This window comes from Mirounga leonina, unplaced genomic scaffold, assembly GCF_011800145.1.
Source record: "Mirounga leonina isolate KUSES-001 unplaced genomic scaffold, KU_Mleo_1.0 Mir_166, whole genome shotgun sequence".
Classification (NCBI taxonomy): domain Eukaryota; kingdom Metazoa; phylum Chordata; class Mammalia; order Carnivora; family Phocidae; genus Mirounga; species Mirounga leonina.
In genome coordinates this window covers 31,170,596-31,240,984 of record NW_023270418.1, presented here as the reverse complement: position 1 = coordinate 31,240,984, position 70,389 = coordinate 31,170,596, and the positions used below count along the sequence as shown (strand labels likewise).

Below are 70,389 nucleotides of genomic sequence, written 5' to 3'. Positions count from 1 at the left end.
TTAAAGATTTTATTTATTTATTTGACAGAGAGAGACACAGCGAGAGTAGGAACACAAGCAGGGGGAGTGGGAGAGGGAGAAGCAGGCCTCCTGCGGAGCAGGGAGCCCGACACGGGGCTCGATCCCAGGACCAGGGGATCATGACCTGAGCGGAAGGCATACGCTTAACGACTGAGCCACCCAGGAACCCCAAGAGGTGTTTGTTTTAAGATTTTATTCATTTGAGAAAGAAAGAGAGTGAGAGCACAAGCAGGGGGGAGGAGCAGAGAGAGAAGGCGAAGCAGACTCCCCGCTGACCAGGGAGCCCGTTGAGAGGCTCCATCCCAGGACTGTGGGACCATGACCGGAGCTGAAGGCAGACATGTAACCGACTGAAGCACCCAGGCATCCCTGAAAGATGTGAATCCATAGACTGAAGAAGCCAAATAAGACTGAATTGAGCTAAATAAAGACTTCATGGAAGTAAATGCTAGAGTATTTGGGATGAAGTGTTACAATGTCTGCAACTTATTTTCAAAAGGTCAGGATAATAATTTTTATGGGCAAAGAGATAAAGCAAATGAGGCAAATGGTAAAAAAGGGCAAATCTGAATGAAGGTATATGGATTTACATTGTACTTGTCTTTCAGTATTTCTGTAGGATTGAAATGTTTCAAAATAAAACCTTTGGGGAAAAAGTCAACTCTATACAGGGAGATCCACCGAGGACTCAGATTCTTTAAAAATAGAGGTATGGGACGATGTGGCCCTGGTAAAAAACCCTGAACCACCAAGATGCAGGCTGAAGGCAAAGGGAAGGGGCCCCTGGCTGGCCCAGTAAGTAGAGCGTGAAACTCTTTATCTCGGGGTCATGGGTTCAATCCCCAAGCTGGGGGTAGAGATCACATTAAAAAAATAAAATCCTTAAAAAAAAAAGGAAAAGAAAATCTTTGAAGGCAAGGGGAATATGAACTGGATAGTGAAGGAGGGGAAGTTATTCATACCAGCCACATTTTGTAGAAAAAGTCTGTCGCTTTTACATATATTTCTCTTCTTGCTGTGTCAAGTATATTCTTACATATTTTAATTCTCCCATTCTTCTCTCCTTCTTTCCACTCTTGCATATAGGGTGTACTGGTGGTAATTAACTTTACAGCATAGTTCATAGTTTGCAAAACATTGAGATGGGTTGGTAAAAAAAAAAAAAAAACTGCAGGAGGGAGGAATGAACATCTGAGAATCCTGGCCTTGCAAGTGGGTGTGATCATGAACAAGATTTTGAGTTGTCTCCCTTTGGAAGAAGAGTGAATACATTTTTGACAGAAAGAGGAGTAGATGCATTATACTAGGGAGGCTTATATTACCTCACGTTTATAGGAAGTAATGCATGGATGTTGGGCATCTCAAACAGTGGACGGTGGGGACACTGGGTGCCCAACAACTTCTTCTATTTTGGGGAATTCCTTCTTGTGGGTGGTGTTTGGAGGGCACGGCGCCTGAGCAGCATTATACAAGCTGAAGAGGAAAGATCCTTCTCTTCACCCATGGCTACTTTGGTGCAAGCAAGTATTCCTAGTTTAGTTAATCTGACGCTTCAGGTGCCCTGCCTAGTTCCCTTTTTCCAGCCTGACACAGTAGCCCCAAGTGGTTTTCCAGGGCCCTTGGGCGGGTGCCTGATGCAGGATGGGTGGGGAGCAGTTCCAACGGACCCAAGACAGGCATGGCTTCTGTGACCTCAGCTCAGGTCCAGGGTGAGGTGCAGCCTTCCAGCTGGGCAAAGCTCTAAGGAAGGTTTGCTTTTTTGTCTTGTCTTCCCTTTCCAAGGCATAAGGTACAAGCCTTTCAAGCACAGAGAGGGAGCCTGCAGGCAAGGAGCTGGGCTCTTCTGCTCCTTGCCCTTGGCCTTCACACTTTACCAGGGTCTGGGGTGGAACACGTGTTGGGGGAGAGGGTTGCAGTCGAGTATAGGCTTCAGGGTCTCACAGATCTGGGTAAAATCCCACTACTGATAGTGAAACCCCTAATCTCTAATAATGGCAAAATCTTCTGACTAAAAAGACAAAGTTTAGCGGGGATGTAACATGATGCAGCTTCTATGGAAAATAAGATGGTGGTTCCTCAAGAAATCAAATATAGAATGACATAGTATGATCCAGCAATTCCACTTGTGCGTATATACCCAGAAGAATGGAAAGCAAGGATTCAGGTATTTGTGCACTCATGTTCATAGCAGCATCGTTTACAGTAGCCCAGAGGTAGAAGCAACCGGGTGTCCATTGATGGATGTACGGATACACAAAATGTGGGATAGACAGACAATGACATATTATTCAGCCTTTAAAAGAAGGAAATTTCAACACATGGATGAACCTTGAAGATGTCAGGCTAAACGAAATAAGCCGATCACCAAAGGACAAATACTGTGTGACTCCAGTTACATCGGGTCCCAAGAGTAGTCACGTTCGTAGAGACAGGAAGTAGATGGTGGTTGCCAGGGGCTGGGGGAAGGGAGAGTGGGGAGTTAGTGTTTCATGGGTATGGAGTTTCACTTTGGGAAGATGAAGAAAGTTCTGAAATGGATGGTGGTGATGGTTGCAGAATAACATGAATGTATTTAATGCCACTAAATCATACACTTAAACATGGTTAAAATGGTCAGTCTCATATTGTATATATTTTAACACACACACGTAGCTCTGTGGCCAAGCAAAATGCCTCGGGGTCAAATTCAGCCCCCACTCTGAAATCTGACACAGGGAACGGAGGCAGGAGAGGCTGGGGGCGGGCTGGGAGTCTGGGATCCTCAGGGTCAGGAGGATGGAGAAGAACCAGCGGAGAATGGAAGAAGGGAACAACCGAGGCTTGAACCTGTCCCCAGCCACCCGCGTGGTCTGTACCAGTCGGACACAAGCCCCACCTTGGCACTCTCCCCTCCTCTGTCCCCACTGTCCCTGCCCCGTCCAGGCCTCCTCATCCTGCAATGGCTTCTTCCTCTCTGACCTTCAGTCCATCGTCCCTTGGCCCTGGTGGTGACCCTCCTAAAACCTGGATCTGACCACGTGTCTCTCCTGCTTAAAATCCTTCTGCAGCTCCCCATTGCCTCTGCTCAGCCTTGTAAGCAAAGCTGTTCCCAGCTGACTCCAACCTGTTTTCACAGTCCTGCCTCTCCCGATCTCCGAGTCCTTTGTGTCCATAGCCACTTTTGAGTACCTTCCATGTGGCAGTTCATAAACCTTGTCCCTATTTTTTCCCACAACCCTGCAAGGTAGGTAGTCGACCCATTTTAGAGATGGAGAAACTGAATCTCACACAGACTATGTCAGACCCAGAGATCTATGCTCTTTTCACCACTTGGCGGCTCCTCTGTCATTCACTCCGGTGCCTCAGTGTCTTTGCTTATGCACAAGCATATCTTAGCCTTCAGGTTTGGCTCAGAATCACATCTGACCATCTTAATGGGCCCTGACACCAGCTGCACCTCTGCCCCAGGCATTCTCGATCTTGTTTTCTTCATAGTTGTTCAACATGGTAGGAAATCCTCTTACTTGCTTACAAATTCAATATCCTTTTCCCACTAGAATCTAAGCTACAGGAGAGCAGGGATTGCGTCTGTCTGATATCCCCAGCACCTGGAATGCGCTTGAGTGCCCTGTAGATGCTCATTAAATAGTGCTGACAAGCACAGTCGGACACCTCCCGGCCCCAGGCCCGGCCCTCCCTCCTGTGTGCTCCCTTAGTCCTCTGAAGCTGGAGAAGCTGCTGGTCCCTTGCACTAGGGGTTATTCTTTCATTCTTGGGTCTCCCCCAATAGACCCCTGCAGTCTGGGCATGGCGCCTGGCTTACACCAGTGCTCAGCCACCTCCTGTAAACACCAATATCTCCAGTTGGCATTTGGTTGGTTCCTACTCCCAGATAGAAGATTTCAAAGGGCACGAAACTTTCTGGGAGTGGGGTCCCCCCGCCCCCAGGTCAGCCCAGTTTGCAGAGACCGGTCTGTCTTCCGGAGGGAACCTAGGTCAAGGGTGCGGGGAGCACAACCACCAGCAGCAGCAAGTTTTATTGCGACCAGAACCTCCTGGTCATGTGAGGGGGATGGGGCCGAGGGACATTCGGTCATCAATGCCATGTTCTCAGTCCAGGACACAGAGCCAAAGGTCTACCTGGCTGTGCTGTGCCTCCCCCCCGCCCCACCCCCAATCAGGGCATCCCACGGGGATGAGGCAGAAGGCAGGTGGAAAGAGGAGTCCATCTTGGCAAAGCCTTCATCCAAGGGATGTGAGGGAAGGAGGAGCAGTTGGTGGTGGGGGTCCAGGTGGCCCAAGATGCTCAGGGCACTTTGGGCTGACTTCTGCAGGTGTCCTTAGTGCGTTTTAGGGGAAAGCAATGAGGCACACTCTGCCCCTAGGGAGGGGCTGGGAAGGAGGGAAACAAAGGCTCAAAGAAAGAAATCACTGGCCAGCGACCACACAGTGGGACCTCGGGAATCCTGACTTCTAGGCCAGGGCTGCATCGCCCCTCTGCCTCCCAGCAATCGTTTGATCCTGAGCACCTGGCCTGGCCAGCCTTGCTCCTACGTGGGGATCTGCATGTGGCCCAGGTCCTGGTCCATGATCTGGAGGACGTCGTCCAGGATGGAAGGCCCCAGGTCCACGTGCAGGGAGAGCAGAGAGCTGGCATGGGACAGGAAGGGCTCCTCAGCCCCTGACTCGGGGGTCAGCCCGTTGTGGGCAGAGCCAGCCTCTGGAATTCTCCAAATGTCCACACTCCCTGCCTCCTTCGGGGAAGGCTGTGGGGTCTCCAGGTGCAGGCGAGGGGGTTTGGGTGGGGCCTGGGCTGTGGGCAGGGTGAGGGCCTGGGGCCCACCGATGACAGGGAGGGAGATGGCATTCTTGAGCAGAGGGGACGGCCCTTCGGGGAGCTCCCGCCCGCACAGAGTGGCGGTGCGGGTGAACTGGAAGGGCAGGTTGAAGGCGCCATCCTCCTCAGGTCCCTCGACCGCCGTCCCTGGCAGGAGGTGAAACTTGCCCTGCAGGAAGGAGATGTCGCCGAACATGTCGCTGCCCCCACCGCTGCCGATATGGATGGTGTGTCGGAAGTCCCCCAGCGGCGGGCTGATCATGTCCGACGACAGCAGGTCCCGCAGCTTCTCCTTCTTGCCCTTGCGGCTGCCGCGCTTCAGGTAGATGGGCACCTTGGTGGACATTGTGACCTCAGCGCCCAGGCCTGGCTGCCGGCGCTCGGGATGGTGCACCCGCGGGGACCGCGGCCTCCTGCTACCTCCTCTCGCCGCCCTGGCCAGAGACACCAAAACCTCGCCGAAGGGCGAAGACTGCCGTGTGGGGTGTGACCGACGTTGGCCCAAGGGACGAGAAAAAGAAAGAGTAATGATCAATGAAGTCAGAGGGCTGAGACAACGAAAATCGTTTTCTCCCGAAAGAGTTGAAAATACTCTGGAAAATTAGCAGCCGCAAGGTGGAGGTCTTGCAGGGAGCAACGCTCTCCGGTCTTGTCCTCGCGAGTGTCTCCCGGGGGCTGAGGAGCTGCAATACCAAAGGTATAAGTGAGGGACAGAAGGACACAAGGCAGAGGCATCCGCGCCATTCTGGGGGGCCCTGCGTCGGCCCCGGGAGCCCAGGTGGGGCCACTCTCCCATGGAAACCATGTTGGAAGAAGGGCCTGTTCGCTTACAGACTCACTGCCCCTTGGGACCTGGATAACTAGCGCCGAGCCCCCCTCCTGACCAGTGGGGAAGCTGAGGCCCGCGAACCTGGGTGACGGGCCCGGAGTCATATCCCAAGTCCTGGCTCTGGTCTCCTGCCCTGGGTCTCCGGCTTTGCTCTTCGCTGTTGTCTGGGTGCTCAGCCCCTACTGCACATCAACTGTGCCCCAAGATGTAACAAGTGTCAAGATTGTTGGGGGGGGCGGTCTCACAGACTTGTCTCAATCCCCTAGTTGACCAAGGAGAGAGATCCCATAACCTCTGTCTCGCCCACCTGTCTGTGCCAGGCCTGGACACGCGGCAGGTGTTCAGCCAACAGGGCCGAATGTAGACACCTTCTGATCGGCCCAATCTCGTCCCACCTGGAAGTGGGGTCACGTCGGAGTTCCCCCTTTTTCCTCCGGGTTAGCGGTTCCTAGCTCCCAGACCGAGTCTGACATAGTTACTGTCCCTCCACCCCTCCCAGCACCTGAGGGTTAGATGGAGTGGAGGGTACAAATATTCTGGGGGGCTCTGCTCTGTGCCTGGCATTTTGCTGAGTTCCTTGCAAACACATCTCATTTAATCATTGCAACCACCCTCCTCTCATCCTCATTTAAACATTGCAGTCAGAACACATTTTGGAGGGATTTGCACAAGGCACTGCCGAAGGAGAGAAGCAAAATGCAAAAGCGTAGTCTGGAAGATTCCATTTCTGGGGCACCTGGGTGGCTCAGTCGGTTAAGCGTCTGACTCTTGGTTTGGCTCAGGTCACTATCTCAGGGTCGTGAGATCGAGCTCTGCGTTGAGCTCCACGCTCAGCGGTGAGTCTGAGATTCTCTCCCTCTACCTCTGCCCCACTCGAGAGCTCTCTCTCTCTCAAATAAATAAAATCTTAAAAAAAAATTCCATTTCTGACAGCAGTGACCAACTCCCCTCCCCTCTGCCCCTTCCCCATATATGCATGCATGTATGTGTACCTACAGACACAGGTCCGCATAGATATAATCGTACATAAAAAGAGAGAAGAATCTGGAAGGCCAGCACTGGGTTGTCATATGGGCTATGTAGACTGGGGTGGGGGTCAGGGAAGGGGTGTGGGGTGGGGGTCAGGGAAGGGGTGTGGGGTCAGTGACATGGAAAGGTGTCCTCGAAAAAAATTACCTATAATATTTGGTACTGTTACTATAAAATGATATATGTAACTGTGAAAAGGATGGTTGCCAAAATGTTGGTGATGGTTCTCTCAAGATAGCAGATTTCAGATGACTTTGCCTTTCTTCTTCATACTTTTATAAGCTCAAAATCTTAATAATAAGCATGTGTTACTTAGGTGCACATATTACTTATGTAATCAGAAAAAATAAAGCTATTTTTAATGTGGAAAAAATAAGTGCACTCTGGCGGGGTGTCATACTGGTTTAACAGAAAAAGGAAGCGATGCAGGCCCTCCTTGGTGTTCCCACGGTGGGGGACTCGCCTCAAACGGGGCTACGAGAGAGCCCAGATGTAGAATCTGAGCACAAAAGGCAAAGAAAAGAAATGTGTCCAAGGTCATCCAGAGGGTAACCAGATGAGCACCCCTCCCCCACTGCCCCCTCCCTGAGCCGCCAGGGGCTGAGCAGGTAGGAAATTGGCCAGGAGGGGCGGAGCCAGCCACAGCTGGGAGCCCTGGTGGGTCCTAGGCCCCATTCTCCATCCTGGGCAGGGTGAGGAGAGAATGAGGGGCTGGCAGGAGGGAGCAGGAAGAAGGAAGGGGGATGCAGGAGAGGCAGAGTCCCAACTCCCAGCCCAGGCCCTCACTCAGGAAACCTCACCCAGGACCGGACACCCCAGGTCAGTCACACATAGCCACAGAGACCGGACATCTTGCCCCTCCCTGAGCACCTGCAGTTTAACAGGAAACAAAGGAATGACTCTCCAGTGGCGGGATTCCAGCTAAGCCTGGAAGGAGCTGTGCGCAGGGTGGGGGAGGCAGTGGGCACTGCGAGGTCCTGGGATCCCATCCCTCACTCACAGAACAGACCTTTACCTGTGACCACCATGCCAGACCTGGGGGCATGCCAACACACATCCTACCTGTCTCCTTGGTAGGCAAGCAGTCCTGGGGCAGCTTTTCCTTCCTTTCCACTCATGAAGAGTGGGTCAGACTGGTGGGATTTGTCATCCCCCGCCCCATCACACAGGGCGCCAAGACAGCCTGAGTGTTTCCACAACAAACTGGGCGTCCCTGACAGCTGTCTCACTCTGAGCCAGATGTACCCACCCAGTTCCAGATGTGGGGAGAACTGGGGCTGGGGGGAAGGGTTGGGCCAGCATCAGCCACCCAGGGGAGAGCTGGGAATTGCACTCATCAAGCCCCAAGCATTCAGATTTGGCAAGCATGAGACCCCAGGCTCCAGCTGCCCTTGCACGGTTCCCATTTTAAAGCTCCCAGGCAGAGCACGGTGGGCGTCACCACCGCCTTTTACAGAGGCAAAAGCTGAACCTCAGAGACCTTAATGTTGCTGAGGTCGCCCGCTGGGAAGAGGAAAAGTGGGCCCCAGTACCCAGCCAGGTTCCTGTGGCTCTGATGCAGTGGGCCACCCAACCTCTGAAAACTGGGGAGCGGGAAGAAACAGGCTCCCAGCTAGGCTGGGGCCACTCGGTCCCCAGGCCTCCTCCATTTAAGTCCAGTTGGCTGCCCCTCTCCCCCAACTTGCAAGGATCCAGAGATATGAGAATGAGCTCTCCATCAGGACAAGGCTATGGGGGGCCTGAGGGTGGCTTCCCCCAGAAGTGGGAGGAGCAGATGGGAGCTTGCCCTGGACAGGAGCCCTGGGCCTCCTTCAGAGAGAAATACTTCCGGGAGGCACAGCCCCTTCTGTCGCTAGGAGTACTAGGCCACTCCCCACCAACGGTGTTCAAAGAGCCACCCCCTGACCTTGAAATCAGGAGCCGTACCTTGAATCCATCTCCATCTGGGACTCACTGTGAACTTGGGCAAGACACCTCTCCTTTCTGGCCCTTACCTTCCCCATCCATAAAATGGGCTGACAAAGCCGTCACCAGAGGGCTACTGGAAGACCCTACTGCCACAGCGCAAATGAGAGATGTACGACAGACAGGGTTAGGGGGTCCCTGTCAGCCCTGTCATTCACTTAGTGGCCACTACAGCAAATAGCTGTAGGGGCTTCCTCAAGCATTTTGGTTATCGGGGACACTGCTCCGAACAAGACCAAAAACGAAAGCCTCCAGCCTCCAACCGACCGCCCTCTCCCGCCGGCCCTGGAGGCAGCCTGCGCAGAGTCCCGCTCGCCGGCGGCGGGGAGTCTCCCGGGGTCCCTGTGCGGGGCGGCGCACGCTCGATGACCGCTAGGTGGCGCGCGCGCGCGCTCTGTCGCCCCGCATCTCCGAGGAGTCCCGGCGCGCATCGCAGTCTGGAGCGCGCTTCGGACTCCGTCCAGGCAGGGGCCCCCCAAGGAGTGGCACGTTCGCGTATCAGATGCGGATCGTCTGAGGGGTCTTCTTCTTTTGGGGTGCTCTGGCCTCACAACCAGACAGTAGGGGGGAAAAGGGACGATCGGGGATCTTGCCAGGGTCTCCAAGCTTTGGGAGGATCCTCCCCCGTGCTTTCCGGCCTGGGCGATGTCCGAGTGTCCGCTGGGCGCAGGGCCAGAGCTCGGACGAGCAGGCCCCCACCCCTGGCTCCCGCGGGTCCGGTTCCTCAGCCCCAGCTCGGGTTCCGGCGCCGACCCCTCCCCGCCCTCTGTCGGAGCGCCCAGGCTGGATCCGTTTCAGGACACTCGAGGCCGCGGCTAAAGATAGGAGGACACCTCACCATCGACTAAAAATACGACCCCCAGCTCGGGCGGGGACGCTGGGCGGCGGGAGGGCGCTCCCGCGTCCCGGGTGTGGGCGGAGGCGAGGGCTCAGGGTGAAGGGCGGAACCACAAGTTCGGGTTCGGGATGCGGGGCGCCTCGCAGGCGGAGGGGGCGCGGGCGTGGCCGCCTGGATCGAGGCGCGGGCGGGAAACACCATGGAGCCCGAAGCTCCCGGGAAAGGAAATGCGCGGGGGTGACACAGGGGCCGGGGCGCAAGCCGGGCCGGGGCGCCACGGGGATGGGCCTCTCAGGGGGCCCCCGGGAGTCGCGGACTCGCTGCAGAGTCCCGGCCCGAACTCACCTTGAGGCGCGCAGGCGGCGGACCCGCGGGTTGCGAAAGCTCGGGAGCTGGACGCGCGGCTCTGGGACGCGATCCCGGCTCTGAACTCACAGTGAGGTCCGTGGCCCCTGAGGCCCCGCCCCTGGCCCGGGGAGCCAATGCCCGGGCAGCCCCCAACCAGGCCCCGCCCACACCCCGCCCCACCCGGGGCCTCGCCTGTGCTCCCCCTTCCGTGGCGCGGCGCCCAGGTCCAGCAGCCGCGGGGGCGCGGGGTCCAGTGTAGGCTCGGGCGGCTGCGGGCCGGGCGGTTTCGGGTGCCCGGGCTGGACTCTGCGGACTCCGGCTGTGCCTGTCGGAACCAGAACTCTCGGTGTTCGAAGGGCCAAGGGGGCGGCAGCCGGAAGACCGAATTGTAGTTCTTCAGAATTCACCGAGCGTCCTTGGACCCGTTCCCTCCCTGGAGGGCTGGGTCTGGGGAGGCGCCCGCACGAATGTATTCAGTGGCCACTAAGGGAATGAATGAGGCCTTGGAGGCACCCGAGTTAAAATATTAACAAACTTGCAAGAGCTTTCAGGAGTTTACCGCCCCCTAGCAAAGAGGGCACAGAGGGTGTGCAGGGAGAGTGGCCTGGACACGCCCGTTTGCCATCAGTTTAGGTGGCTTCCGGGGCGGGGGTGGAACCCATACTTAGACTCCTTCTAACTTTGTTTCATTCATTCATTCATTCATTCATTCATTCATTCATTCATTCATTCATTCGGTACTAGAAACATTTATTGAAGGGCAGGCCCTGCACGGGGCACGGGACATAGTCAGAAGGAACCTGCCCTCCCTCCATTCAGTGATTCAACAGAGACTGAAGCATCTAGCAGCACCTGCTGCTATTCTTGTCGCTGGGAATTCAGCGCTCTAGGAAAGCCAGAAAACTGAAGCTCAGGGCCCTGATGGTGATCTGCTCCGCCTCAAAGGGCAAGACCTGTGGTCTTTGGGCCTTCCTCCTGCCTCAGGCTTCTCACCCAGCCACTAGCCCCCTTGCCCTGCACTTCCTCCCACAGCACAGCCCTGAGGGGACCCCTGCTCTGTGCCAAGCCTTCAGCACTGCCTTTGAGCCATGGACACAGGTGCCGTGCTGGCTCTGCTCCCCACTTGCTCTGTGGCCACAGGCAAAGGACAGTCCCTTTCTGAGCCTCTTTGCCTGTAAAAGGAGAGTTACATGAGTCCCAAACAAGATAAGAAACTTGTGCTTTGTGGATGGGAACAGAGCCCACACAGAGGCCACTTTCATGCAAACATTGGAACAGTCGATTTGAGGGACAGCAGGCTGGCCTCACCACCTGACCTGGAATGACTCCACAGATGAGACCTCCTGAGCCTGCAGGAATGTGGCTGAGACATGGCCCCCTACCCTCTACCCATCTGCTGAGAGTCCTCCTTTGGGGGAAGGAGGTTGGGAAGGGTCAAGAGCTCCATTCAGAGCTGGTGACAAAATAGAAAGTTGCAGGGATGGAAGTTTGGACAGCAAAGACATCGGAGGCCACATGACACTGGGAACCAGTTCCAGAGAGGTTGGGGGGGGCTACTGGGGAACATTGGGGGATGGGTAGAGAACAGTGGATTTGGCCCCCGCAGCCTGGCCTTAGCCCCTGCTCCCCTCCCTCAGGGACTAGGGAGCCATCTCTCCAGCCTGGCTGCCAGGCCAGGACTCCTAACCAGGGCCCAGAGTCATGGGGACGACCATCTGTGCTCTGGGGGAGACTGTTTTAAGTCCACCTGGATGTGACAAGGTTCCAGCTAAGTGCTGGCTCCCCATGCTGCTCGGTACACCCCTGCCATCATCCAGAGCTCAGGGCCCGCCCGCACAAAGCCTACATCCAAGGCATGATTGGGGCCTGGTGGTGGGTTCTATGCTTTGCAAGCACTCAGGTGAGTGCTTCATCCTCTTCATGCACAGATGAGGTTATGTCACTTGGCTGGGGCTGGAGGAATCCCTCAGGAGCCTGCTGACAGCTCCTCTCCTTGAGGTTTTGCTGAATAGGCAGGATCTTTGCATACACACCCGGTGGCTGTGGAAGCCCTGCAATTAATGTGCATTTATGAAACAGGATTTCATTTGCTAAAATTGGCTTTTTTTACGCAACTTCTCAGGCTGTGTGTAAGGGCCTGAGTGTGGGCTGGGAGGCTGGGATCCTGGGCCAGGGGATAGCCAGGGTGTCCTGCTTTTCTGACTCAACAGACAATCAAGTCAAGTGTCCTCCCCTTACCCCGCCTGCACCCCATGTCCAGGGTCTAATACCTCAGCCAAGGCCTGGACTGTTCTCACTGGAAGGACTCCTGGACACCCTGGTAGCTGAAGGGGCAGGACCCTGAAGGGCGTTTGGGAGGGGCTAGAGGCAAGAAAGGCTACTGATGGAGAAATGCCTGGAATGGGCTATTCAACTTCCTTCTCCTCCTCTGGGAGCTCTCCTTGGCCCGGAGATGGGTCTAGCTGGTTTCTCCCACCCCATGGCTGCTTCCCCCTCCCCCACAGGGCCCTGTAATCACCACACAGTGACTGACTCAGCCCTTCCTTCCCCTCCCAGCCCCTTCTTCCTGGAAATCATCTACGTCAGCAGCCCGAGCCCCCATGGAGAGAGTCGGAAGCCCTCTCCTCCAAGGTTAAGTGGGGAGGATGGAGGGGCTGGCAGGGAAGGACCCCAAGGTTGCAGCCAGCTCTCCATAGCCCCACCTACCTGGGAAGCTAGGGCTCTGGGATGCAGGTGGGACAATAGTGACCAGGAGTCTGGGGGCAGGTCTGGGAGCAGGTCTGGGAGCAGAGGGTCACAAGGGAAGGGTAGTGATAATCTTGGGGGGACCTAGGGGGCCAGTGGGAAAAGACAAAGTATCTGGAAGGGGCTTCAGCACCCCTACCGCCCAGGGCCACAGGGCAGCAGGGAGCCGGGCAGGAGCTCCATCCGCCCCTAGGAAGCCTCCTCCACCTCAGCCTGAGCTCAGTCTGCAGGGCCCCATGGCCTCCGCCAACCCCAGGCCTGGGTTGGATTTTTCCTTGATTGTTTCTTGTTTCCTTCCTCCCCTGGGCTCCTGCCAACTCCAGCCCTGCACTCCTTGCTCTTCACCCCCCTTTAGAGAACTCTGATCCGCCAGAGGCTGGGATTCCAGATGAGAGTCCCCTTGGAGCTTCCCCCAGTTTTCGCCTCTGTCTTGAACCCCTCCTGGGGAGTTGGGTGTCAGGCCTTGTGGGGGGACTTTCCTTTGGGTCTGGATTTTGGCCCCAGGCCTAGAACCATGGGGGTTTCCAGAGTGGGGACAGCTCTGTCCTAGGAGGGACCAGCCCAGGCACTTCCCCCAGAGGCCTTTGGGAGCATCCCAGCTGCATGGCTGTCCTTTGGCCTGGGGAACACAGAATCAGCAGGGGCAGTCTTCACCGCTTCCCACCTCCTCAAGACACTCTGTCACTGTTCATTTTGAAAACTCCTATTTGATTCTACTTCTTGCCTATGGCTATGCTGGACTAGCGAAGACGCAGGTGGCCAAGGCTGGTCCCCGGCTTGCAGGGAACAGATAACCCCAAATGAAACAAATAGCCAATGCTAAAACAACACATTCTGTGCCATAAAGGAGGTCCTCCGGGGTAGAGGCTGATGGGAGTGTTAAGAAAACTTCAAGGAGGAGGTGATATTTGAGCAGGGTGTTTATGGATGAATAGGAGTTCACCAGGCAGGGAAAGGGAAAGATGTTCCAGAAGGAGCAGGGAGAGGCAAAGGCAAAGGTCAGGAAGAATACAAGTAGATGCACGGTGTGATCTGGGAAACAAGAGATATCCAGTAGACCATGGCATAGGAGAGGCGGAAAGTCCAAGAGGGTAGTGGGTGAGCACTGTCTTCCCTGTCCAGCATGCATCCCTCTTACTTTTTTTTTTTTTAAAGATTTTATTTATTTATTTGAGAGAGAAAGAATGAGAGAGAGCACATGAGAGGGGGGAGGGTCAGAGGGAGAAGCAGGCTCCCTGCTGAGCAGGGAGCCCGATGCGGGACTTGATCCAGGGGCTCCAGGATCATGACCTGAGCCGAAGGCAGTCGCTTAACCAACTGAGCCACCCAGGCGCCCCATCAACCTTCTTACTTTGGTGCCCACCACTCAGTTTTCCAGAGTCTCCAGTGTGACTAACCCCACCCCCAGGGCAAAAGTCTCCCTCTTACCCCTGCCCCCAGGCAGACAACCAGCATTATCAGCTTGTAAACACTTCTGGAGATACTCTTTGCCTGTGTAAGCAAAGCCCCTCCCATCCTTTCTACACAAATGGCAATATCTAGGTGAGTAGGGCCCCCCCACCCCGGTCCGGCAGGTCCTGGGGGGAGGACAGGCTCTACGTAATGTCAGAAGCAGTGGAGGTGACCCCCAGGGCGTCTGGGAAACTGCGTCTCATTGAGCCTCTGCCCTTCCGGTTGTTCTGCACCTTGCTTTTTTTCAGTTAACATTACATGTATGACCACCCCATATCAGTACACAGAAAGTGTCCTCAGTTTCCCTTTTTTGCTGCTGCCTAGCTTTCCAGGGTGTCATGGTATACCTACGTCGTTCTCAGCTGGCCGTCCTTTTGGTTGTCCCCAGCCCTTTCCTATGAGAAGCAGGGCTCCTTGAGTCACCTTGTACAGCTGCGCATTCACACACACGTGAGCACAGCTGTGGAATAATTGCTACGTGCTTGGGGGTGGGGGCGGTGAAAGGACACACGCTGTTGTCATTGGTCAGCTCTGTCTGCTGGTTCTCCCAGGGGATGTGCTGGGTACCAGGCCCCTGCACAGACTGCGGGGCCCCTCTCTCCTCAGCCTCCCCAAGCGCCTGGTTCTCGAGCTCTTTGATCTCTGCTAGTCTGCAAGGGAAAACTAAACCTAGCCAAAGGAGCCTCCGTGTAGCTTTAGTGTGTGTTTCTCTTATGCGAAGTGAGTTTGGCCGTCTTTTCCTTGGTTTCGGGGCCATTCCTCGTTCCTCCTCTGTGGACTGGCTGCACGGTTTCGCTTAGGAAGGTTGCTTCAGAAAGGGGGACCTTGGAGGGAGGCCTGACCGGAGGCAGGGGCCACTCTGGGGACAGTTGGTTCAGGAAAGAGATGGAACTTGGCTCTGAGCTGTGGCGTAAAAGCCAGAGTTGGAGATAATAAGTAGAAAGATTGGAATTTGGTGACAGACCGGCCACGGGGCCCATGGAGGGAGGAGAAGGGGGGCGTCGAGCCCAATCCAGGGTGATGACTCAGGGTGGAGTGGGTGGGGGAGGGAAGGGAGGACGGTGGGGCCACCAAAGGAGGTGGAAGATTCTGGGGGTGAAGATGATGTGCCTCCTGCCCTTTCTCCACCGCACATGCCCCTGCTTACACACTTCTGGGTCCACAGTCCCTGGGCAGGGCCCCTGCTGCCCCCTCTCCCTCGGCCGCAGGGGCAGCCCCCTTGCACATGCTCCGCCCCTCGCCTCACCTGGCCACCTCCCTGGGGCGCATCATGCCGCTCTCAGCTGTGGCCTCTCTCCCCCAGGGAAGTCTTCCACACCCCCATTTGATGTCAAGTCCCCTTGTGATCCCTTGGAGAAACCCTGGACCACTGTCCCCTCTGTGCTACCGTCCACTGATTCACGTCCGGCCCCCCCCGGACGGTAGCCACCAGCGTCTCCCCAGAGTGCGGGCCACATAGCAGGTACCTGACTGAACAAGCAAACGAATGGATCCGCGAATGAATGACATGAGGCTGGGGACAGCAGGAAGGGGGCGTGTCGGAGACGGGGTTTAGGAAGCAAGAGCCCGGAGCCAAGGACTTCTCTGCGGGCCCCGCCCTGGCGCCCCCTCTGCACTGGGCCCGGCTTTGGTTTTCTCCACAGCGTCTGCCTGCTTCTGTGCCTGGTGTTTGCTTGTTTGCGGTTTCTGCACTGGAGCGGGGCTCTGGAGGGAGCAGGCATTGTCTGCTCGGTTCCCCTCTGCAGCCTGGTCCCATCCCGACACGGAGTCGGCCCACAGCCAGCGTTTGTCAACAGGAGCGAGCGTGGGAAGTGATGGGCTCGGGCTCCAGGTCCGCACACCAGGGGCAGAGGCACTCCTGCTTCCTCCTCTCTGGGCGCCTGTCTGGGAGGGTGGAAGGGAAGGCATTCCTTCTGCAGGTATCTCCCGTGGGCCTGCTGCCTGCGATGTCCTCTATCGGGATGGCACAGGATCCCTGCTCTCAGGAAGCAGGCATCCTGATGGATTCTTGGGGAGGGGGTTACCACGGGACGGGACATGGAGAACAGAGTGGAGGGGCCAGATCGCTGTGTGTATATTTTCTTTGAAAGTAATCTGAGCACATGGCAAAAGATTTCAAATGCGCTATGAGCATGGACATGACAACTAATTCTCCGAGTCCTCCTGCCCCTGCCCCCTAGCCCTTCCATACCCATCCCCAGAAGCAGACCACTGTTACTAGAAGTGTTCTAAGGGGCAGAGCATTTGAAGGGGACGGAGTCCTCAAGGGGAACGTGGGCCTTGGGAAGGACCTGTGGGAATCAGGAATGGCTGTGCCTTCTAGACCCTGGCCCAGCTCTCCTCCTGCTCCTGGAACAGAGAAGCCAGGAGGGTACTGCTGCCTGCTTCCAAAGAGAGCCACTGCCCTGAGGGGCCGCCTCCGCCAGCCCAGCATCTCCCCCTTCCCACTCTTCTGGGCGGGGGGTGGGCGCTGCTGACTTGACCCTTGAGCAGATGCTTCAGACCCTGGAAAGATCTGGGAGTGATGGAGCAGGCAGAGGAGACAGGGCTCGGCTGGGCCCTCCGGGAGCAGCGCAGAGGGACCAGGGGTCAGCAGAGTCATTGGGCAGCAGCTGTCCCAGAGACCTCTGAGGGGCCCCTTGGCCCAGGCAGCCGCCGGCCTCTCAGCTGTCAGGCAGGCTCTGGGAGGGCGGGGAGCCTGGATCGTGAGGAGGAGGGTGGGTTGGGTGGGGGAATCGGGAACTGGCCATGGGCCCAGGTGGGTCGAAGGGCAGGCTGGCCCCTGGGGCCCTTGCCATTTCTCGGGCAGACCGGGAGGGGGCAGATAGGCCTGGCTGCTCAGGGATAGAGGGGTGACAGAGGGGCCCAAAAGCCTGAGTGCAGCTGATTGAGTCCCGCCTCAGTGACTCCAGACTGAGAGGCCAGGAGTGTCAGCTTCACCTCCAGCTCCCCCCTCCTCCGCCAGACCCCCAGGACCTCCCAGTTCTCCAGCTTTTGAGTGCGGTGAGTTTTATGCAGGCCACTCCCAGATCAACCAGTCCACAGTCCAGTTCCCACCCCTCACCAGAGTGCAGCTCCTGTCACCCAACAGCCCAGCCCAATAGCCATTTGGGTGCCCCCCTTGGTCCCAACTTGCCCCCAGTAGTCCCAGGCACCTCCCCAAACACCTCTCCTCCAACCCCCTCCCCGCTGTGCTCCCAGGCACGTGGGCTGCTACCTCCAACTCCTTCTCAGTCTGTCATTGTCGTGTACCAAGTTGGTCAGCGTGGCAGGTTGGAGAGACAACGGGTTTGGAGTTTAAATCCCAGTTCCATCACTTACTTAGGCCGGTGACCTCCAACCTCTTAGCACCTGCCAGCAGGGTTTGTTGAGAGAGTTAGATGTGATCTCTTTGTCAAAGTGCATACAGTATGTCCTCAGAAATGTTAACTCCCTTGCCTTCCTGAGCTGTGTTTTCTCTGTCTGTCCCCGGCAGTCATCCCAATCCTGCTGTCCCAGATCAGGCCCTCATTGTTTTGGTTGCAAATGACAGAAAATTCAATTCCAACTAGTTCAAGAAAGAAAGAACGGGGTGTATTTGTGGCTTAGATTTTGAGGGGCGGGGGCTAGCTTCATCAGAGCTCAGACAACGTGGCCTGGTGCTGACATCTCCCCCTCTTAACTCCTGGCAATGTGTCCTCTGGTTTAGTTCCTATTCAGGATGGGTTTCCCCTCATTGTGGCAAGACGGCTGCAGCAGCTCCACTCTTGCGGCCGTGTCTTTTCTACCACTCCTGCAGAAGTCCTGGAGTCATGGTGTTCGGACTATCCTCGGTCATGCTTATCCCTGGCCATTCACTGAGGCCAGGGAGGGGCGATGTGCTGCTTGGTTTAGGCAAGGGAGGAGTGTGGAGGAGGGGTGGTTCCCCACAGGGAAATCAGGGTACTGTTTCCATAGGAACAGAGAGTGGGTACCGGGTGGCTCTGTCTTCTGATAGCTCTTAGAGTGTCTCTGGCCTCCAGCCTCTCCCAGCTTCACTCTGCCCTTTGAGGCACCGCCAGGCCTTCCTAAGATGCAGGTTCCTTACTGTCCTGCTCTACTCAGAAGCCTCCAAAAGTTCCCTGGGGTGAATCAAGTCCAAACTCCTTTGCAAGGCATTCCTGACTTCACAGTCTGGCTCCAGAGCTCTGTTCCTGGCCCATCACTTCTTTTCTCCCCCTCTGCCCCTCTCTTTCCTCCTCTTTCCTTGCATTCCCTGCCCCCCCTAACCCTCAAGCCCCTTCCCCGCCATGCTGGGGTATGTAACGAGAGCACTGAAGACAGATGTTCCAACACTGGAGCATCATTCACAACAGCCAAAATGTGGAAACAGCTCCAGTGTCCATCACCTGATGAGTGAAGAAAGACAACACTGTCTATCTGCACAAGGGAATAGTACTCAAACAAGGGGAGAAAGGAAATGAAATTCTGACCCCTGCTACAACGTGGATGGCCCTTGAAAACATGATGCTCAGAGAAAGAAGCCGGACGCAGAGGACCACGTATTATATGATCCCATTTGTGTGATGTGCCCAGAGCAGACAAGTCTGTCAAGGTGGAAAGTAGGTCTGTGTTTTCCAGGGGGTGGGGTGGGGAGCGGTGGGGAGTGACTGCTAATGGGGATGGGGTTTCTTTTAGAAGTGAGGAAAATATGGAATTCGATAGTTACGATGTTTATACGACATTGTGAATGTACTAAAAACCACTGAATGGTACACACTAAGACGGTAAAGTTGATGCTGGCCGTATATCTAATTTTAAAAGTGTTAAAAAAAAAAAAAATCTACCCCCATCCCCACCCCAGTCAGTCAAGACTCTTCATGGCTAGTTAGCAGGCTCAAGTGTGGAGGAAGACGCCTTCTCGGGGGTGGGGGGGGGCGCTCAGCCAGGAGCCCCAAGGTCAGGGGAAAAGAAACGTGTACTAAACAGAAGTGAAAAATCAGCCCAGAAGGCTACTCCCAACATCAGGGGAAGCGGCAAGATGGGCTGAGCCAGCCTGGGTGACCCCAGGTCAAGGGAAAGGAAACGCCAAGCCCGAAGTTGCTGCAGAGACAGAGCAGGATGGAGGCCCCAAGAAGCAGAGTCATGGCCCTGCCCTAGCCCTCCTCTGGCTGCCCCCACCACCCCAGTCCCCTGGCTTCCTTCTTAGAACCCACTGGGGTCCCCCTCAGCAGCTCTCCCCTGACCTTCCTGGGGACAGAGCCTGAATCTTAAAGGGTGGCTATGCAGGGGTGAAGGGAGGGCAGCCTCAGGCTCCACCAGCACCAGTGAGTGAGGAAGAGGCGGTGACCCTGGGGGGGGGCATGAGGGCTGGGACCTCGAGATGTGGAACTTGGTAAGAGCACAGGGACTTTGTTTGCTCAGAACCATCGGCTCCACCCTTAGATCTGTGTCTCAAGGGCACAGGCACGACCAGGACCAGGGGAGACGCCACCCAACAAAAGGGGGTTCTGAAGCAGGAGTGTCCCAGGAGTCCTGGCCCAGCTCTGGCTCCTTGGCTTCCTCCCTCCTCCCTCCTCAAGCCTTACTCCAGAGGTCAGTGCCTCAGCACCGGCAGAGGCAAGAGCCCTCCATGAGCAAGAGGCACAGCCATTCAGGAAATTAGGGGCCCAGCTGAAAAGGGGTCTAGGAGCAGCCAGTTGGCAGACACGGGGCACCGGCTTCCTGACACGAGCAAAAGGGAACCGTCTGGGGGCAGAGAGGCGCTCGCCTGCCAGAGCTATCTGCAATCTGGGGTCCGCAGCCTGCTTTCCGTGTGAGTTTTAAATGCCTGCTCGGAGCCCTCCAGGATCACTTCCAACAGTCACACGACTCGTCTCCAGGCAACAGGCTTGCGCTCCCATTCATGCTGAGCTCCAGCTTTCTCACCACTGCCTCCCTCCGCCCTGCACACACCTCCCCCGCAGGATGCAGAACCTTCCTCCCCCTCCACCAACTGCCCCATCCCACGGGGACTCTGGATCTTGCGGAGTCTGTCATAAGGGGAGAGGGGCCTTTGTACCTTGCTAAGGGGGGACCACGACATGGCGATTCCCCACAAAGCTTCTTCAGCAACATGGGCATAATTGCCAAGAGTGTGGCTCCCTAGGAGCCACACATGGAGGAACCACGCATGGGCTCACACGATAAGGGCCCAGAGCCTGGTTTATCGCGGCCCAGGGCCTGTTGGTTAATCTTCCCAGGCAAGGGTTTTCCAGGGAAAGGGGGGGGGGGGGGGGGGCAGGGTTTTAGCGGACATTGGGGTTGGTGGAATGATACAAAGGCTCTTCTTGAACTGGGGGACCACAGCTGTTTGAGGTTTGGGAGAGGGGCCCGGGCTCCCAAAATGGCACATCTGGAGACGAAGTGGCTGGGTGCTTCCCATGCAGGGGGATCTTCAGGAGGAAGAAAATCAGCTCCCCAAGTTGGGGCTTGTCTCTGGTTCTTGTGTTCAGAGGAGGCGCCTATAAAATGAACGAGACAAAACCACAGCTGCTTGTTTTCAAAGGGAGACCAGTTTCTCCCAAACCTGGTTGGATCTGCCATGGATTCCACCGTCTGAGGTGGGAGGCAAAGGTTGGACACTGCTTGGTCACCTATTTATCTCTGACTCAGGCCAAAGGCATCACACCCCCTGCTCCTTCGCACACTTCCCTCAGCCCTGGAGTCGGGCCCCTCGGGCTTGGCTTGGGCACAGGACGCAGGACAGCCTGCCAGCTTTGGGCAAAAACCTGGTCCACGGTTAGCTGGTGACGGCCTCTCCCCAAACGCCAGGACACACGGGACATTTGGGGGCCCTAGAGGGCCCCGCCTGGCCAAGTGCTCTGGGCTGTGGGTGAGCCCCACATGCTGTGCAGCTTGGCAGGGTCGGCACCGGGGAATCCGGCTTTGGCAGGGCTCCGTGCAGCCGCCCCCTCCAGATGGGCGAGGTCAGGCTGGGACCAGAGCACGCAGGCGAGTGCTGGGCGGGGAGGGCCAGGCCACAGCCAGCTGCTCGCTCTGCAGCCCGGCTCCGTGGCCCCCGCCCAGCACACCTCCTCAGCACCGAGGCCATGGGGCCTGGGGAGGACCAGGCTTGCGGTTGGACGGAAACCCAGTGTGACAGATGCTAGGCCTTCATAGGCACAGGTCAAGGAGGCAATGTTCTTTGTTCACTGCCAGGAAAAAGAAAGAGCGGAAGAGGAATTAAACTCAGAAGTCACCCTCGGAATTTACTTTTATTTCTCCAAAAGTTGTTCCTGTGTCTGATTCATGTAGAAAAATCACAAAGTCTTCTTGCCTTTTCTGAGGATGCTGCATCCACAGCCAGTTTGCCCGGGACTCTTCGCGTGTCCACGAAGAAACAACAGCTTTCTTCCAGAGCAGCTCGACTCAGGGTCAGGGTCCAGCTGCATGAGGCCTTGCCCGCTGGACCCGTGCCCCGCGGCCTCTCCTCTACCTCTCAACGGCTGGGCTCCCGTCAGAGGGCCACTCTTGGGCTCTCAGACGTCTGCGAGCGCCGCATGACGGGGGACGATAAAGCGCCCAGGCCTCAGATCCGGACCACCTGGACAGCAGTGCACGGACTCCGCCTCCCCTCCCCACCCTCGGCCTGCTGCCTCCTGAGGAAGAGTCGGCCAAAGGTGCCCCCCACCTGCCCTTTGGTGAGGCGCCCGGGATTCACACAGACACAGCCGAGGACATCCTGGGGAGAGGAAAGGGGCCGATGTGAGAAAGCTGGAATCATCTAAGAGTCAGACCCCAGAGAGGGGTTGATAAAATGGAAAGGAAGGCAACTGAACACATCTCAAGTCTAATCTGTTAACTTATCGGAAAACCCTGAATTCCTTTTGAGCCTCTGAAGCGGAATGAAGAAGGGTAACAATCAGCTTCCCAACTTGGGAGACAAACCTGACCTGGTTATCGTTTTCCAACACGGGAACAGTTTTACCTCTTGAGGTTGAACTGGCTCTGATTCGGCAAGAGGGCTATGGGTTGGGTGGATCCCCCGTGAGGGACCCACCCCGGGTGGCAGAGATGAGAATGACCAAGAGCTTCTTTCAATCTCAAGGCTGAGCTCCCCCGGAGGTCATATCCGAATTCGGGAGAGGGGGGCAGGCAAGGGCATGTGCGAAACGTTCCCAGGTCACCCTGACATGGCCCCCACGTGACAACCACTGTTTGAGGGCCTTCCTACCTGCTCCTGGAGCTCCCAGGGAAGCAGGGGGATGGCTTTTACTTAAATGTTTTACTAACATTCGTTTTCTAGTCCTTTACCACCTCTCCCAAAGAAATGAGGCCACTGTCCCCAGATGAGGAATGAGGATCAGTGGTCTAGAAGGGAAAGTCAGATGGGTCCTGGCATTTCTGGGAAAAAGCAGACTTCAAACTTACCTTCACAAAGTATTTCAGCTCTGATGGGATAATGAAGACGTCCGGGGTGACGGGCAGCTGTGCATAGGTGTAGAAATTCTCATAGTCAATGGCCATGTCTTCCTGGGGAGGGTAGAGCGGGTAGTAGCTACAGAGACAGAGAGAAACAGTAAGCAGTGACTGAGCCGGGGTCCCCTCTTCCCACATGGCCTCCGAGCTTTCACAGACTGTGTCTCCTGTTCCTCCCTGTGTTTGGGGGACAGAAGGCAGGCTTGTCATCACAGGGAGTAGTTCCCTGGTAGTGGCCCAAGGAAGGTGCTCGCAATCAAATCTGTCAGAGCACCGGACCCCAAAGCACACTCGTCCTGGTCAGACATTCCCACGAGTGAGCTCACCTTCTCTGGGTCAGGATGTGCTTGAGGATTCGGCTGAGTCTGTCTGAAGTTCCGGAAGCACTGGGGAAGCAAGAGAAGCAAGAGATGGAATGCAGAGCCTTGTTTCTCAGCTCCTGTGTCTCTTTGGGGAGGACCTGAGGATTCGATAAACCGGGGAGAAGCTACATGGCCCACACACAGTGATGAGAGGGTGCCTCTGGGGAAGTCGAAAGACCCCCCGACAAAGAGCTTGGTCTGTTCCCACCTGAGAAGGGGAGCAGGCCACCGGGCTGCGACGGGAAAGAGCAGGCATCCCAGGTGATCAAGGCCACGGCAGGCTGCTGGCTAAAACTTCAGTGTGCAAGAATGGGCAAGGAGTGCACCAGCAAGCAGTGAGTGTGCTGTCAGGCTGACCCCTGCCCCTCAGACCTCAGCCAACAAGCACACACCCATCTCGCCTAACACACGCATTGCTTCACACTCCTCCCAGCGATGGGGGAACTGCTGGACCTGCATCAGCAGGCAGGCTAGGTCTGATTCTCTGATTCTCTCTAGACCGACACCCTGCTGAGTAGCTCGGCAGTTCATCCTCTAGGAGCAGGGACACCCAGTCCTGTTTAGGTCGCGAGTGTGGGAAGTGAAGGAAAGGAGATGAACCTCTAGGATTAAAAACAAAGTGCAAAGACACACGGCCATGGTTCTCTGGGGTCTCCAACACTGTACAGACCAGCGCCAGCAGAAACACATGCATCCGTTGCTCCCGTTGGGAACAGAGAAACTCGAATGGCCAGAGGGTCTGGCACAAGGGGCTGCTCTAAGGACTTCCCAGTTAAGGCTCTGCCAAGCAGCCCCTTGATTTTCTTGGTGGAAGAAAGGTCCAGGGTCCAGAGCGCCAGTGTCCTGCCTGCTGGACCAGAACTGCTTCCCACCTACTGATCTCCTCGGCTCCCATGTGGAACAGCAGATCCGTGGACGTCAGGCCAAAGATCACTCCATTTACGGAGAGACTGCAGGGCTCAGACACGAACTGCACTCGCTACAACGAGAAGGGGCGAGACAAGCATTTGTGCACCAAAGCTAGAACCTTCTTCCCCATGAAAGTGGAGGGGGCTCTCCCAGGGGAGGAGAGACCACTGAAAGGCGGGCCAAACCAATGGACAGTAAATCATAAATACATCTGTCTGTTAAAGAAAGCTGCTTAAGATTCAGGCCCTATCCATGCCCCCAGAAGGCTTCTCCACTCCACCCTCCACTCAGGGGCCAGAGCGGGGATGCGGTACCTTTCTGTCATCTCGAGGCAGATCAGAGTAGCTGAAAGGTGGCTGCGGGTACACGGGCTCGCGGTGCACGTCCCTCACGGATGGGACAAAGACGAGGTGGGAGCCAGAGCTACTTCATCCAAAAACCATCAGAAGAGGGAGAAAAATGAGCGCATTCGAGTTAGAACAGCTGGACGACAGACTGAAAATATCAGGGCTTGAGACAAGAGCCTCCATCCAGAGAGGAATTTCCGAACCGAATTCTATGAGGAGAGGTGCTGTTGCCCATGGGACACTGCGAGCAAAAGACACCTTGTTCTCACTTCCACACATCTACCTCAACGAGGCTCAGGTCACCCGGGATGTGCTTTGTCCTGGCTCCATGTGGTGTTCCACCAGGGAGAGGACGGGACTATTTGGTAGGAAAGGAGGAGCAGAAATTGGGAAATAGAAAAATCTAGAAAGACAAGGTTCTGACCAAAGAACCAGAGACGTGCAGCCAGATACAAAACCAAAGTTCTGACTTCACACTATGCACACAGATGGGGCGTACAGGCATTGGTCTCCCTGACCAGGGGCTCTTGCCCAGGGAGAGACCAGCCATGACCAGACCCTCACACTGCCTTCTCGCGTAGAGGGTCAAACCGCAGCCTCCTACCAGAACACTGGGTCCTACGTACAACAACAGACAGACACACCTTCCGAGGGATGGGGAAGAGCGCACCTGGCCTCTCTCCAAGGCCCTTCCCTCTCGCATAGGGAAGCGATGCCCCAAGTTTTTCTCAGCAGACTGTCTTGCAAGAGTGACAGGACTATTTAATAGCAACAGGAAAAACAGATTTCCTTTGATGGAGGCAGAAGGGGAATCTCTAGGGTACAACATGTAAGCGAAGAAAAACCTTTAACTTGAGGACCCAACTGTTTATCCTCAGCCACACAAAAGAGGAAAGGAAAAAAAAAAATCCCGTTTCCTTGGTTCCCTCAGCTGTGCTCGGCAGAGGGGCCTATTACAAACCACACAGGCGCAGTGTCCCTTTGAGGGCATGTTTAAAACCCCCCACCAGCGCTCGCTGTCAGCTCCCTCTCTTGCTTGAAATCTATGGCCTTCCCAGACGCAGCTGCCTTTCCCATGGGATAAAGGTACTGGTGACTGTTGTCACATCTGGCACTTGTCTGTCATACCTGCTCAGAGCGTGAACTGAGACTTGTGCAACAGAAAACCAGGATCTTGCGACCACTCTGCACATTAGTTACAGTCTCTGTGACACAGATTAAGTACACGATCAGTGCCCGAAGCCAGGGCTGACCCACCCGGGACTACCTGTGCTCCAGACCCCACGGGCTCAGTCTGTGATGGACACAAAGGGCGGAGGTGCCGCTGGCCACGGTTAAAGGGTGGAGCCGCTGTTTCAGCGAAGGTGCTGGAAGGGCAATGGTTAAGGAGGAAACAGCCCTCCTGCTCATGGCTATGAAGTGGCTGTAGGGGGAGGGATCTGAAAGAAAATTCCAACTATGCCGAGCATTGCACAACCTCGTGCATCACGGTGGGAGGGTCCCCGCAGCCGCTCCCTCTGCGGCTCTGCTGCTCTGCTCTGTGGACAGGGCGCTTCCGCGAGTTCTGGCTTTTACTGATAAATCAGCTTTGTGCTCTGCACGTCTGATCTCTCAGGAATAAAAATAAACCACCACCCAGCACGGACCGCTCATATACTGTTTTGGGGAGGGCAGGGCAGCTCCCCCTGCCCCGAGGCGCACACTGGCTGCAAAAGAAAGTGCCTGGCAGCGCTGGGCCCTCACCCCACAGTAACAATGCCCAGTTTGTTCTTTGTTTGTCCCACTGCTGTCACCACCACATGGGGCAAGGAACCAAAAACAGAACCCAATGTCGCACTGAGAGCACCCCGCCTGCTGGGGCACGGCTTTGAGGTCCCTGTCCATCCCCAGGGGACCCAACCCAACAGGGACACCAGCCCTGCTCCTGGCAGTTGGAGAGGGGAGGGGTATCTCTGAGGGGCACTAGGTCCTCCCCAGGTCTAGCCTACGTCACGACAAACGACAGCGTGGGAGGCAAGAGGCACCTGGATTAACTTCATTTGGGGGGTGGGTAGTGGGGAAGGGGCAGACCCAGGCGCAGGCCGAGTCCCCTGACACCCAGGTAAGGTAGGGGGTGCTTCTCCCCAGTCCCTGAGGCCTGCCAGACCAGCCCTGCTGCCGATACAAGAAGGTAGTATTACGACTAATCGACTCTGGGATCAGTTCTCACTGCGAATGGGCGGAAGATTATACATCTTGTTTTAAAAACCACCTTTGTTATAGACTTATTTTTAAAAGCTTAGCTTCAGGAATGTTTATTTCTATGAGCTCAGCCGCAGGCAAGCAAATCCCTAGAGGAGAAGATCCATCACCTATACCAATTCCTTTCAAACCCCGGCCCTGGAGGAAGAGAGGCAGGAAGTGAGGATGTTAGCTTCCTGAATAACTTCCTACTTGTAGTTCAAGACTCTTCCAGGAATAGTGCCTTTTCTCTCAAATTAGAATTGCGCATCTCTCCTCACAGTTCCTGCCCCTTGGTCTATGGCAAGGATCCAAGATCTCCTCTCCGCGCCCCCAAGTTTCTACCACGGCCTGCTTGGCCGTCCGCAGCGTCCCGTGAAACGTGGGGCAGCTCTGACTCTGGGGAAGGACTTGGGCTCACCCCAAAACAATCACTCAAGCTTCGAGATGTTTGGGGCCCCCAGGGATTTCGTTGGGGAACTCATCAAACACTTCTCAGAATCAGCCGGGAAGATTCCCAGGGAATAGGAGTTTATACAAAAGGGAGTGAGAAAAGAGAGGAAGTAAAGTGCAAGCAAGGGAAGAACGAAAGTCTTCGCAGCCTTTTCCTGTCAAGTGTGTTTATCTTTGTATTTCAGAGACGCCTCTTAACCCGGTGTCGGTGCGCTTGGGAGTCAAGAGGTGGATCTGATCTCTGGAGTTCAAAAGGATAAAGGGACACGAGCTACCATTACTTCCTGCCCTGGAGAAACCGGGCAGCGTAAGGTTCTGTCCAACAGTCTGAATTCTGACCTGCGCGTCCCTTCAATAATTGTCCGCAGACACTGCTTGAAAATATCTTCAAATGGACTTGTGAGCAGGCAGTTCTGCAAGAGAAGGAAGGAGACCGATTCAGAGAGCAGACGCTGGCCTTTATTCACTGGCCTAGCATGCTGAACGACCCCGGGGGCCAGCTGTTGAGCGAGGAGCTGGAGGACAGAGTACGATGAAACACACATGTTGGGGCGCCTGGGTGGCTCAGTCGTTAAGTGTCTGCCTTTGGCTCAGGTCATGATCCCAGGGTCCTGGGATCGAGCCCCGCATCGGGCTCCCTGCTCCGTGGGAAGCCTGCTTCTCCCTCTCCCACTCCCCCTGCTTGTGTTCCCTCTGTCAAATAAATAAATAAAAAATCTCGGGGTGCCTGGGTGGCTCAGTTGGTTAAGCGACTGCCTTCGGCTCGGGTCATGATCCTGGAGTCCCAGGATAGAGTCCCGCATCGGGCTCCCTGCTCGGCGGGGAGTCTGCTTCTCCCTCGGATCCTCCCCCTCTCATGCTTTCTGTCTCCCATTCTCTCTCAGATAAATAAATAAAATCTTTAAAAAAAAAAAGAAAGACACATGTTCGTGGTCTCTGTCCTCAAGGAGCAGACTCTGTTTAGGGACAGGAAAGGGGATGGCAGAGGAATTCATCCTCTAGAATGTAAGCTGAGAGTAAAAGCAAGAGCATTCTGCAATCCTTTCTGTGGAAGATACAATATCCTGAGACAAAGGGTAGGAGGCACCGACTCTCGGCCAGAGATGTCCTGAGAAGGGCCTTTTATGTTTTCTGCATCAAAGGACAGCAAGACGTGGGTCCTGGAGTCACAGACAACTGCGCCTGCGTGAGCGGGCTCGTGCCTTAGCACCGAGCCTCACAGGGGGACACCAGACTCACAGACGTGCACTTCCCTCCTCCAGCTTCCAAATGGCCTTGTATTCTGGTGACATGAAGCCTTCAAATATTTACAAAAATGCCCTGCTACAATGTTTTTCTGATTAGCCACAGGGATTAATTTAGGTTTGTTACAAATGCAGCATAAAATCCAAAATATGGAAACGAGCGAGGGCTCAACTTGATGCAGGTATCTGGCACTTTTCCTTCCCGGCCCGTCACTTACCTCTACCTGTTCGTGCTTAGCATCCAGGAAAGGTCCAAACTGCAAATAAGAGAAACAAAGGTATCAGAACCACACGTGTCCATGAGCGCCTTCACACACCCTCTCCTAGCAGTTCTCTGCCCAGGGCTCATCTGTCCCTCTAGGTAGCAGATGGGGTGGGAGTACCCAGCCAATATCACAGGCAAAGGCTGTGACCCTGGATGGAGGGAGGCCGCCAAGGCCCCCTAACCAGGTGTACTGCGTCCTACAACACTGGGCCTTTCTTTAAAAAAACTTTATTTGAGAGAGAGAGGGAGAGAGGGAGAGAGAGAGAGACAGAGAGAGAGAGAGAGCAGAGGGGGAGGGAGAGAGAATCTGAAGCAGACTCCATGCTCAGTGCGGAGCCTGACTCGGGACTCGACCCCATGACCGTGAAACTGTGACCTGAGCTGAAACCGAGTCAGACGCTTAACTGACTGAGCCACCCAGGCGCCCCTGGATCTTTTTCTAAGGTCTCCTCCCCAGTTTTCCCACTGGTGCCTCCCCCAGTGAAGCTGTCCCAGGAGGGCTTCCTACCAGGATGCAGACATCAGGCTGATCGCGGTTGATGACGGCAATCAGATCGAGCAGGGGATCGTAGGTGATGCTGTCGGATGTGGTGTATGGCCCACAGGCCACCAGGACCATGCGTTGCTCAAAATCTAAGACAGAAAGGATCACAAAGTGTTGACGAGAAGATACTGGGATGGTAGGAGGAAGGGCAGTTAGGGAAAAATGCCACAGGATTCAATTAATTAAGAGTCTCCCTAAGTGCAGAGCTCCGGGAATCCAAGATCTCATCCCCATCCTCAAAGAACACTCCATCAGCTGCTGGGGACAGGGAAGAACGTGAATAACGAGGGAGCGACAGGCAGTTTGCTAGCAGCACACTGAGCAATGGGAGAAAGCAGCAATCAGGAAAGGCCTGATCAAGGTGAGATTTGCTCGTGCCTTTCCCCTAGTTACTTTCATTGTGATGAAACACAAACAACATAAAATTTACCATTGTAACCTTTTTTAAGCATACATTTTAGTGGCATTAAATAAATACAGAACTGTGCAATCATCACCGCCATCCATTCCCAGAACTCTTTTCCTCTTGTCAAACCGAAACTCTTGTCCCCATTAAACACGAGCCCCCCCTCCCCCAGGCCCTGGCCACCACCATTCTACTGTCTGTCTTTAGGGTTCTGGCTACTCTAAGTATGTAAGTGGAATCATACACTATTTATCTTTCTGTGACTGGTTTATTTCACTTTGCTTATGCTTGTAAGTAGAATTTCCCGGGAGCAAGGGCAAGACAGGGTCCTGGAGAGTGTGCGGTTTGAGGGAACATGTGTGTTCCAGTGTGACTGGAGAACGTGGTCTGGTGAGGAGTCCAGAAAGACGGGCTGGGTGTGAGGCTTGACCTGGGATTCCTGTGTGAGGGGTAGGGAGGTGTGATGTTTGGCCACCTGTCTTGCACTGCCTTTTTCCTCACAGAATCAGCTTTCCTTTGGGAGAGCCAGCCCTCTCCTCCACAAGGCAGTCCGGGGGGCTATAAATCAGGTGCAGTGTCATCCCCTAGCTAAGAGGCAGGCGTGTGACCAGTTTGAGCCATCCACACTCTCCTCCCTGGTAATGGAACCTCGAGGTGAATCATTTAAGAACAGAAAAAAGGGTGGAGCTCATGTATTCCAGCCAGAGGTAACTGGATGAGATAGTTGGGGAATTCCTGCTAGCTGGACACCTAGAGTTGTGAGGTCCTTATCTGCCTTTGAGTCTGCATTTCTAGCTCCCTGTCCTTGCTGTGAGCTAGCTGGATTTTCCCTAACAAATTCTCTTTTTCTTAAGTTAGTCTGAAGCAGTTTCTGTAGCTTATGCCAAAAAACCCCAAAGATCTCTGACTTATCATGTAGTTGTATTAGTTTCCTGTGGCTGCTATGAAAAATTATCACAACCTCAGTGGCTGAAAACAAACACGTATTTATGATTATGGTTCTGGAATTCAGAAGTCCTAAAATCAAGGTTTTGGCAGGGCTGCATTCCTTCTGGAGGCAGGAGGAGAGATGTCTCCTTGCCTTTTCCAGCTTCTAGAAGCCACCTGCATGTCTTGGCTCATGACCCCTCCTCCATCTTCCCAGCCAGCAGCCTACCATTTCTATCTTTGATGCAGATCCTTCTGCCCTCCCCCTTATAAAGACCCTTGTGATCACACTGGGCCCACCTGGACAATCCAGGATAAGCCCCATGTCAGGATTCTTAACTGAAGGACACCTTCGAAGTTCCTTCTGCCATATAAAATAACCTAGTCCCCCGTCGTAGGGATTAGGCCGTTACTTGTCCACCAGAGTAGGAACACCATGGAGCGAGATCGAGAGTTCAGGGAGAAGAGTCTGTTTCATGCAGTGCTAGGTCAGGGGACAGAGTTCAATCTGGTTCTGAGGAGCCTACAGGAGATGTAAACCCTGGAGGAAAGCAAGTGCCAGGAGAGGAGGGCCCACTTCTCATTTCGTGTCTCCCTGAGTGTCTAGCTCAGTACCTTGGTCAAAAATGTTAATAACTGGGCGCCTGGGTGGCTCAGTTGGTTAAGCGACTGCCTTCGGCTCAGGTCATGATCCCAGGGTCCTGGGATCGAGTCCCGCATCGGGCTCCCTGCTCTGAGGGGAGCCTGCTTCTCGCTCTCCCACTCCCCCTGCTTGTGTTCCCTCTCTCGCTGTGTCTCTCTCTGTCAAATAAATAAATAAAATCTTAAAAAAAAAAAAAAAAGTTAATAACTTATTCCACTCCTTCTGGAGGCTTCCCTGGCACACAGCTCAGGCTCTGGGCATCTCAGCCACATCAATTTCATCCCACCACCTGAAGCGGATCTAATACCACCACGCTCCTCTTGCTGCCAGCAACATGGACCTTCTGATGCAATGTGCAATGTCATAAACTCCTAAATTTCATTCCTCATTCTAGGTCACCGCCCAGAATGACCTCATCACACACCGTTACTGCGCATATGGGGTGCTGACAATACCCTAGAGTCGGCCATCTCACTGCGAGTCCTCAACAGTCTTCTGCTTTGCTTTAAAAAACGCTTTGAATTATTTTGAGGCAGTCTGTTAAAATTTCTTTTTGTCCTTTCCCACCCAGGTTAGTTACCAAATAACTCTAGGCTTCCTTAGAAATTTGTCTAACTTTTTATTTTTTTAAAGATTTTATTTATTTGAGAGAGACAATGCGAGAGAGCACATGAGAGGGGGGAGGGTCAGAGGGAGAAGCAGACTCCCTGCTGAGCAGGGAGCCCGGTGCGGGACTCGATCCCGGGACTCCAGGATCACGACCTGAGCCGAAGGCAGTCGCTTAACCAACTGAGCCACCCAGGCGCCCTGTCTAACTTTTTAAAGAAAGATTTTATTTATTTATTTGAGAGAGAGAAAGCATGAGCGCAGTGGGGAGGGGCAGTGCCAGAGGAAGAGGGAGAAGCAGACTCTCGCTGAATGGGGACCCTAAGATCATGACTCAAGCTGAGGGCAGACACTTAACCGACTGAGCCACCCAGGTGCCCCAGAAATTTGTCTAACTTTTTAATAAGATTTTATTTTGGAATAACTTTAGAAATGTAGGAAAGCTGCAAAGATAATACCAAGTTTTTGTATATATACCCTTCCCCCAGCGTCCCCGAATGCCGGCACCCTGCCTCACTAGGGTGCATTTGTCAAAATGAATCCAGGGGCACCTGGGTGGCTCGGTCAAGTGTCTGACTCTTGATTTCAGCTCAGGTCATGATCTCAGGATTGTGAGATCAAGCTGTATGGGGCGTGCCTTCTGCCCAGCCCCCTCACCCCGTGTACACGCTCTCTATCTAAAATAAATAAATCAGTCTTCAAAAAACAAAACAAAGGAATTAATGCTGGCTTATTATTGTTAACTCCTAACTATTTGGGGTTCACTAGCTTTTCCACTAATGTCCCTTTTCTCTTCCAGGATCCCATCCAGGACACCACAGTGCATTGAAAGAAACTATTCCTATTTTGCCTTTTATAAAGTAACTTCCAGATACAGATGGTATGCCTCATATGTAGCCAGAACCCAGGTGGTCACGCTCAGTGGGCTCAGACCCTGGCCTTCCACCAAGGGCCTGTAAAGCCACCCATCTGCTGTCCTCCCTCGCCTCCACCGGGGTGCTCCCAGGCGGCTTTGGCAGCTTTCTTGTGGCCTGAGGAACCTGGACGACCCTCATCCACCATCCTCACTGTTAGCAAAACAATGCTTGAACCCAAACTTACCTCCATCCTCTTTGGTGGGCTGATAAAATGGAAGTGGCACACCCTTAAAAACAGGAGAAAAACTAAACTGAGTTCTTGGTTAAAACAAAGGTGGGGGTGGAACCTGAACGAGAGTGGGGAACCACAGCTTCGGCAAGTGGGGAGGGAGGGTGGTGGGGGAGGGCTGAGATGCAAAAGGAAGAAAGCAGCCTCAGTCTTGCTCCCTGGAGCTAAAAGCTCACAGAACGGATGGTATCTATATGGCACCAGAGCAGCAAAGAAACCCCGGTAATGGGAGGTCATGGCTAAACTCATAACACCCAGCAAAAGGTGGGAGAACACAGGGGCCTGAAGGACAGTATCCTAGGCAAGGACCTGAGAGCAGGGAATCTGCTACTTTTGCTTGCGTTATTTGCAAATCTGTGGAGGACTAACGCCTAAACCAGGGGTAGGTAAACTAGGGCCTGTGGGCCCGATCCGGCTACTGCCTGCTTTCACGAATCCAGCCACACTCATTGGTTTGCAGGCTGTCAACGGCACTTTTGAGCCACAATGGCCGAGTCATTGTGACAGAGACCGTATGGCCTGTAAAGCCTCAAGTATTTACTGTACGGCCCTTTACAGAAATGGTTTGCAAGGGGGCCCAGAGGCGGCTTCCCATTCTGTAGCTAGAGAATTGAGAAGCAAATAAATAGGTTCTCCTGAGTTTCCAGGACAGACAGAACGGCACATACTGTGTCTGCAGCAAAGCAGGAGGGAAGATGGGGCGACTGCCGTCATACCTCATAGAGTTTGGTGGCAATAAAGCTTCTACCAGTCGTGTTGATTCCTTCCATAACTACAACCTGAAGGACAAGAAGCAGAACGGGAGATGAACAAGGGATCGGCAATAAAACTATTTTGATTAGTTAGAAAGTATTAAGTACTGGGGCACCTGGCCAGGTCAGTGGGGAGAACATGAGATTCTTGATCTTGGGGTCATGAGTTTGAGCCCCATGTCGGGGGTACTTCACTTAAAAAAAACCCAAAAAACAAAAAACATCTATTAAGTGCTAAGTCCATCTATCTCATTTTATAATTACAAACTTGGGGGTATTTTCTAGAAAACAAATTAAGGGGCTTGTGTTAGTAATAATAACTGTGCTCTATACGAATGATCTAATTTTTTGTAACAATCCTATGAGGTAAGAATTATTATTCCCATTTTAGAGATGAAGACACGCTGGCTTCGAGATGATAAGGAACCTGGCCAGAGTGACACTCCCTGCTGGGGTGGAGCTGGAGGCTGAACCGGGCAGCAGGTCCCAGAGCTGAGGTCAGAGCATTCAGGGAAAGCTGGAATCCCCACACCGCTGTCTGCTCTAGAGCCGGTGCTCCCGCCACACCTCGTGCAAGTAGGAGGCAGCCAGCGATGAGATGCTCATCCTGCCGCCGCCCACCACACACGCTATAGGGCAAACAGCATGTGTGCAGCCCGTCTCACCTGTCCGGGAAACAGAGAATATTCTTTGAGCTCAGATAAATTCACTGGAATCTGAGCCCCCGAGGAATGTTCCCGGTCTCCTTCAAGAATCACTGACTTGCTGTTCAGCTTCCCGTTGGTGTCACAGCCAATCTGGCCCAGCAGAGTAACAGGCTCCTACCGAAGGTGTAACATACGAACGACAGTCTTGGGGACAGGAGCTCAAAATCTGGGGTCAACAGAATGAACAGCGAAGCAAATCCCAAGCAGGAAAGATTTTTTTGGCAGGGGCATCATATTGACAAGTATCATCAGTGACTCTCAGGGCATCTGGTCTGCCCACCCACCCAATGCTTGAGCCCCTCTAAGTGGTCATCTAAGCTTGGGCATCTCTAGTGAAGGCAAACTTGGTTCCTGCACCCCAAGGCAGCCCACTGCATCTCTGGATAGTTTCAACCATTAATAGCTCACATCTATTGAGCTTAGTGAATACCAGGCATTGTTCTAAAGGTTTACGTGTATTAACTTGTTTAATCCTCACAATGATGGTGAAGTGGATACTATTATTGGACCCACTTACAAAAGAGAAAAATCAGCAACAGGTTACATAATTTAGTTAAGGTCAAAAAGTGGGTCAAGCCTGGGTTTGAAGTTTGGCTCCAGAGCCAGATCCTTAACCACACACCATATTGTCTCTTAACAGGAAGTTCTTAAATTGAGCTGAAATTTCTCTCCCTGTGGCTTCCTCTGTCCTGTTCCCATTACTGGGGGCAGTCTGAGGAAGTCTAATCTTCCCCCACAAGACTGTGCATCCCTGCCTCCCCTCTACTCCTTCCTCCCAATTCCTCCCAAACTTCCTTATATGACATGGTTTTGCATTCTTCCCCAACTGGTCAATCTTCTCTGAATGCAAACAATGACAGACGTGCCTTAAGGAATCTTCTAGAACACATTTCCCCTTAGATTAAAAAATGTTTCAGAGAGAAAGCACTGGAACATATGCCAGATTAAACCACAATTAAAGATACTACTTGCAACAGTTGATCCATAGGGACAGAGACTATGGGTCACCATTCCTAGAAACCCTGTCCTTGCTGTTGTCCTCATATCCTGATCACTGAACACTTCTATTTGTGGGAAATCTCCAGGGGGCTACGTGCCTCACCACTAAAAAGGAAAAGGCCTCAGTCTTTGCTTATGTGCAAGACCCTAATCCCAGTGCAAAGAAAATGACCATCTCTGGTCACAAAACCAGAAAGCACTTCTCAGTCTTTCTTCAGAAGGATCCATGTTATCAAATTCAACCAAGACAGATGTTCTAACTAGAATGTAGACAAGAAGTAAAAAAGGAAGCAAGGATGCCTTTTTACCATCAGTTTAAAAATACAGTATTAATTAGGAAGGACTATTAGAACAATTCTTACTTGAGCTGGGACCAGAACAGGAGTAAAAGCCTCAATCTTGTAATGTTCCTTGAGTTCACTGCCAAGTTCCTCTATCTTACAGGTCAGAACTGAAAGCCCAGAGGGGAAAAAGTACTGTGTTTAGTAGGACATTTCACTTGTCAAGAGAAGATACAGCGCATCATAAAATATTGAAGTCAGTCATTTTACAGAAGCAGGAGGGTGCCCAGGACCTCTTTCTAAAGCCCTAGCCAATCTCCCAATATTTGGTGGCTGAAATTTGGCCACAGATCATGTGGCACAATCCCTGAGAGTCAGCACGAATGTCCACAACCCAGCCTTCCTTTCATTCTGGCCATCAGTGAGGTTTAGGGGGAGACAAGTGCAATGTGGAAAGTCTTCCATTCTTTATAAGGAAGAAACCATAAATATCTTTCACTGGCTTCCTCTACACAGTTCAAACGGCTGTCACTGGGAAATGGTTATGTGCTTTTTCTTTAGGGAAGCGAAGTGACTTGGCAGAATTGCTGAGAGCATCACCTCATGTCCCTCCACTGCTAGGGGTACCCAGAGGACATCTACCAACTTCTATATTCAAAGGCAACCTCGGAACTTGTTCTACCAGCCTAGCTGAAGCTTTGTTACTTACTCTACACCCTTCCAGGTGGTTTTATATTTTCCAGAATTGCAAAGAGAAAAACAACTACCGTCTCGAATATCTGGAAGCTTCTGAAACATTGATTTGTAGCTCCCGGTGAGTGACTCTGGACCCCCTAAGACCTTCAGGCTGATGTCACCGGCTCCTCCTCTTCCAGACCAAGACACACCCTGTGCTGAGCCGAAGGAGGTAACCACTTCTCCTCGGTTATTTCTTGAGTTGTATTTCTGAGAGGGAGTAGCACTGATTGGAAGCAAAACAGATACACATTACTGTATTCCTATCTAAAGAGAGAGATGAATAAAATGAGGTTACCTTTTGGAAATGGGGACTGGAGAAACGTCAAGCTGGCCTCACAATTATAAATCTAATCAGCTTAATGGGGTTGGACATACCCGGACCTTCAAGGAATTTCAGGAATGAGGGTAAGTTTAGAGATACAGACATATTTTAAAAGGTTTTCTCCTGGCTTACAACTAAACAAAGCAAAACCAAACCAAACTCTGGATTAATTAAAAAGTGGGTTTCAAGTACCACTTTCTTTTCTTTCTTATAACTTTTTAAAAGATTTTTTATTTGTGAGAGAGAGAGAGAACAAGCAGGGGAGGGGCAGAGGCAGAGGCAGACTCTCCAATGAGCAGGGAGCCCGATGTGGGGCTCGATCCCAGGACCCTGAGATCATGACCTGAGCTGAAGGCAGACGCTTAACAACTGAGCCAATCAGACGTCCCTCTTACAATTTTTTTTTTTTTTAAGCACTTATTAGAATACCACTAGAGCCTGGCTGTGGATAAGCCCAAAACCGCTGTCCATCTATAGCACCTCACAACACAGTTCAAGGTAGACACCACAATAAAATGAAGTTAAAAGGAATTCATCAGCTCTCTCCCGTGTGTGTGCACGTGGAGACGTAATGAATTCAGTCAGCTGGTGAACAAACATTCCCATTCTCCGAGGCTCAACTGACAAGTTCTCATATTTCCACGCGCTGCCTGGTAAACAAGAACACGAACATCGCCGAGCTCCTTGGAAGGCAGTGTGGGCCTCTAATCCTCTGGGTGGGAACACAGCTTCCGGAGAGGTCGCTTTCAAACAGTCTGCGCTTCAGGCACCGAAGCTTTGCAGGAACCAGTTTTACGTGGGTAATACTGCAACTTCTTTCCACAGAGGCTACGGAAAATGAGCTCAGTTAATGATCTCGATCTCCGCGCTGCCTCTACCTGAATAATTGAGAAGTTACTTTCATAAATTACAGAACCAGCTTCTGATGTCAGCTTTATTAGCGTGCATTAAAAAATGCCGAGGCAGCGTACCGCCGGCTTCTCTGAACTCCTCCGCGCGCAGCTCCATGGGACAGCGGTTACAGCTGGCCCTTTAGTGCAGTGACGCTTCGGGGGACTGCTTATTTAGAGTGTAGCTGCTGTCATGGTGCGGGCTCAGCTGGTGAGAACCGTCTCTACCCATCAAGTTTCAAAGATGCCCTTGTACGTCTAGAAAGCTCGCTTCTGGGGCGCCTGGGTGGCTCAGTCGTTAAGCGTCTGCCTTCGGCTCGGGTCATGATCCCGGGGTCCTGGGATCGAGCCCCGCATCGGGCTCCCCGCTCCGCGGGAAGCCTGCTTCTCCTTCTCCCACTCCCCCTGCTTGTGTTCCCTCTCTCGCTGTCTCTGTCAAATAAAATCTTTAAAAAAAAAAAAAAGAAAGCTCACTTCCCAAATCAGTTTGAGAACTCCCGAAAGCAGCAGTGGGCTACACTAGAGAAACTGTCCTTCGGAGTCCTGTGGTCGCTCACCTGGAGTGACTGTTGTCACCTCCTTTCTCAAGCGACAGAGCTGGACAATCTTAAGCTCTGCTCCATCTACAAGGGATCCACAGTACAGGCAGTTTGTATTTCCCTAAATGGTTAACGTGACGGGTCCTTAGCCTCATCCTGACCTGGCAGCACCAAGCCTTTCTTCTACTCGGCAGGGCCCTGGCTGGAATTCTCTAATAGGAGACACGCCATTTACGGATTTCAAAAAAATCACATGTGATCTTTGTGGATTTACGTGCAGATGTGGCAGCAGGGATAAAAATGCCAATTAAGTCTGTGTAGATTCACAGTGACACGCAAACTCTGAGAAACTAGTTGTAACCTGAGAGAGGAACAATAAACAGGTTATACAACAGGATGAACACAGATACGTACTATTCTTTTTATAAAATAGATACTGGGGACGCCTGGGTGGCTCAGTTGTTAAGCATCTGCCTTCGGCTCAGGTCATGATCCCAGGGTCCTGGAATCGAGCCCCGCATCAGGCTCCCTGCTCAGCGGGGAGTCTGCTTCTCCCTCTGCCTGCCACTCCCCCTGCCTGTGCTCTCTCTCTGACAAATATGTAAATAAAATCCTAAAAAAAAAAAAAATAGATACTACAGATGAAGAGAAGAAAAAGGAGAAGAAACCCAACAACACCAAAACTAACAGAGGCAGGTGGAAGCCTATTTGTCTCTATTGGCAAGACTCCTGAGACTCGCGGACTTCTGAATAGACAGGTTGTTTTCTGGAGAAGGTATCTGCTCCTGACCTAGGAAATGAGCCCCAGAAAAGTGGGTGGAAAGTGAGTTTCCTTAACTACTGGAAGACACGGTAATTTTCCACACAGGAAGAGAAGGCAAGGAGGGCAGAGAGCAATAGGCTCTCAAGCTAGGCACCACAGAGGTACACACCCACCCGTATTGAGTCTGTCACTCTGGAGGATCAGCCCCCTCACAACCACAGAAAGGGGAGGGCAGGCCTGCTGTCCGGCAGCTGGATTCATTCTGATCCGTACCTTGGAGAGAAACTGGATGGTGAGAGGAGTTGATGGGGGCTCCGAGTAGACACAGTCCTTTTTGTTAGGGGGGTTTCTGGGGTGGTGATAGCTCGCTTCTGAGAACCCTAGGAACAAAACAGAAAACAAGATCCCAGTCACTGTAGACCCAAGTTGCTACCTGACGGTATAGCCCCTTAGGAAGAAAAGCACGGTGCCCAAGTGAAGGGCGCAAGGTAGGGTTGGGCTGGTTCCCTTCTTAAGGCCCCATCTCCAAGCATAATCCCGTAGAGAAATCTTGAGCAGCTATCACCAAATCCATTGGAATCCTGTCCCCATTTTGAAGGCAATTATGAAAAAGTATCAACATTTCCCAGAAATGACTGCCAAGCAGGCAATCTGTCCTATCAAACTGTTCACGTGGTCACTTTCTTTCCCCACCCCTTTGCTTTTGAACAGCTGGGAGTTTTGACCTGTGCAGACACATTTTCCTGAGAAGGGATGGGACCACACTACTACTCATTTTGGCAAAGTCCCCTGCACGTTTTCAAAATTAGAGAAAAGAAGGACTCCAGGCAGATAACATGGTTGAACTTAGTCTATTTAGCAAATGCCTCACCGATGGTCACTTCCGTTCTCTGGCTTTTGCTCATCAGCAAGAATCCAAAGGTATGCCCAGGATGGAGGATGAGACCCACAGCTCAGAGATCTATTGCTCCCCAGAGTCTAGGATAGCTGACTGTGGCAGAGGAGAGATAAAATCTTTGCCGGGACGGCAACCAGGAGGCCAGCTGGTCTGCAGAGGATTCCCTGCCCTTGGGCTCCTCCTGGCTGCGCACCGAAGTTATGCCACCACAGCTGCCTGCTGGTGACAACTGGGGACGAACACAAGAGAACAGATGCAGGAAAGACCATCAAGTAGCAGGGACGGAAATTAGGTTTTAAAAAGACCCTGATGCTACTGCTCTTATACAATAACCATTTTTTAATACTCCTTTCTGGTATTTTCATATTTTTCCAACTTAAAAAATATATAAATTCTAATATTTACAATCTTAGTTTAAATATAAACCTTTATTTGAATATTACATATACTGATTTTTTTCACGCTATATTAACTATGAACATTTTCCAACATCCCCACAACCTTTGTCCTTTTTAGTAGCTGTGATTAAATTGATACATAATAGCTGACATAACTACTTCTCTACTGCTGGATGGATGGGATGCTTGTAATTTTGGGTGATTATAAATAACGCTGACATGCCCATCTTTACGCAGATAACTTCTCCCATAATTTGGATTATTTCCTTAGGAGAGATTCTGACTAGGGATAAATACTGGGCCAAAGGATGGATAAGATTTTATGGTTTTGGTATATTTTCTCAAACGACTCTTGTAATCCACAGGGGCTGTCAAACTCTAGGGCCAAGGTTGTGTGGGGGTATTTCAAGACAAAGACAGTCCGTCTCCCAGGACATGGCAAGAGGATGGCACATTGGGAGACAGGGCAGTTTCATGGCCCTTGTCCTCAGCCCTTGCAGCGAAACCCAATGGTGTCAACAGACCAACTCGTTACGCTTCTCAGGGATGCGCTCACTCTAACCACGCTCATGAGATTTGCTATTAACGCTGCATGCCTGTTCATTTGCAGTGAGAAATACAGTGACTGAGGATACCATATTCTCATATCCTGGGGTAAGCACATTCTCATACCACACAGAAACCCAAATTATAGGCCAGGTTGCCAGTTTATTAATTTACTAGAAATATAACGTTGGAGGCATGGGAACTTCAAATCGGCAGGCTAACACATCCCCTCCGTGTCAGGCAGGACACGTGGAAAGCCAAATTATCACCAGGGGATTTATGGCGAGCGTGGAGGCAAAAGAGTAGCTGGCAACGTCACCAGGCAAATATTTAATAATGATCAGGCAAGGCCACAGGTACACCTGCCTCGGAGACCCCACAAGGGCATGGCAACCTCGCCATGGCACTGTTTGTGAGGGAAAGGCCAACGTTCGGCCCCATGACTACTTTGTCGGGAGGCCACTGATGTATGGCCTAACGATGATCCAGCAGTTTCCACGTGATAGGTACTGTTCTAAGTATTTTACATTTCTCTAGGCCAGACCCACGTGGCGTCTCCTCTGAGCTTCAGACACGTATTTCATCTTGTTTGCTCATTTTAGTCCGACTCACTTAAGTCTGATTCTCTGGTCACCAACTGTGATTCATAACTGGGCCTCCTAAATACCTTCGTGGCAGGAATGGGAGTCCTCAGGATGGTATTTCCGTCATGGGAAGGGCATATACTTCCATAGGAAATCAAGTAAATTTGCATCTGACCTATGCATCAGTCTACTGAGAGCTGGATTACCACGAGTCAGTCCCCAAGAACATGATCGACTCTGGATATACAGACAAATCACAAATTCTGGACCTGTGAGGTTGTCAATCAGATCAACATGAGGCGGCCCCACTAGGTTCCGCAATCCTGGTTGATGCTGCTTAGGGAGCCAAGCAACCGTTCTTATTCAGAAGGTCTGCCCTTCAACAATGATTAATGTATCAGGCTCTGGGAAAACAGCAGCGAACACAGCAATGTTTCTGCCCTCAAGGAGCTTCTGTTCTCATAAGGAGGCAGACTGAAGCAAACAAGGAAATATATAACCTGTCTCATGGTAGTAAGTTCCACAGGGAAAAGAAAAGCAAGAGAAGAAAAGGAGGGAAAGAGGAGGGGTTTGCTCTTGTAGGCAGGTTTCTTCCCTCAGACAGGGGACAGAGGAGGTGGACACATGTCTGGTGTGTTTGAAGAGCAAGACCACCAGAGTGTGGAGGAGTGGGAATTGGACAAGGGAGCAGGGCAAACTCAGACAGACCTTCACACATCTTCTGAATGTTACCGGGGAAGATGGGAGAGCCAGTGGAGGGCTGTGAGCAGAAAAACCTGGCCTGACTCGCATTTGAAAGGAGCATGGCGCACTGTGGCTGCTATGTGAATTGCTCAGAGGCGGACAAAGCAGAAAGAAGCCAGGACAGGAAGCTGTCCCGCTCAATCAGGGGATGACAGTGCTGGGGACCTGGTGGTGAGCGGACAAGGTGAGAGGGCCGGGATTCCAGAAGGAGGGCTGACAGGACTGGTGGATGAGTTGGATGTGGAGCGTAAGAGAGAAGGCAGACTCAGGGAGGTCTCCAAGGTTCCTGGCCTGAGCGAACCCCAAAATGGAAGAACTTTTTAGTAAGATATGGGCTCTAGGACAGGAGCATCTCTAGGGGGAAAATCAAACGTTGATTTTACATCTCTTCAGTTTTAAGCTAGGGAAAACTGCAGTATGTCCACATAATATGTTATGTGCGCCTGTCTTGTGTCAGCAACTTCACAGGCTGTGTCTTTAGCTTTCCTGCTCTCCACAGGCACCCCGAAACGACTTACTTCTTTCTCACAATGTAACTCGACTTGGAAAAATTAAGGCTTACTCCATGTTTATGAACGTCTACAGATTAGAGCTTCTTGAGGGCAGAGCCCAGCCATGCCTGTTTCTTTCACCATCGCTCACCCAGCTAGTACAGTATACAGTGTCCGGCCCATAGAAGCTGCTCAGTAAATGAACGGAAGCATTGGGACTTCAGAGATAAGGAAACTGCAGTTCAGAGGGATAAAACAACTCACCTAAGGTCACCTAGGTCTGCTGACTCAGGCTGAGGGCAATACTATCCCACTACCCTATCCTACCCCTCATGCTGGGATCCAACACTGGAACTGGATCATTCAATTCTAGGACCTCCACCTACGCAACACTTTGCAACTTTTACGAAGAGTAATTATGTAGAAACCATATTTATGAACATTTTATGATGTTTATGCTAACTGAAAAAAGCAGAATAGGCATATGGTTACAAGGACTACCATTACATAAACACAGCTATGCCTGTGACAGGAAAGGAAGATATGTAAGTGGAAACAGTAGGAACCGTATGGGTGGCTACTTTTTTTTTTTTTTAAATATTGTACTTTTTTTCTTTCTTTTTTCTTTTAAAGATTTTATTTATTTATTCGACAGAGAGAGAGAGAGACAGCGAGAAAGGGAATACAAGCAGGGGGAGTGGGAGAGGGAGAAGCAGGCTTCCTGCCGAGCAGAGAGCCCGATGTGGGGCTCAATCCCAGGACCCTGGGATCATGACCTGAGCCGAAGGCAGATTCTTAACAACTGAGCCACCCAGGCGCCCCTGGGTGGCTACTTTTTTAGAATTAAAAAAAAAAAAAAAATGATATTCATAGAAAGCAATCTCCAAACATAAACTCACCTTAGAGGGTGTGGTGTAAGAGTTCAAGAGGCTCTCTTCTTCTTCCTCCACTTCAATTCTAAAAACAGTGCTCAAGAAAAACAGACTTCCAACCAAAATCTAAGGCAAGGGTTGATTAAATAAGAAACCTGAATAGTACGTACTTTTTTTTTTAAGTTTTTTTTTTTTTTTTTAAGATTTTATTTGTTTGACAGAGAGAGAGAACATGGGAGAGGGAACACAAGTAGGCGGAGAGGGAGAAGCAGGCTTCCCGCTGAGCAGGTAGCCCGATGTGGGGCTCAATCCCAGGGAGCCCGATGTGGGGCTCGATCCCAGGACCCTGGGATCATGACCTGAGCCGAAGGCAGACGCTTAACGACTGAGCCACCCAGGCACCCCTGAATAGTAGGTACTTTTATTATTTGTTTTTAAATTACACAAATTACCAAATACAGCCCCTGGCTTTACATAAAGACCCCAGCAGGAAAGGATACAGCTCTTGGATGGAAACAATGTCTCTAGCTCCCGCGTGCCCACCATCCCTGGGCACTCTGGACAGTTTTTTGCTCAGACACTGAGGAATAAAAGATAATGAAGATATTATTCCATAGTCAAGTAACAGAGGAGGTGTTTTCCACAGGCAAGAGGTAATAACAGGCATTCAAAATATAATCTAATATATAAAATTCCTCCAAGTAAGAATTAAGTTAAGATGATGCATGACAGGCTAAAAACGAAGAGTTATCCTGTGACTGTCTGCAACCACTTAAATCTAACACCCCCACCAATGATTTGTTGAAGCCCTACCACTCGACATACACAGTTTTAGGTGATTTAGACCCACTCTCATTTAATTCTTACAATAACCATAAAAAAAAACAGGGGTTATTAGAACCACTAACATAAGAGGAAACGGAGGCTCAGGGACAGACGTTACGTAGCCTGCCCAAGTGCACACTGGGACCAGAGTCCAGATCTGTTTCTTTTTTTTTTTTTTAAAAGATTTTATTTATTTGACAGAGAGACACAGCGAGAGAGGGAACACAAGCAGAGGGAGTGGGAGAGGGAGAAGCAGGCTTCCTGCCGAGCAGGGAGCCCGATGTGGGGCTCGATCCCAGGCCCCTGGGATCATGACCTGAGCCGAAGGCAGACGCTTAACGATTGAGCCACCCAGGCGCCCGCCAGATCTGTTTCTAAAGCCCATACTCTTCTCACAATACATCACAACGCCTCCCCTCAAGAGCAGAAATGGGGAATTTCATTATTAGTTTCCTTACATTTTATTCTTACCTCATGCTCAAAAGAGTTTAGGGTCTCTGAGGTGAGGCAAACTTTCCCTGTTCTGGTGCAGAAGGCTATAAGCTCAGCTACCATTCCCTCCTCATCCTGTCCATACAGAATGCAGAGCTCCACCACTGCAGGAAGGAAAAGTGAACAGGTAAGAACACAGTTCATTTCTGGCAGCTTTCCCCATGAAAGGTGAAATCAATCTTGGATTTCTTCAGTCAATATTTCTTCAGCACCCAGTAGTGCCAGGCACGGTTCCAGGCATGAAAATATAGCAGTGAACAACACAGAGAAGAATCCTTGTCTCCATGAAGCTTACTACTGGAGACAGAAAACAGGGAAGTCAAATCTGTGGTATGTTAGATGATTAAATGTGCTGTGTAGAAAAATAAAGCTGGGGGCGCCTGGGTGGCTCAGTCCGGTAAGCATCTGCTTTCAGCTCAGGTCCTGATCCCAGCATCCTGAGATGAGCCCCAGGTCGGGGTCCCTGCTCTGTGGGGAGTCTACTTCTCCCGCTCCCTGCTTTTTTTTTTTTTTTTTTTTAAAGATTTTATTTATTTATTTGAGAGACAGAGAGCACGAGACGGGGGAGAGTCAGAAGGAGAAGCAGACTCCCTGCCGAGCAGGGAGCCCAATGTGGGCTCGATCCCGGGACTCTGGGATCATGACCCGAGGCTAAGGCAGACGGTTAACCGACTGAGCCACTCAGGCATCCCTCCCTCCCCCTGCTCTCTCTCTCCCTCTCAAATAAATAAAATCTTTAAAAAAATAAATAAATAAGATTTAAAAAAAAAGAAAAATAAAGCTGGGGAAGGGATCAGGGGGTTGGGAGCAGGGGTTGGTAATTTTCAATACAATGATTAGGGAAGGCTTCACTGAAAAGGTGGAAGACTGGGAAATGAGTAGTGCAGTTTTTAGGGAAAGAGCTTTTAAGCAAAGATCCTGAGGCAGAAACAAGATCAGCAAAGCTACTATGGCTAGAACACAGTGAGGAAGGAGGCAGAAGAGGAGTTCAAGGGTAAAGGGAGTGCAGACTCTTGGCCACTATAATTGCCCTGGTTAGTACTCTGAGCAACTTAGAAAATCACTACAGGGGGGCACCGGCGTGGCTCAGTCGTTAAGCGTCTGCCTTCAGCTCAAGTCATGATCCCAGGATCTTGGGATCCAGCCCCGCATCGGGCTCCCTCCTCAGCAGGAAGCCTGCTTCTCCCTCTCCCACTCCCCCTGCTGTGTTCCCTCTCTCACTGTCTCTCTCTCTGTCAAATAAATAAATAAATAAAATCTTAAAAAAAAAAAAAAAAAGAAAATCACTAGAGGGGGGCACCTGACAGAACACTAACATGATGCAGCTTCCACTGAACAGGATCACTCTGGATGCTGTGTTAAGTTTAGAACGAATGGTCCCCCATGGGCAGAATCAGGGGGACCAATTAAGAGAACCATGGCAAAGTGCAGGTGAGAGATGATGGTCGCTTGGATCAAGGTGGTGGCAGTGGAGGTGGGAAGAAGTGGTTGGACTTCAGATAGGAAGCATCCTGAGGGTAAAGCTAGTGGGATTTGCTGATGGTGAAGAAAAAAAGGAGTCAAGGATGATGCTGTTTTCAGCCTGAGCACCTAGAAGGGTGGGAAAGACACCAGGAGGAAGTACTGAGGAGCGGGAGGACATATGGGAGCTTAGTTTTTAGACATACAGAGTTTGAGGTGCCAATTACAAATCCAACTAGCAGTTGGACAGATGAGTTTGCAGTTTAGCAAGTAGTCCAGGCTAAAATATACACCTGGGAATCATCAGCAACACATGGGATGAAAAGCCGAGAGACCAGGTGAGAGTCCCTAAGGAAGTGTGTGTATTTGGGACTCAGGATGAGCCTGAGAAGTGGTGACAAGTAAGATAAGAACAATTAGGCGTGGTGTCTGAGAAGGTAGGAGAAAAACGTGTTTCAAAGAAGATATGACAAGTGGTGTCAAATGCTAATTCCGGATGAGGACTGAAAATTCACCACGAGTTTAGCTAGGTTAAGGTCACTGGTGACTTTGAGAGAAGCAATTTCAGTGAAGCAATGGGGATGAAAAAGCTTACTGACATGGGCTTAAGGAGGAAAAATTTGAAGACAGCAAATATAGACAACTCTTTTGAAGAGGTTTGCTGTAATTGGGGAGGAGAGAACTGAAACCGGGGACTGGGTTCAATAGAGTATTTTAAAAGCGGAGCAAGAACCACACTTCTATGCTATTAGGAGAAAAACTCTTATAGTGAGAAAAATAGAAAATATGTAAGAGGTTAGAATTACTGGAGTGATGTTCTTTTTTTTTTTTTTTAAGATTTTATTTATTTATTTTGACAGAGAGAGAGAGACAGCGAGAGAGGGAACACAAGCAGGGGGAGTGAGAGAGGGAGAAGCAGGCTTCCTGCTGAGCAGGGAGCCCGATGTGGGGCTCGATCCCAGGACCCTGAGCCGAAGGCAGACACCTAACGACTGAGCCGCCCAGGCGCCCCTGGAGTGATGTTCTTAAGAAGGTTCGAGAAGGAATGGGATTTAGGACTCAAGTGGAGGGTTTGGATTTTGCTAGGAATAGGGAGAATTTATTCATTGTAATAGGAGGGCAGGAGAGGTAGGAATGAAGAAGTAATGGTGGAAGTTTTCTAATTGTTTCTACTTTCTTGGTGAGACAAGAAGTTCATCAGCTTTGAGTGGGACAGAAGGACGTCAAAGGAGAAGGTGGCAAAGTTAAAGGCCCACTGAGGTTAGTGATTATGAATTCAAAGCCTAGAAGTCCAACACCCCTGCCAAACTAGTTCTGTGGGATGGAAGAACTGGCATTTTGGAAAAGAATGCACTGGGTGGAAGAACTTGGGAGTATTTTGGTATCTCACTGTAAGTGAATGTTTGCATTCTGGTTTTATACATTAAAAAAGAAGTTCCAAGTGTTGATGAATGGTTAAGGCAGGTGCACGTTCATCCTGATTCTTTTTTTTTTTTTTAAAGATTTTATTTATTTATTTGACAGAGAAAGACACAGCGAGAGAGGGAACACAAACGGGGAGTGGGAGAGGGAGAAGCAGACTCCTGCCGAGCAGGGAGCCCGATGCGGGACTCGATCCAGGGACTCCAGGATCATGACCTGAGCCGAAGACAGTCGCCCAACCAACTGAGCCACCCAGGCGCCCACGTTCATCCTGATTCTAAAACTGAAAACTCTATGTCTCCCAAGACACTGCTTCAAACACCTCCTGCCCCAGAGCCTGACCAGTAAGAGGGAGCACCGGACTTGAGGAGAGGAGACAGGGGCTCACAGACTAGCAGTCTCCTTGTCTGTTTCTCCCTCTGTAAACAGCTGACAAGCTAAAATTCCATTTTGGGAATCCACCTCAAGGGTTCATATTTGCACAGACCACCAACAGCTTTGATGAGAAATGATGGATCAGCAGAAGTTTAAAGTGCAGGCTGGAAAAGGAGGAACCAGGAATAAAAAGTTCTATTTCAAAACCCCCACATCTCTTGTTCTGTTGTGGGGGCTTAAAGAATTTCCCAATTCATGCCACCGGGCCTAGTCTGAACCTGGCCCGTCCCAATTCCACCTTTCTGAAACTGCGTTGATTTAAAGTCGGGCTTCATATCCTTATTCTTGAGCTGGGATCCAAGCAGTACACTGCAAACATTTCAAAGTCCCTACATCCCAAATCTCGAAATTTGGTTTAATTCGTCGTCTCCCAACCACCAAGAGGTCTGATCTAGGGAAGGGGAAACTTGGAAGCGTTCCCTTTTGGGTTCTAGGGGGCTGGGAACACGGAGCGGGAGGTGGGCCTCGGCTGGGGTCCGGGGCGGGGGCGAGGGACTCACATTTCTCGGTCAGAGCCTCCTCGCAATCTACGTCGAAGATCTGCAACTCTTCCAGCAGGCGCTGGGCGGACACACTCATGGTGACCCAGGGGGAGGCCGGGGGCCCGGCCCACCGAGCTCGGACCTGAATTCAAGGACCTCACGGCGTGGAGACTGATGGGCAGGACGAGGTTCCTCGGGTCCTTTCCCCCTCACGGAGACCGAGACGGAAGAAGACCAAATGGCCCAAGCCCTTTGGCGGTCAGGAGGCCCCCGGCGTCAGTCACGGAGAAACACTTCTTTCTAATGTGGGAGGAGCCCCCAAACGCCCGAAGGAAGTAAGCGGAAATCTCGTTAACTCCCTCTTCTGCAGAGAACGCCCTGCTTCCTAAAAGCTACCGCGGAGCATCTCAAGGACTGGAACAGAACAGAGCAACCAGGAAAAACCCGCCAAATAGTTTGCACGGCACGCGCATGCGCGAGCCGGGTTCGACCCCACCCCTTCCCCTCTGCTTCCTTCTCGTTCCCAGACGCCGCGCGCCCCGCGCGTCCAAGGGCGCATGCGCAGAAACGCTAATACGCCCGCTCGCGCGACCGCGGTCCGGCCCGCCTACCTTCTGGCGGGTGCGCAGTTGTGTCTCGTAAGGCGCGAAAGCGGGGTCTGGTGCGCGACTTCCTTAGCTCGCATCACCTGAATCGCCTCTCGGTGCCCGGCGCGGTTACCTGTATTTCGGGCACCGCCTGCTGGCGAAGCTCCGTGACGAATGTTCGTCACTCTTTCGTCCTGTGCGTTGGTGCGCAGGCGCTGTTACGTATACACCGCAAACCTCCCAAAGCTGCTGTGCACAGCGCACGTCGTTCCTTCTCGGACCCCGTCGACGTGCGTCTGGGACAAGCTGATAACCATTGATGGTAACCAACCAGATTCCCTAACGAAACCACGCTCTTAAGATAAGCGAGGGCACGTTAGGTTTGGGTGCATTGGGGATTTCCCTGTAGAAGTTCCCAGTGGGCGACTGGAAACTTGGGAGTGAAGATGGTTCACTAAGAGGGAGAGAGTGGAAGTGAAATGAAAAGGTGGCCTTCCCCATGAAATACCTCCTGAGTCTTTGAGCCACGATCTCTGGCTCAGCTTAGGTCAATAACCTTGGACATGCTCCCCTAATGGGGTGATATACTGGTAGAATCTTTCTAGAAAAGTTTGGCAGTATGTATGGGGAGACTTAAAGATGTTCATTTGCTCTTTTTTTTTTTTTTTAAGATTTTATTTATTTATTTGAGAGAGAGAGAATGAGAGAGAGCACATGAGAGGGGGGAGGGTCAGAGGGAGAAGCAGACTCCCCGCTGAGCAGGGAGCCCGATGCAGGACTCGATCCAGGGACTCCAGGATCATGACCTGAGCCGAAGGCAGTCGCTTAACCAACTGAGCCACCCAGGCGCCCAATGTTCATTTGCTCTTGACTCAGCATTTCTTATCCTAAGAAAACCAGCCAAAATCCAGACGAAGTTTTATGTACGAAGATGTTTGTGGTAGCCACATTTACAATATTAAAAATGGAAACTGTTGGAACATCCAAAGATAGGGACTGACTAAGGAAAGTATGGGGTTTTACCAAAGCAGTGATTCTCAAGACTGCACGAGAGGTCAAAGACCTCTAAGGGACACCTCAGGGAATGAGACGAGGGACAGGGGCCTGGCAGAGCCAGAGCACCCTGTCTTAGCCTCGGTCAGGCGGCGTGGAGCAGAGTTTAGTCTGTTTCCCTATTCAAGGGCTGGGTGGAGAGGGAAAATCCTCATTCTACCCTAAGGCCTCTTACTGGTGGGTACAGAGGGCAGAGGGTAGGAGTGGTCCTCCTGGGTACAAGCAATAAAGGGTGTAATAGTTTTCAATTGTTACATAATGATTCATCACAAATTTAGTGGCTTAAAACAACATCCACTTATTAGCCCAAGGTTCTATAGATCAGATGTCTGGGCCCAGCATGTCTTCATGTCCCTGTTCCCAGCTCCGTGAAGCTGAAATCAAGGTGTTGGCCAAGATGAATTCCTTTCTAGGGATTTCTTCAACCAGCCAGAGGAACTCTGTTTTTAAAAGTCTCATGTTAGGGACGCCTGGGTGGCTCAGTCGGTTAAGCGGCTGCCTTCGGCTCAGGTCATGATCCCAGGGTCCTGGGATTGAGTCTCACATCGGACGCCTAGCTCAGCCAGGAGCCTACTTCTCCCTCTCTCTCCCTCTGCTTGTGCTCTCTCTGTCTGTCAAATAAATAAAATCTTAAAAAAAAAAAAAAAGAAAAAAAAAGTCTCATGTTATTAGGTCAAGTCCACACAGATCATTTCCCTCTCTTAAGGCCAAATGATTTGGGGCTATAATTACATCTACGAAATACCTTTACAGCAGTGCTAGATTAGTGTGAAGAGGGCAGTCTTTACATGAAAAGACATTGACTCAGTAGAGCCTAAGAAAGAAAAATAAAAAGCAAAAGAGGAAGTTATCGAATGTCTGGAACTATTTTGAAACATGTAAGGCCTTCCATGTTGGGTATAGTTTCATTTCATGATAAAAATAAATGCTAAAAATAATGTAGTAGAGAAGAGGAGGATGTAAATCATCTGCTCTGGGTGTCAAATAGACTAGGTCTGACACCAACTCATGTCTCTGTCAATCCTTTCCTGAATTAGTAGTTGCCTGTTACTATCTGGAGGTGGGTGATGGGGCCGATTATCAAAAGACTGTCTCTGGTGTTTTATAGGAAGCTTTCTTTCTTTTTTTTTTTTAATATTTTTTTTATTTATTTCACAGAGAGAGACATAGTGAGAGAGAGAACACAAGCAGGGGGAGTGGGAGAGGGAGAAGCAAGCTTCCCGCTGAGCAGGGAGCCCAATGCGGGGCTCGATCCCAGGACCCTGGGATCATGACCTGAGCCGAAAGCAGACGCTTAACGACTGAGCCACCCAGGCGCCCTATAGGAAGCTTTCAAGAGGGTGTCAATACTCTCTCTCTAGAATGTGGGACTATTTGTCGTATATTGTGCACAGATAACAGGAAAAATCTCATTCCACATCCTGTTACCAATGCTTAGTGGCCATTTGGGTTTCCTCTTCTGCCCCTGGCATGTCTACATCCTTTGTCCTTTGCCTTTTACGACCAAGTAGCAGGAGCTCTTTGTATATCATAGACCAGAGTTCGTAAACTATGGTCCTTAGGCCAAAACTGGCCAGCTGCCTGTTTCTGTAAGGCCTTCCTTCAAGTTAAGAATATTCTTTACAGGGGCGCCTGGGTGGCTCAGTCGTTAAGCATCTGCCTTCAGCTCAGGTCATGATCCCAGGGTCCTGGGATCGAGCCCCACATTGGGCTCCCTGCTCCGCGGGAAGCCTGCTTCTCCTTCTCCCACTCCCCCTGCTTGTGTTCCCTCTCTCGCACGCTCTCTCTCTCTCTGTCAAATAAATAAATAAAATCTTTAAAAAAAAAAAAAGAATATTCTTTACATTTTTAAATGGTTGAAAAAAATCAAAAGAAGAAGAATATTTCGAGATGTATGGAAATGATATGAAATCCAAATTTCAGTATGCATAACATTTTATTGGAAGGCAGCTGTGCTCATTTGTTTCTGGTCTATGGCCGAGTTTGTGCTACAAAGACAGCCTTGAGTAGTGGTGGCAGAGACCTTATGACCCTTACACCTCAAATATCTACCATCTGTCATTTACAGAAAATGTTTGCAGACCCCATCATAGATGATAACCACTGTCCAGCAAGTGTGTTAAACCCAGACTTTTTCCAATCTGTATTTTAACTTAGTAGTTCCTTCTACCAAAGTTTTACAATCTTTTTTTTTTTTTTTTTAAGATTTTGTTTTTAAGTAATCTCTACACCCACTGTGGGGCTCGAACTCACAACCCTGAGATCAAGAGTCCCGTGCTCCACCGACTGAGCCAGCCAGGCGCCCCTACCATTTTTATGTCTGTCTTTTCCTTTGTGGCTTTTTGGTTTCCTGCTTCGCTTAATAAAGTCTCCCCAATCTAAGCTTATTTATGCAAATATTCTTCTAACTTCTCTTTTATTAATTTAATTATTTTACACTTCACCTTTAGATCTCTACTCCACCTGGAAGTAATGTTATTTATGATGTAAGGAAGGATTTAGCTTTGTTTTCTTCCAGACAAAAGGACAGTATGTCAGGTAAACTTAGTAAATGAACCGTTTTTCTCCAAGTGAATTGAACTGTGATCTTTTCATGTATTAAGTCCCCATAAATACTTGGATCTATTTCTGGATTTTTTTTTTTTTTTTTTTTTTACATTCCACTGATTGATTTGTTGCCTTTTCTGTGTCAGGATAATAAATTTTTTTTATTATAGTAGTGTGTCAAAGAGGTTTTGGATCAGGAACATACAGCCAAATCCTAAAATAACAGTGACTTGGACAAAATAGAAGTTTATTTATCTGACAGGGAATAGGCAGCCCAGGGCTGATGTGGTGGCTTCATATTCATCAAGGACTAGATCCTTCCATCTTTCTGTTCCACTATCCTTGTATTAGCATCCATACTTAAGGTCAGCTCAGAGTCCAAGATGGCTTCTGGGATGCCAACAATCACACTCGTATTCCAAGTAGGAGGAAAGGGGGAAAGACTTTTTCAAACCTTCATCTATTCCTCTCTGAAGGTGTCATTCTGTAAACCCTTCCCAACAACTTTTAGATTTTAGTCACAAAGCCACATCTTTAAGGGAGGCTGGGAAATGCAAGTGTATAAGTTATAATGTTGTAATATTATTGGGGTGACACACTGCTATCCTCATTAATATATAAATTTTGTTAGTAAGAAAGGAGAGAGTTAATGATGGCTGAGAACTTAGCAGTCTTTGCCCCAAGTAACTTTACAGTTACTTTTAAAAGCTGTTGAAGCATTTTGCTATTTTTAAAACGTTTTTTAAGAAACAATTTTATTTATTTATTTAAAGATTTTATTTATTTATTTGACAGAGCGAGACATAGCAAGAGAGGGAACACAAGCAGAAGGACTGGTAGAGGGAGAAGCAGGCTTCCCACGGAGCAGGGAGCCCGACGTGGGGCTCAATCCCAGGACCCTGGGATCATGACCTGAGCTGAAGGCAGACGCTTAACGACTGAGCCACCCAGGCGCCCCAAGAAACAATTTTAAACTTTAAAATCATTTTATGTTTTCCATCCCATCTCAGGCCATTCTGATTGGAGATATTTAAAATTTTTATTTACTTGGGAAGAATTGATACATTTTTTATAAAAAGATTTTATTTTTAAGTAATCACACCTAACGTGGGGCTTGGACTCAAAACCCCAAGATCAAGAACTGCATGCTCCACTGACCCAGCCAGCCAGGTGCCCCAAGAATTGATATTTTATTTTTATTTTTATTTATTTATTTTTTTTAAAGATTTTATTTATTTGACAGAGAAAGACACAGCGAGAGAGGGAACACAAGCAGGGGGAGTGGGAGAGGGAGAAGCAGACTCCCTGCCGAGCAGGGAGCCCGATGCGGGACTCGATCCAGGGACTCCAGGATCATGACCTGAGCCGAAGGCAGTCGCTTAACCAACTGAGCCACCCAGGCGCCCAAGAATTGATATTTTAATGGTAGAAAGCATTCCAAGCAGGATCTTTTTTTTTTTTTTTAAAGATTTTATTTATTTATTTGACAGAGACCGAGATAGCGAGAGCAGGAACACAAGCAGCGGGAGTGGGAGAGGGAGAAGCAGGCTTCCCCTTGAGGAGGGAGCCCGATGTGGGACTCGATCCCAGGACCCTGGGATCATGACCTGAGCCGAAGGCAGACACCTAATGACTGAGCCACCCAGGCACCCAGGATCTTGATATCTCTTCATTTTCCTAGGCCTTGTGTTTATGTCCTTAAATACAACTTTCTAATTTTTTCCATATAGATCCTGTTTTTGTTCAAATTAGTGACACAGTATTTTTTGTTGTTCTTGTGAATGGGATATTTTTTCCACACTGATTTCTATTTGGTCATTGCCAGTTCAAAGAAAAGCTATTGGGTTGTTTTGTTTTGTTTTTTTTTATTTATTTGAGGGTGGGGAGGGGCAGAGGGAGAGAGAGAATCTCAAGCAGACTCCCCGCTGAGCATGGAGCCCAACGCGGGGCTCAGTCTCACGATCCTGAGATCATGACCTGAGCTGAAACCAAGAGTCAGACACTCAACCTACTGAGCCACCCAGGTGCCCCAGCTATTGATTTTTTTTGGTTCATATTTCTTGAAGCCAATCATTTTTGCCAAATCCTTTAATTAATTTTAATGTTTTAGGAGAGCTTCAGATTTTCTAGATTATAGTGTGACAAATGTATCTTTTCCCCCTTCTTTAAAAATATTGATATTAATACTTCTATTTTTCTATCTCAGTGCATTGATCCAAACCTTGAAATCACAGTTGAAGGCACCTGGGTGGCTCAGTCGGTTAAGCGTCTGCCTTCAGCTCAGGTTGTGATCTCAGGGTCCTGGGATGGAGCCCCTCATCGGGCTCTCCGCTCAGCAGCAAGTCTGCTTCTCCCTCTCCCTCTGTGATCTTTTTTGCTTTCACTCTCTCTCAGATAATAAAATAAATAAAATCTTAAAAAAAAATCACAGTTGAATCACAATGGGCATCTTGCCCTTTTGCTGTTCCTAAGAGCAGTGGCTTTGGCATGGCCTCATGTGGTTTGGTGGTTGCTACTGGTTTTGTTAAGAATGCATAATCAAGGTTTGGTTGTTTTCTTCCAGTTCTGTTTTACTTAGAGTCTATTAAGAATGGCAGCCGAATTGTACCCAACCACAAGACAACGATTTTCTCTTTTTAACTCATGAATGTAATAAAATATGTCACTTTTATAATAAATCAAACATTCACTTTAAAAGATCACATATTAAAAATGTTTGTGCATCAAAGAGCACTATCAAGAAAGTGAAAAGATAATCCACAGGAGAAAATATTTGCAAATCATATATCTGTTAAAGGTCTAGTACCTGGAACTATAAAGAACTCAAAATTCAACAACAAAAAGACAAATAACCCAATGTAGAAGCGGCAAAGGACTTGAATGGACATTTCCCCAAAGAAGATACACAAATAGCCAATAAGCACATGAAAATATGCTTAACCTCATCAGTCTTTAGGAAGATGCAAATCTTGTCACTTCACACCCACTAGGAAGGCTGTAATAAAAAAGATGAACGGGACGCTTGGGTGGCTCAATGAGTTGAGTGTCTGACTCTTGATTTTGGCTCAGGTCATGATCTCAGAGTTGTGAGATTGAGCCCAAGCCCTGCATAGGGTTCTTGGGGTTCTCTGCTTGGGATTCTTTCTCAGCCCCTTCCCTCCCAACCCCCACCCCTCGCATGCTCCCCCTTGTGCTCTCCCTCTCTCTCAAAAAAGAGAGAAAGAGGGACGCCTGGGTGGCTCAGTCAGTTAAGTGTCTGCCTTTGGCTCTGGTCATGATCCCAAGGTCCTGGGATTGAGTCCTTTATTGGGCTCCTCACTCAGCGAGGAGCCTGCTTCTCCCTCTGCCTGCCGCTCCCCCTGCTTGTGTTCTCTCCCTCTCTCTCTCTCTGACAAATAAATAAATAAAATCTTTAGAAAAAGAAAGAAAAGAAAGAAAGAACACAGAAACAGAAGGCCACATAGTGTATGATTCCACTTATATAAAATGTCCGGGAGAGGCAAATCCATAGAGACAGAATAGATTGGTGGTTGCCAGGAGTCGGGGGAGGGAAGAATGGGGAGTGACTGTTAATGGGTATAGGGTTTCTTTTTGGGGTGATGAAAATGTTCTAAAATTTGATAGTGGTGATGGTTGCCCAACAGTGTGAATATATACCATTGTGAAAATAGTAAAAACCACTGAATTGTACCATTTTATAGGGTGAATTATCCCAATAAAACTTTAAACAAGGTTATGTGTGTTATAAGCAATATAGTCTGACATAAATGTCCACAGTCTTCTTTAATTTGAGGTACTATATAATTAATATAATTCCTGTTAAGCTGTGAATAAACCTTATTATCCTGGAGGGCATGGGGGAGGGTGGGAGTGCCTGTCACTACTTTTTCTAGTGGCTTGTCATCTCAAAGGAACTGTATAGTCAGGGAATAAAATATAAGCAACGTCCCGAGCAGCAACATGCTAAAATCTGTGGGTGAAAACCTGGGCTGCCTATGGTGCAGGGAAGGGCACCTCCTGGTCCATGTGGTCAGGGGCGGGCTACTCCCCAGGAAGGTTCCAGAACAGCCTGTGTTCTGAGCGAGCTCTTGTGTCCCATGGGCTGCACCCTTGCTCTGGGACAGCCCTTTGACCTTTGCTATGTCTGTAATGATAGCACAATCCCTGAGTTCATGGAATAGTTACTTCTATTTCCCAAACGTGAATACCGAAGCTCCCAGAGGGAGGTGAGAAGTCCAGGGAAAGCTCTCAGCTAAATGGCAAAGGCAGATCCCAATCCAGCCCAGGTGTCCACCCCACAGACATTTTTTTTTTTAAGATTTATTTATTTGACAGAGAGAGACACAGCGAGAGAGAGAACACAAGCAGGGGGAGTGGGAGAGGGAGAAGCAGGCTTCCCGCGGAGCAGGAAGCCCGATGCAGATGCGGGGCTTGATCCCAGGACCCTGGGTTCATGACCTGAGCCAAAGGCAGACGCTTAACGACTGAGCCACTCAGGCTCCTCTCACTTTAATTATTATTTTTTTTTACCGTGGTAAAGACACATAAAGTAAAATTTACCATCTTTAAGTGTACTGTTAGTAGTGTTATCTTTTCATTTATTTTTATTTATTTATTTATTTTTTAAAAGATTTTATTTATTTATTCATGAGAGAGAGAGAGAGGCAGAGCGAGAAGCAGGCTCCCAAGGAGCAGGGAGCCCGATGCGGGACTCGATCCCAGGACTCTGAGATCATGACCTGAGCCGAAGACAGACGCTTAACCATCTGAGCCACCCAGGCGCCCTTTTCATTTATTTTTGACACTGATGTCGCCCGGAGCCATTGCTCTGCGATGTAGTCATGTTGCCACCAGGTGGCGGCAGAGTGGCGCAGTCCAGGATCTTTATTCAAACTGTCCTTCCCAGATTCCCTGTCCGTTGCTATGTGAAACTAGGGCTCTCTGGATGGGGGGAGGCAAAATTAAAAACCAAAACCAAAACCAACCAAACAAACAAAAACAAAGCCGTAAACCTTGGGCCAATTAACTACTGTTTATTGAGTTACCGTCGTGTCTGAGGCACTGGATTCGACCTATGGTGGAAAGGGAGATGGGTTACAAAGACAGTAAACCCTGGGAGCGCCCAATAATAAGAGCATAAGAAGAGCAGCTGGGATCTGCTGCGCACCGAGGGGCCTGGGCACCACGCTGGGGCCTCTTTTGTCTTATCCTCACTTGCGTGAGGGTTACAGCAACCTTGCGCGGCGGCGTTACTGCTACCCGCCTTCACTCCCACATTGTCCTCTCCATGGCGCAGCTGTGATCTGTTCGAAATTCAAATACGGTCATGTCAGCCCCACCACCTCCTGCTTAGAACACTTTCAGTGGATTCCTCAAGACATTCCCATCCTCACCTTTACTCACCCTTTGTTCTTTCTGTGGCCACACCGGGTCCGTTTGCCACATGGCTTTTCATCACCACTGGGGCCCCCACCTGGACTGGTCCCCTCTTCACAGAGCTAACGCCAATTCTTTCCTGTTTCATTTTGGGGCTGTCTTCTCTGACCTCCGGGATCTGTCTTTTGTGACCCTCATTACAGCTTTAACTTCACATGTATTTCTGTCAGTCTTGGGTTAGTTAATATCTCTCCAGCGCGTTTTACTGTAAGCTCCATGGGGAGATGACGTGTGTTTTTAGATCCTGGTGCCTGACACATGGCAGGCTCTCAGCCTGCGGCTTACTGAATGAACAAAGGAATCAGGGAGAGAGGTTGCAGGGATTTGCTTAGGGTCCCACAGCCAGTAGCGATCCCAACCTAGACTGGGTGCAGATTTGTGCTCTGTCCACTCAAGTTGACTTTGAGCCCTTTGTGACCTTGGGCAGGTTACCTGACCTCTGCACTTCAGTTTGCTAGTTTGTCAAATGAGTGTAAAACCCTGCAGGGGCGCCTGGATGGCTCAGTCTGTTGAGTGTCTGACTCTTGATTTCAGCTCAGGTTGTAATCTCAGGGTGATGAGCTTGAGCCCCGCGTTGGGCTCCGTGCTCAGTGGGGAGTCTGCTTGAGATTCTCTTCTTCAGCCTCTCCCCCAACTTGCTCGCACTCTTTCTCTCTTTCTCAATAATCTTAAAAAAAAAAAAAAAAGGAAGCAAACCATGCAGAAGGACTATTGGACCCCAGGTCAGCTGTGACAATGAAATTAGTTGATACATGTGAAGCATCTAGGCACCAGAGTATTGGGTAGAGACCCACAGAAGAACGCAAATGATCTCATTAATAATATTATTATTATTTAAATATCTTATTTATTTATTTGAGAGAGAGAGCGAGGGCACGCATGAGCAGGGGAGAGGGACAGAGGGAGGAGCAGACTGTCCACTGAGCAGGAAGCCTAATGCAGGGCTCTATCCCAGGATCCTGGGATCATGACCCAAGCCAAAGGCAGACACTCAACCAACTGAGCCACCCAGGCACCCTTCATTAATAATGTTTTATATTGATTACATGTTGAAATGATAATATTTGGAATAATTGGGTTAAATATTTTTTATTATAATGTATACCATAAATTAATTTTTTGAAACTTCTAAAAAATGTGGCCACTAGAATATTTAAAATTACATATGTGACTTGCATTCTGTTTCTAGCAGACGGCACTGCTCTAGATCATGGTTTTGATGTGGAATTAGCTGGATGGTCTAAATGCAGGCTTTGACCTGCCTTGTTGAGTGAACTGGAAAGAGTTGCTGATATTTCTGAATCTCGGTTTACTCCTTTGTAAGCAGGAATACTAACAGGCTTGTAGTGCACACTGGGCCATAATACTGGTCAGACCCTTGCACAGTGCCTGGTGCCTGGAATGCCCTTGATAAACGTAAATTATCCTTATTGTGATCGTGACAAGGAGTAGACAACATTCTGATGGTGGAAACTGCTGGTTGGGTTGCCCTATACCTGTATTTCCTTTCTTATACCAAGACACACCAGCTTTTCAGCTGGGCCAGTGGCTACCCAGAATCAAGCCTACATCCCCTAGCCTCCCTTGCAGCCAGGTGTGGCCATCTGCCAGGTTCTGGCCAGGAGGATGTGAGTCACAGAGAAGTGGGTGCTCCCTGGGTTGTGTCCTTAAGGGAAAGAAGCAGCAGGCCCTCACCTCCCGATGGCTGGAATGGGACATGATGACAGAAATCTTGGGTTGTGAGGACAAAGGGAATGCCCAAAGGATGACAGAGCTAGCAAGAGAATACTCTTAGGTCTCCGATGCTGTGGAGACACCTTCCTCCCAGCCTGGATGGCTTATGTCTGGCCTGTGACAGGAGAGAGAAATTAATTTTTTATTTTTTATTTTATTTTATTTTTTTTAATATTTTATTTATTTGACAGAGAGAGATACAGCGAGAGAGGGAACACAAGCAGCCAGAGTGGGAGAGGGAGAAGCAGGCTTCCCGCGGAGCAGGGAGCCCGATGTGGGGCTCGATCCCAGGACCCTGGGATCATGACCCGAGCTGAAGGCAGACGCCCAACGACTGAGCCACCCAGGCGCCCCGAAATTAATTTTTTAAAAGCCACCATTAGGGCACCTGGGTGGCTCAGTTGGTTAAGCCTCCAGTCTCAGGTCTTGATCTCAGGGTCGTGAATTCAAGCCCCACATTGGGCTCCATGCTGGGCTTGGAGCCAATGTAAAAGCGCTTGTTATTTTGGCTGTGTACTCTAACTAATACAGCACTGGTGTCCAGAGACTGTCCAAGCTGGCACCTTGGATACCAGGATTCCTATGACTAGCTGAGTCCAGACCCTGAAGGGTAGAAATATTCTACTTGCCTTGGTCCAGATTGGTCCAGAACCAGGCAGGATTGAGCTTGTGTGTTGAGGTCCTCAGTGTGGCTGGAGGAAGCCAGGCATGGACACCATGGGTTCTTCAAAGGCCTTCACCTCTACTCCTTTGTCCTGTTTCCCAAGGAAGGAGCCCTTGGGTATTTGTGTGCAACTCGCCCCTTGGAACTGCCCAGAGTGTTCGGTATAGCTCTGAATGGACCTGCATTCCTCAGGCCTGAGGATTCCTGGGCGGCCACAAGCACATCGGTATCCTGGTTTAAAAAAGTAGTGTTTATAAACTAGTCTCTCAAAAATGAGTTCAGTGGGGACTGCATCACCAGAGCCTGGTCCTCTCTGAGGATGTGATGGCATATTGTTCCCAGATGGGCAGACTGAGGACCAGAATCCGGAGGATGGAGATAAAGGAAGCCATGAGAACCAGTGTAGATAGCCAGGCCCTCATCGGCGTCACTTCTCAACTTGAACTTCACCCTTTGTGTTCTCAGAAGGATGCAGTGAAAGCTCTGGGCTTAAGAACAGGTGGGTATAAAAGCTGGGGAAATCAGCAGACGTGGGTCCAAAGCCCACTCCCTCTGAGTGTGGAAGGCCATGGAGAAGCCTAGAAGAAGGAGCTGTTTCATGTCAAAGAACTAAACTATGTGATTTCCGCAAGAGGTTTAAAAAATGTCCACAAATTTGTTGATACTCCTCCTTTCCAAAGGTGAAGCCTAATTCCCCTCCTGTCATGCATGGCCTGGACTTACCGCCTCATTTTTTTGTGAATAGAATGTGGTGGAAAAGCCTATGTCTGACAGCTGAAATTAGCACATAAAAGTTGTAGCTCCAACCTCTCTCTCAGATCACTCGCTCTGGGGAAGCCAGGTGCCATGTTGTGGGGAAGCTTAAGCAGCTCTATGGACAGGTCTACAAGGCAAAGAATGCCGTCACCTGTGAATGGAAGCAGCTCCTTCAGCCCCAGTGCAGCTTCAGGTGATGGTGGCCCCAGCCAACCTCCTGACTGCAACCTCATGTGGAACCCGGACTCAGAAGCATCCGGCTCAGTGGTTCCTGAATTCCTCACCTGCAGAAACTGTGAGATAAGACATTTGTTGTTCTGAGCTGCTAAATTTCCGAATAATTTGTTACACAGCTATGTATAACTAATACATTCAGGTTTCCGGAGATTTCTCTGAGTGGAAGCTTCTCTTGAACGCATGCCCTCCGTGGCCAGATGACTTCCTGCCATACTTTCAGAGATATAAAATCTTCAGGAACAGTATAAAAAGTTTAAAATATTTATCTGTTGGAGGCGCCCGGCTGGCTCAGTCAGAAGAGCATGCGGCTCTTGATCTCAGGGTTGTGAGTTCAAGTCCCATGTTGGATGTAGAGATTACTTTAAATAAATAAATAAAACAAAATAAAAAATAAAATATTTATTTGTTGACTTGGATACAGAACAAGAATACACAATCAGGTAAACAATTTTTTTAAGTTTACAAATGATCCAAGTGGTGTTAGGTGGCCGCATCCGCCACTATGGCTTCAGGTGCCCCCTTTACACAGATGATTCGTGGATTTTTACCTGCAGTGGATTGTAGTGGGTTTTTCCTTTGAGGTCAGAGGTGCAGGCACAACTGTTTTCTTGGTGCCTCTGTTGGAGAAGAAACATCTTAAATTCAGTATTCCCTAAACTAAATTAGGACCTCCCCCTACAATGTGGTCCTCTTCTGGCATTGCCTGTCCTAGTGAATGACACCTGTGTCCATCTAGAACCATAGGTCCCAAGTCTGGGGGTCGCCTGGTTGAAGCTCTCAGCCCCTCCCACCACATTGCCTATCTAGTCTGTTTCCCTCTTCTTCCCCAGTGAAACCCCTTTTCCTCTCCCCATCACCCCATCTGAATCCAGGAGCCACCCTGTCTCACCTGGATGACTGCAATGACCTACCAGTTGATCTCCACACCATCTGGCTCCCTTCTGATCCATTTTCTATTCCATAGCCAGCGTGATTTGTTTAAAAAACAATACAATTCTGTCACACTTGCCTCCTCTCCCCTCTTGCCCCATCTTGCGTAAGATCCAACCTTCACTACCCATTGCTCATAGGATGAAGAGCCATATCCTTATCATGGCCTCAAGACTCTGCCCAGTTTGGCCCCAGCCAACTCTCTCCAGCCTCCTCTGATGTTAGTCTTTCCCCTGATTTCTGTGTTTTAGCCCCAGTGGCCTTGCTTCCCTGAGGGAGCCAAGCTTCTTCCTGCCACAGGACTCTTGCACATGCCCTTTCCCTCTGATTGGGTCTGTCTTCACTCCTCTCATTGCTTGGTAGCCTCCACTCTTTTTCAGATCACAGACTAACTAGGAACTACCCCAACCCCCCTGACCAGGTCAATTCTGCCCCCCCCCCCCCGCCCCATCATACCCTCTCATAACTCTTATCCTAATGGAAATTTTATATTATTTTTGACCCCATACTAAATGGTATGGACCCTGTCTGTAAACTCACAGTTGTGTTTCAGTGCCTGGCATGTAAGGAGTGTTCAGTAAGTATTAGCTGAATGAACATTACTTTCTGTAATCTTCAGAATAGCCCTGTGAGGTACACTATTTTTAATAAAGATTTATTTATTTATTTATTTATTTATTTATTTATTTATTTATTTATTTATTTAGAGAGGAGGGGGAGAGGGAGAGGGAGAGAGAATCTCAAGCAGAGCCCCACACAGGGCTTGATCTCACGACCCTGAGATCATGACCTGAGCCAAAATCAAGAGTCGGACGCTTAACCAACTGAGCTACCAGGCGCTCGGAGGCACACATTTTTATTTCCATTTTCCAGATGCGGAGACTGAGGCTAAATGACTTGCCCAAGGTCATGCGGCCAGAAACTGAACTCACTTCCAACTGACTATACAGACCACATCACCTATTCCTCTGCTGTTGGGCAAAGACCTAAATGTCTTCCTGAGTTTTATCTAAGTTTTTTCACTTCCTTTTATATAACCTGAAAATTTCCTGAGTTTCTCTTAAGTCAACAGGCCTTCTCTTAAAAAAATGTAGTTACGGCTGTGATGTTTTAAGAATTGTCAGTAAAGGGCGCCTGGGTGGCTCAGTTGGTTAAAGCGACTGCCTTCGGCTCAGGTCACGATCCTGGAGTCCCTGGATCGAGTCCCACATCGGGCTCCCTGCTCGGCAGGGAGTCTGCTTCTCCCTCTGACCCTCCCCCCTCTCATGTGCTTGCTCTCTCTCATTCTCTCTCTCTCAAATAAATAAATAAAATCTAAAAAAAAAAAAAAAAAAAGAATTGTCAGTAAATTGCACACGATAAGAATCAGGCCAGGTGAATTGCTTTCCTCCTATTGTAGAGCAGCTTAATGTTTAGTGATTAAGCAGAGCCAGTGAGTGCAGCTGTGCGGGCTGTTCACTGAGCAAGGGGGCCTAGCCAAATGGGTGGGGATGGGGTGGTGAAACCGAGCCCACGTTTTGCTGGCCAAGCTGTACATTGTGCTGTGAAGCCATATCTCCCCAGGGTGGGGTGGGGGTCGGGACTCTTTCCAGCATATGCAAAGGCACCCTTCACTCACCAGGCTGGGTGCTCAGGAAGCTGCCTCTGCCCAGAGGGGAGAACCTTTTTCAAGTTCACTCAAGGGTCGTGTATGGGCTAGGTAGCCCTGGGTTTATGGTCAGCCCACTTGCACGTTTTAATTGAAGCAAGCATGCTCTGCTGTAGCAATTTCAGAAGAAAAGGGATCTTGGGTATTTGTGGAGTATTGTGTATGAACAGGAAAAGGTGGGGATGACATCAGCTGTTATCTTCACTGTCCCAGCCCGGCTTTCAGGGTGGGTGATTCTCTCACCCACTAGACGTTCTTCCGTCGGGCGCGATGTTAACTGTCCTTTCAGAACCAGGGCTAGACTGAGCTGGGCCCCCAGTTTGGACTGTTTCTCTTGTCCTTGCAGGTGATGTTGTGGGAGCTGGCCTGGGTCTCCAAGGATCATGTGAACATGCAAGATGAACTCTGCTTCTCTCTGTAGCAAATGCTCACTTGAAGGGCAACTTGAGGGGACTGTTTTTTTGTTTTGTTTTGTTTTTTAAGATTTTATTTTTTTGTCAGAGAGAGAGAGAGAGAGCTCACAAGCAGGGGGAGCGGCAGGCGGAGGGAGAAGCAGGCTCCCCGCTGACCAGGGAGCCCGATGCGGGGCTCGATTCCAGGACCCTGGGATCATGACATGAGCCCAAGGCAGATGCTTAACCCACTGAACCACCCAGGCAACCCGAGGTGACTGTTTTCACTGTGTTCTCCCCTGCCCCCCTTCAAAGAAGAGCTACTTCTCCCCGGCTGGTCTCCTTCAAGACTGGTGAGTGGGTGGGGATGGTGGCCAAGGTGGGGTGCCGTTCCTCGTCCGAGGTGCTTCACCCTGAGATCCAGTCAGAGGAGTGCTCTTGGCTCAGACACGCTAGCTTTCTCGGCCTGAACGGACCGGCAAGTTTAATAAATTCAAATATTCGAAATATTCTTCTGGCTTGTCCTGGGAATAGCATACATTTTCAGGAAGACGAGACGGTGTGTCAGGTGGGCCCGGAAGACATAGCTATCAAGGATGCACATTTTTTGTTTTATTTTTTAGAATTAGCTGATTTTTTAAATTACTGAACAAAGCAAATACCCTGAATGTATGCAGATAGCTACCAAGTGGCCACAAAGCCAGAGTGCATTTTCAGCTGCACTTACGTGGAATTAAAGCTGCGGTTGTTGTACATCATCTGTTTTGCTAAACAGCAGATATTCCATCTGTCCCCGTGGTTAAAATGAGCTTACTCTGACATCCTATTTTTTATAATTATCAGGCTGACGCTGGCAATCTGTTCTCTCACGATTTTTTATCTTCTTTTCTTCTGACTAATGTATTTCAATAGTTATATCTCCTTTCCTAAACAGACCAAAAACAGTCTAGAATTTTGAGCCCTTTTCAGATAAAAGATGACATTTAGCTATTTCCACGTCTGTGTGTAAGATTTAAGTCTCCCTTTATGTTCTAATGTCACTTGGTCGCTTTTTTAAACATCTCTCTCGGGGCGCCTGGGTGGCTCAGTTGGTTAAGCGACTGCCTTCGGCTCAGGTCATGATCCTGGAGTCCCTGGATCGAGTCCCACATCGGGCTCCCTGCTCGGCAGGGGGTCTGCTTCTCCCTCTGACCCTCCCCCCTCTAATGTTCTCTCTCTCATTCTCTCTCTCAAATAAATAAATAAAATCTTAAAAAAAAAAAAAAAACATCTCTCTCTCTCTCTATATATATATATATATTTAAGATTTTTATTTATTTATTTGAGAGAGAAGGAGAGCACGCACAAGCAGGGGGAGGGGAAGAGGGAGAAGCAGACTCCCCGCTGAGCAGGGATCCAAGCAGGTGATCCCAGGACCCTGAGATCATGATCTGAGCCAAAGGCAGATGCTTAACTGAGCCACCCAGGGCGCCCCTAAACATCAAAAATATATTGAATGGCTTGCTGATAAGTAACAGTATCTTGTTTGGCATATTGAACGAAAAATGATCATTGCAAGTTTGCTGATTGAATTTACTTTCACACATTGAAATTTTTGCTTCAAATGGACATTAAGGAGTTTTGTCAATTCTTAGTTTTTACTCATTTACATGAAGTTAGGCAAAAGTTGGGGAAGAGAATAAACTGTCCACATTATGGTAAAGCAAAGTTACGACACAGAAACCCTTGTCATATGTCTTCAGAGTTTTCTCTGAAGAGTCACATTTTGCAGCAAGCAAGCATTTACCCCTTTAATGCCTGAACTCCAGCCCCCTTACCCACCAGTGTCCCTTCTCTTGCCTGTTCTGTCTCTTGCTCGCAGATTAACACCTTCCATGGAAAAGGCCTGGCTTTATGTGCCCAGCACGAAATGAAAATGCAGGGCTCCTTGTTCAAAAATGATTAAGGATTTCAAGATGGTGACAGCAGAGCATTAAACCAAATCTGGGACCCTCCTGAGTGTGGGGACAGGTTGCGCACCCTGGACGTTGGCTTGAAGTTGGTGTCCAGTCATTCTCAGCTAATGCCAGAGGGTCCCTTTGCTTCAGGCCAGCACTGGGCCAGGACCGTGCGGTTGGCTGCCCGTCTCTTGGTTTGGGCTTCTCAGCTGCTCTGTTTCTGCTCAATGGGTCTATATTATAATCCTTACTAAATCTTTCCGAGACCAGCTGCGGCTCTATGAGAGGTGGAGGGTATGCTGGCGACAGCCCTGGCTGAGGAACCAGGAGACCCAGTGAGGATTCTATGACAACTGACCTTGGGTTGCCCTTGAGTGAGTGCTAAAAAGAGAAATGGCCCTAGGGCCTGGGAGCCAATAACAATGGTAGGATTATTTAAGATATTTTGGGGGGTATTTTCTTTAGGCATCCTCTCTTGCACAGAAGTGCTCTGGAAATTTCTATCTAGTAGTAGTAGGAAATGACCCAGAAAAGTCATATTCTTCATATATTACCTTGTCTATTGAAAGTAGTCAGCACCCTGGGGCACCTGGTAATGTGATGCGTGTCGTCCACTGGGAAGTCCGCCAGGACCGTGGTACTTTTGAAATGGTGGAGTGAGGACCTCCGCAAATCTCTGCCCCCCATAAACAATGTGAACACTTAGAAAAGATCTAAAAATCAACTTTTCCAGAACTCTGCAAATGAATCAAAAGTAACCAAAAGGCTTGCAACAGATGTTCAACAGATTAGTCATTAGCAAAACGCCAATCAAAACCACAGTGGGGGGCGCCTGGGTGGCTTAGTCGTTAAGTGTCTGCCTTCGGCTCAAGTCATGATCCCAGGGTCCTGGGATCGAGCCTCACATCGGGCTCCCTGCTCAGTGCAGAGCCTGCTTCTCCCTCTGCCTCCACCTGCTGCTTCCCCTGCTTGTGCTCTCTCTCTGTCAAAAGTAAATAAAATCTTAAAAAAAAAATCTTGGGGTGCTTGGGTGGCTCAGTTGTTTAAGCGTCTGCCTTCAGCTCAGGTCATGATCCCAGGGTCCTGGGATCAAGCCTCACTTCGGGCTCCCTGTTCAGTGGGGAACCTGCTTCTCCCTCTCCCACTCCTCCTGCTTGTGTTTCCTCTCTCACTGTGTCTCTGTCAAAGAAATAAATAAAATCTTAAAAAAACAAACAAACAAACACAAAAGCCCACAGTGGGATGACACTTTACACCCACTGGGATAACTCTAACCAAAAAGAAAAAAAAAAAAGGAAAATAACAAGTATTGGCAAGGATGTGGAGAAATTGGAGCCCTCAGACATTGCCTTGCCGGTGGGAATATAAAATGGTGCCGTCTCTGTGGAAAACAGTCTGGCCATCCCTCAAAAATTACCGTATAACCCAATAATTCCTCGTGTAGATATACAACCCAAAGAATTGAAAACAGGTATTCAAACAACTACTTGTACACCGACGTTCATAGCAACACAAGTCACAATAGCCCCACAGTGGAAACAACTCAAATGACCAAGGGTTGATGAATGGATAAACAGGTTGGTAGATCCATCATACCATGGAATATTATTTGGGTGTAAAAAGGAATGAAGCTCTGGTACCTGCAATGGAGTGGCTGATCCTTGAAAGCATTACGCTAAGTGAAGGAAACCCGACACAAATGACCACATACTATATGATTTCATTCATATGAAATATCCCAAATAGGCAAATCTGTAGAGGCAGAATTTAGTGTCATTATGGTTTTGACTTGTCCATTAAATTTCTTTTTTTTTAAGTACTTTACACATGTAAGAATTTTATTTGCATAAAAAACAAGATCTTCATAAGGTCTTAAATAATTCCATAAAGCTAACATTTTTAATTTATAGACATGAAAAACCTAAGTGTGAATACTGTCTACTACCCGGTTGGTCCCTCTAATTCAGTCACTGTTTGTGTTAATTCTGAGCCCCCTTCTCATTCTTCCCACAAGACTGGACCACAACACTGACAGACATAGAAATGACCCCAGTGGGGTTCTGAGTGTTTTTCCTGTCTTTGCCTGATTGTGTTGTCACAGCCGTCAGGGCTCTTCTAAGGACACCTGGATAGAAATGGTACCCGGAAGGCTATATACAAAATGTTGTCAACATATGTAAGTAATGAGATCACAGATAATTTCTGTTTTCTTCTCTAGACTTTTCTGCATTGTCTGAGTTTTCCAAAACAATCATTAACTGTTCATTCAATAAATCTTTATTGAGGGATTGTTCTATGCAAGGTACCAAGCTTTGTGCTGGGGAGAACTAGACAGCCATGTTCTTTGCCCTAATGGAGTTTACAATCTGGTGAAAAGGCAGATGTTGAATAAGAGGGACAATGATGATGCTAAAGTGTGCAAGGGGCCATGGTTTCATTCTAAGAGTATGTAGCTTAGTCTGGAGGGACCATGGTGGAGGGGGCTTCCTGGGACCAGGGATGCTTACCTGGGACCTGCAGGGTGAGAAACATTAGCAATGGTAAATGTTGGTGAGGGAGGTGGGTGAGCCACGGATTCATCCCCTTCCCACACTGACACATCTGACCCTCCCGGAGGGTGACAGATAGACTTCCCTAAAATGCAAATCTGTGCTCATCATTTAACTCAAAACTCCACTGAGAAATCATAAGGAACTATTAATAGTACTCACTTTGGGGGAGAGAAATGGACAGAGAAGATCTTTTTTTTTTTCAGTTTGTGCCTTTCTGTCTATAAACTTTTAAAACATTTTAATGAGAGAGTGGAGTTTGCTTTATAACCTAATCTTTTTTTTTTTTTTAAGATTTTATTTATTTGACAGAGAGAGGGAATACAAGCAGGGGGAGCGGGAGAGGGAGAAGCAGGCTTCCCGCAGAGCAGGGAGCCTGATGTGGGGCTCGATCCCAGGACCCTGGGATCATGACCTGAGCCGAAGGCAGACGCTTAACGACTGAGCCACCCAGGCGCCCCAGCTTTATAACCTAATCTTTTCACATCAGGTTTTATGCTTGAAATGGTTGTGCCCAATCAATTCTTGTTTTTAATGATGGTTCATTTGAATCCAAGAATCCTTCAATTTCTATCAATGCAAAATTTCATTTGTACAGGTAACGGGTAGCTAATGACAGAAGACTAGTGCTTTTTTTTTTCTTGGTGGATCTTCCTTTCTTGCCATTGATCAGAATTCGGGTAGTTCTATCACTTCAGATGGTTTTCTTCCATGGTATTCTCTTTTAAATCCAATAGTTCTGCATCTTCTGTCATTAGTAACTGTAATGTTGAGATTTCTTAGGATATTAATGGATTTTGAATTTGATCAGACTTCTTCATAGCAATGAGGGTTTGGGGACAAGGAGCCAGCCTGGTTTGCTGGCCCTATTGCTTCATCCTATAACTTTTCCAGGCATTTAAGACATTCTGACTGAGGAAGAGCAGAATTAGCAGGATGTGCAAACCTGACTTGGGGTAAATTCCCTTCATATCACCTCATTAGTCATTTAAACATTTTATTTTTTTATTTTTATTATTTAAAGATTTATTTATTTATTTTGAGAGAGAGAGACAGCAAATGGGGAGAGGGGCAAAGAAAGAGAATCTTGAAGCAGATTCTCATGTGGAGCCCAACTTGGGGCTCCATCTCACAAACCATGAGATCATGACCTGAGCCGAAACCAAGAGTCGAATGCTTAACCCACTGAGCCACCCAGGTGTCCTAGTCATTTAAACTTTTTTTTTTTAAGATTTTATTTATTTATTTGACACAGAGAGAGAGAGAGAGAGAGAGAGAGAGCACAAGCAAGGGGAGTGGCAGGCAGAGGCAGAGGGAGAAGCAGACTCCCCGCAGAGAGCAGGGAGCCTGACACGGGGCTTGATCCCAGGACCCTGAGATCATGACCTGAACTGAAGGCAGCTGCTTTAACTGACTGAGCCACCCAGCACCCCTCATTTAAACTTTTTAAAAACTATTTCTCTTAGAAATCTGATGAACTTCTGATTTTAATTGAAGTTATTCATTATGGTAGGAAAAGCAACGTCTGTAAAAATTAACTCTTTGTAAAACCTCTTTAAGGGGATACTAGACTTCCATAACTTCAGAAAATCAAAATTGCAATATGCTTTTTAAAAGTCATCTACATTTCTTGGGCGTCTGGGTGGCTCAGTCTGTTAAGTATCTGACTCTTGATTTCGGCTCAGGTCATGAGACAGAGCCTTGCGTCATCAGGCTCTACACTGGGCATAGATCTCTCTCTCCCT

General features: G+C 49.9%; 2 protein-coding genes across 2 annotated transcripts; both read right to left on the bottom strand.

Moving 5' to 3' along the window:
* Positions 1-4,018: 4,018 nt before the first annotated feature.
* On the bottom strand, positions 4,019-9,927 carry CDC42EP2 (CDC42 effector protein 2). Its single transcript, XM_035013209.1, has 2 exons — positions 9,844-9,927; positions 4,019-5,520 (listed from the first exon to the last, which is right to left on the bottom strand). Exon 2 carries the CDS (start codon positions 5,181-5,183, stop codon positions 4,551-4,553), a length of 633 nt encoding a protein of 210 aa, XP_034869100.1. The 5' UTR covers positions 5,184-5,520; positions 9,844-9,927; the 3' UTR covers positions 4,019-4,550.
* An 11,301-nt stretch (positions 9,928-21,228) lies between these two features.
* On the bottom strand, positions 21,229-48,652 carry POLA2 (DNA polymerase alpha 2, accessory subunit). The gene is made up of 18 exons (XM_035013208.1): positions 48,193-48,652; positions 44,354-44,478; positions 43,558-43,637; positions 43,085-43,142; positions 38,798-38,904; positions 36,040-36,233; positions 35,354-35,442; positions 33,951-34,106; positions 33,250-33,312; positions 32,489-32,531; positions 28,770-28,894; positions 28,215-28,253; positions 27,092-27,165; positions 24,047-24,155; positions 23,696-23,802; positions 22,788-22,847; positions 22,414-22,540; positions 21,229-21,724 (listed from the first exon to the last, which is right to left on the bottom strand). Exons 1-18 carry the CDS (start codon positions 48,269-48,271, stop codon positions 21,572-21,574), a joined length of 1,788 nt encoding a protein of 595 aa, XP_034869099.1. The 5' UTR covers positions 48,272-48,652; the 3' UTR covers positions 21,229-21,571.
* Between the last annotated feature and the right edge of the window lie 21,737 nt (positions 48,653-70,389).

Excerpts from the sequence above, each read along its gene's own strand:
- CDC42EP2 (XM_035013209.1), bottom strand. The coding sequence starts at position 5,183 with ATGTCCACCAAGGTGCCCATCTACCTGAAGCGCGGCAGCCGCAAGGGC.
- POLA2 (XM_035013208.1), bottom strand. The coding sequence starts at position 48,271 with ATGAGTGTGTCCGCCCAGCGCCTGCTGGAAGAGTTGCAGATCTTCGAC. Across the intron at positions 38,905-43,084 it reads CTTACACCACACCCTCTAAG|GGTTCTCAGAAGCGAGCTAT; the intron begins GTGAGTTTATGT and ends TTTTGTTCCTAG. Across the intron at positions 34,107-35,353 it reads CTGTTCTGGTCCCAGCTCAA|GAGCCTGTTACTCTGCTGGG; the intron begins GTAAGAATTGTT and ends CACCTTCGGTAG.